The sequence below is a fragment of the Acipenser ruthenus genome, chromosome 37 (assembly GCF_902713425.1).
Source record: "Acipenser ruthenus chromosome 37, fAciRut3.2 maternal haplotype, whole genome shotgun sequence".
NCBI classification, from domain to species: Eukaryota; Metazoa; Chordata; class Actinopteri; order Acipenseriformes; family Acipenseridae; genus Acipenser; species Acipenser ruthenus.
In genome coordinates, this window is record NC_081225.1 from 2,640,634 (window position 1) to 2,711,970 (window position 71,337).

The following is a 71,337-nucleotide window of genomic DNA, read 5'->3' on the forward strand; positions in this document are numbered from 1 at the left end:
AAGTAATGACTAAAGCTAAGGTTTACCATTTTAGAAAAGCAAACTATGAAGGTATGAAACAGAGACTAATAGAAGTAGTTTGGAGTAAAATAGAGAAAACATCCACAGAAAAAGGATGGCTGTTATTTAAAAAAAAATATTCTGCGAAAAAAGGGACCAAAAACAAAGTACACAGAAAGAGTACTTGGAACTGCAAAGACAAGTCAAAAAGGAAGCTAGAAAGGCCAAGAAAGTTAGAAATAAACATTGCTAAGGGGGCTAAAACCAATTCCAAAATGTTTTTCCAATATTATAACAGCAAGAAAACATTCAAAGAGGAGGTTAAATGTCTAAGAGACACAAATGGCAAAATCATAGACGAAAGAAAAAAAAAATAGCAAATATATTAAATGATTACTTTTCACAAGTTTTTACAAAGGAGGATACGGACAACATGCCCCACATGTCGACCTGTTCCTATCCAGTTTTAAATAACTTTAGCATAACAGAGGCAGAAGTGTTAAAGGGAGTAGGAGCTCTTAAAATAAACAAATCCCCTGGGCCAGATGAGATCCTCCCAATAGTACTCAAAGAAATGAAAGAAGTTATTTACAAACCGCTAACCAAGGTCATGCAACAGTCTCTTGACACAGGGGTTGTACCGACAGACTGGAAAATTGCAAACGTAATACCGATCCACAAAAAGGGAGACAAAACCGAACCAGGTAACTACAGACCAATAAGTTATATTATATTATATGAAAACTTATGGAAACTATAATAAGATCCAAAATGGAAAATTACCTATATGGTAACAATATCCTGGGAGACAGTCAGCATGGTTGTAGGAAAGGGAGATCGTGTCTAACTAACCTGCTTGATTTTTTTGAGGATGCAACATCGACAATGGATAATTGCAAAGCATATGACATGGTTTATTTAGATTTCCAGAAAGCTTTTGACAAAGTCCCGCATAAAAGATTAATTCTCAAATTGAACGCAGTAGGGATTCAAGGAAATGCATGCACATGGATTAGGGAGTGGTTAACATGTAGAAAACAGAAAGTACTGATTAGAGGAGAAACCTCAAAATGGAGCGAGGTAACCAGTGGTGTACCACAGGGATCAGTTTAGGTCCTCTGCTATTCCTAATCTACATTAATGATTTAGATTCTGGTATAGTAAGCAAACTTGTTAAATTTGCAGACGACACAAAAATAGGAGGAGTGGCAAACACTGTTGCAGCAGCAAAGGTCATTCAAAATGATCTAGACAGCATTCAGAACTAGGCAGACACATGGCAAATTACATTTAATAGAGAAAAGTGCAAGGTACTGCACGCAGGCAATAAAAATGTGCATTATATATATATATATATATATCATATGGGAGATACTGAAATTGAAGAAGGAATCTTTGAAAAAGACCTAGGAGTTTATGTTGACTAAGAAATGTCTTCATCTAGACAATGTGGGGAAGCTATAAAAAAAGGCCAACAAGATGCTTGGATATATTGTGAAAAGTGTTGAATTTAAATCAAGGGAAGTAATGTTAAAACTTTTCAATGCATTAGTAAGACCTCATCTAGAATATTGTGATCAGTTCTGGTCACCTCATTACAAAAAGGATATTGCTGCTCTAGAAAGAGTGCAAAGAAGATCAACCAGAATTATCCCGGGTTTAAAAGGCATGTCGTATGCAGACAGGCTCAAATAACTGAATCTGTTCAATCTTGAACAAAGAAGACTACACAGTGATCTGATTCAAGTATTCATAATTCTAAAAGGTATTGACAATGTCGACCCAGGGGACTTTTTCGACCTGAAAAAATAAACAAGGACCAGGGGTCACAAATGGAGATTAGATAAAGGGGCATTCAGAACAGAAAATAGGAGGCACTTTTTTACACAGAGAATTGTGAGGGTCTGGAACCAACTCCCAAGTAATGTTGTTGAAGCTGACTACTGACTGCTACTAACAACCAAACGAGCAAGATGGGCTGAATGGGGCCTCCTCTCGTTTGTAAACTTTCTTATGTTCTTATGTGCTTAATAGTTTTGATGAATCATTTTGAACAGAATAAGTTTCTGTCTTGAGCAAGGAGTTGAAAATGTGATATTGTTTTCAGATGCTCTCCCAATCACCTTCAGTCAGATTCTCATTTATATCTTGACCAAAGTTTTATTTTACATTAGTATTCTAATACTCTGAGCATGGCATTCATCTCCTTAATAAAAAGAAAACGACCCACTAGAACCGGGCTTCCCAAACTGTGGTCAGGAGCAATCACATTCGATGTGTTTTTTTCTATTAATAGTGAAAAGCAGCGCCGGCGGCAGCTGTAACTAGAAAATTAAAGTGTAGCAAGGCTGTATTGGCTGACTGTCAATCAAAGCAGAAATTCACAAATCAGAGTAAACAGATTGCCTTCCTGTAGGCGGGATGTAGAGCCAGAGCTCTGAGAATAGGGACGTGTTAAGGTCATGTGATCGCTCTGCTGGCAGATGTAAAAAGTGTGTTCAGTATTAATGAAATTACAATATGTCGAATCCGCTACCAAAGAATACGTTTTGCAAAGTATAAAGAACAAAAAAGGCAGCTGCAGGAGTTTGAATGCATTTGTACCGCGGGCTCAGATTTGAGGTGCTGGAATGTCTTTTTTTTAATTCTGTAGAAACGTTCATTTAAAAATTCAATTGATGCCGTTTTTTGTGACTAATTATATTAACTGTTAACATTTACAATATTGAGTATTCTGATGTATGTTTCAATATTAAGTAAATCAAGTTATTAATCAAACTGATACATCTTCTTACATACCGGTAATTGATTTATTAAAATGTTTTGGATATAACTGAATGTGATTTTGCAAGCTGAATTTGGTTGTACAGAGTATTGGCGAAAAAGGTAGCTCCTGCAAGGCTCTGGTTTCCTTCTGTATTGTGCGAATTCTGTTTTTTGTGCGTTACAGTTCAGCGTGAGAGGTAACGGCTGGACGTTTTATTTACACAGTGTTCAGAAATTAGGATTTAAGAGTTATGTTTTTGTGCAGTTTGTACTGGTTTTACTCAAAAGTGATTCCTGTTCAGGTAGTTAAGAATGGGATTAATAAGAGACATGCACTTACCAAGTACCAAGAAAAATAACTGCATTTCTAAAATGTTCAATTGTACAAAGTTACCTAATTTAAAGGTCTGATAAAAACGCCTGTTTAGTTTTTTGCAGTTTATTTTATTTTTCTAAAATTAAAGTGTTTCAATTTTTTTTTTTTCACTCAGTGCATATTCTATGTGATTTCCATCTTTCACAATATTTATTCAAATGGATAAAGGATAGTTTAGATTGGGTTTATTTATAATGTTACAGGTTTAAACATATACAATGTTTGTTTTTATTTTTAATTTGACATTTTCCCAGGGAGTGCTAATAGCGGGCTGCAGTGTCTAATGCAGCTGAACAGGTGGGCCTCGGGTACGAGAGTTTGAGAACCCCGCCTCTAGAATGTTCCAGCTACAGACCTGTTTCCTTCATCAATACCGGTTGTAAAATCAGAACAGAAATGTTAATGAAAAGACTACAGAATGTCATTACAAAAAGAATCCACCCCAATCACAGAGCTGTGGTGTTTGTTATGTGTACTGGGTGTAGATTGTTGCGGGAGGGCCAGGATAATGGTTACATTCTAATGTACCAGAAATACTTAAGAGATGCAATTCAGGGTAATGCCGTTATCTCGAGTTTTATAAACAAACAAACAAAAACTTTCTTTTTTTATGGTAATGATTTACTCCTGCATTGCATATCAATAAAAAAAAGTAAAAACAAAACCAGTAAAAGCTGGGGCACAGTACTGGTGAAGCCTCCAGTATGTCACTGGAGAGATGCCAGTATGAGGCGTCACATGACCAAATGAGCAGGATTAACAAGGCTCAGCGCAATCTGGATTCAATTGTTCTAATCTGAAACCTCCACATTGCTTTATTACCTGGTCTATCTATCTATCTATCTATCTATCTATCTATCTATCTATCTATCTATCTATCTATCTATCTATCTATCTATCTAACAGTTTGTCATTCTGTTGATCCACATCATTTGTCTCTCAATCAATCTGCCTGGCTGTCAGTCCATACCTTGCTGTCTGGCTATGAACCCATCTATCTTTTTGCAAGCCTGACTGTATATCTATCCGTGTGTCTTTCTGTGAGCCTACATCTACATCCTCTTTCTATATAAACTATGAGATAACTCGGAAACCAAAGCAAAAGACTCGCCTCCCATGTGTGTTTTTGTAAACAGAGAGCTCAGATGTCCTCACAGGGTTATAGTATTGTGATACAATGGTATTAACACATTTAAAACAACTATATATTGCTGTTTGCCTGCTCGTTCCGTTGAGGTTTACCGGCACGAAATAAGCACAGCTCAACAGTTCAGCAACATGTAGAGAAACACGCAAGCGCTCTGTTTCTCGCTCTCTCTGATCCTCTTTCCATTGGCTGGTGGGCAGGGTCACATGACACGGTGACATCATGGCAATCACGTAGGCGACTCGTAATAGGCAGGCATGTTGTGGAAAATCTACAATATTTCCTGCCGCTTTGTGTGAATGTCAATGTGTGTGTGTCTGTGTGTCAGTCTGTGTGTGTGTGTGTGTGTCTGTGTGTCAGTCTGTGTGTGCGTGTATTCTAATTAGCTCTCTTTTTGCTCTGAGTAATAGATTGGGTACGTTACACTTAACTCACATATTTAAAAACACAAAATTCTGCCATAATAACCTTTATTATGACGATCATGTTGAAGCTGACACCCTGGGATCCTTGATGAGATTCTGGGATCAATAAGCTACTAACAACCAAACGAGCAAGATGGGCTGAATGGCCTCCTCTCGTTTGTAAACTTTCTTATGTTCTTATGTTCTTATATAATCAATAACATTATGTTCTTATGTTATTATATAATCAATAACATCTGCGGATTATAAAACAATGTCTATACATATTTACAAAAATATAACGAAACAAGATACAGCTGTACCGTGTAAAAGACACAGACAAACAAAAAAACAAAAATACTTAACAATAGAACAAAAACCACTGTATCGATAATCTATCAATCAATCAATACTTTACTTGTATAACGCCTTTCCATACAGAAAGTATATCAAAGCGCTGAACAGGAGGACACAACAGGAGAAAATCTAGAAATTACAGAAAAACTGAGTTAGGAATTCATTTTAAAAAAGAATAAAAAGTCATTAATTGATGTGGCGCTTGTGATATCAGGTAGCAGTGTTCCACAATCCGGAGCGTACAGAAACAGCGCTGAGTCTCTCTCGTTATGATTTGAACACCGCTTGTTTGCCCGCGCACGACCTCTACTGGCGGCCAGTAGTACAGCGCCGCCTGAGATCCGACGCTCGTTGAAGGTAAAGTGGTTCATATTTGTTCCTATATTTCATAAATATCTTCAGACAAAGAGAAGGAGAGGTGATAACTTTTATTGGACTGACTAAAACATTGTTAAATCACACGCTTTTTCAAGACCTCAGAGGTCTCTTCCACGGGTGAAAGTAGAAAAGAGAGATTGATGTTTACATTCAAAGGTGGTGGCATCAGAACTTTAACAAGAACAACACATTTTGAATCACTACAATTCGAATACTTTTAAATACGCCTTTTCTTTAATTTATCTCTGTTTAAACTAATAAGGTTTAAGGTTGACAAATACCTGGCCGAATTTTTTTTTTTCTTTTTTTAAATATAAGAGCTAAGTCTAACGTAAACGAAAGATGAAAGTGTGTTTCTGCTGAAGTCAGGCTGTGTTGGAACAGCTGTGTGTGTGTGTGTGTGTGTGTGTGTCTGTGTCTCTCTCTCTCTGTGTGTGTGTGTGTGTGTGTGTGTGTGTGTGTGTGTGTATATATATATATATATATATATATATATATATAATAGATGGGCTTCAGTGAGTTAGAGGAAAATAATTCCATCTCGGGTTTCTGTGACGTCTTAAATTACGAGGCGGAATTGTTTTCCTGTGACTCATTGAAGAAGCCCATCTATTATTTTTTACAATCCACGGATACCCTTGTGATGCTGATATTGAAGAAGACGAGGTTCAGCACTACAGTTTTTTTTAAATGTCGTTTTTCAGAGCTGTACAGACGTTCTGTGTCGTTATCCGTTAGAGCTTCATCTTTATTTGGATGATTGCCTTTACCTTGTTTTAATTTCCTGTTCCTCTCCAGTTTCTGAGATACGAATGTACCAGCTTTACATCGTTTTTTTTTAAACGTATTCTCATTTTGTTGCTCATTAATGAACATTTCTGTACTGTGGGTGTTGTCGAGTGATTGAAAACGAGACATTTTGTGTTTGAATTAACAATGATTGTCTCGAGGAATCGAATGGGTCAAAGTTCAACTATATATGAGTCTAAAGGAATTGTCACTTTACGAAGTCACGACTCCACTACTGTGGTATTATGCCTTTTTTTGAATGGTTTGAATGGCTGAGGGTGCAAATATAACCTTCATATATATATATATATATATATATATATATATATATATATATATATATATATATATAAGAAAAAAGAGAAAAGGATATTTCAGGTACTTAAAAAGGTAGAATAATTGATGCTACCTTTTTAAGTACCTGAAATATGCTTTTTTTCCTTTTTTCTTATTGATCATTTTGGTACACAGCAGTTTTCCTTTTTCTCAAACTATATATATATAAATATAAATCGGTAAATATGCAAATGTCAGCATTACAAGAGACAATCAAATCGCGTGATTACATTCACAGCGTTTTAAAATTCATAATATCAGTGTAATTGATATTTCCCTATAAAACCCTATTCTTAATTCTGCGATTTCTTATCAGAAACAGGCAACTACTGACGACAGTACTATCCTGTAATCCCTATTGTGACGACAGTACTATCCTGTAATCCCTATTGTGACGACAGTACTATCCTGTAATCCCTATTGTGACGACAGTACTATCCTGTAATCCCTATTGTGACGACACTACTATCCTGTAATCCCTATTGTGACGACAGATTGCGTTGACACTTCTGATTACAGGCGCGATCTGACGTAAATGGAATGGAATTGAAAAAAAAAAACTTAAAAAATTAACTGACAATTTCAAAGTGATTTGAAAGTTCAAGTAGACCGTTTTCAAATTGAAAGCTTATTTGTTAAAAAAAATAACTATTTATACCTTGCTGAACACAAGCAGAGAAAAATCTCTGAAATTCTGTCCAATACTTCCTCCAATCTGAAAAACCCCATGCCGGCAAACAAAAGAATGTAGAGAGAAAGAAAACAACTCTAACGACGCAGTCTCTGCTGCAGCGCCACCCAGAGGCCATTCACACGAAACACAGCATAACTGCATTTTTAACAACTCAGAAGTCAGCGTGAAATGTAATGAATCTGATGTTAGCGAAAAGAAAAAACAAGATACTAACCGACAACGTCTAATTCTTCTTCTTCTTCTTTTTATTTTTTTATTTTCTTTGTAAATAAAAGATTTGTTTTATTTGATCTGTTTGTGTTTTTTTTTTATTTTTGTGCTGGTATTATACAAAATAAAATACAAGCTACTGTCCAGACATAATCAGATAGTGAAAAGAGATATGATGTCACGGAACTCCTTGGTGGCTTTTGGCTATCTGATGATGTAAGTAGCTTCTACTTTATTCTCTATATAATAGATAGAAGATATATTTGCATCCTGAGCCATTCGAAAAAAGGCATAATACCACAGTAGTGACAAAAAGTGATAATTCCTCTAGAGGAAAATATACTTGAACTTTGACCTATTCGACTCCTCCAGACTATCACTTTTTATTATTAGTTTATTTAGCAGACGCCTTTATCCAAGGCGACTTACAGAGACTAGGGTGTGTGAACTATGCACCAGCTGCAGTCACTTACAACTACGTCTCACCTGAAAGCCGGAGCACAAGGAGGTTAAGTGACTTGCTCAGGGTCACACAATGAGTCAGTGGTTGAGGTGGGATTTGAACCGGGAACCTCCTTGTTACCAGCCCTTTTCTTTAACCACTGGACCACACAGCCTCCAATTCAATTCAAACACAAAAATGTCTCGTTTTCAATCACTTGACAACATCCACAGTACAGACGTTCAATAATGATCAACAAAATGAGAATACGTTTAAAAAAAGATGTAAAGCTGGTACATTTGTATCTCAGAAACTGGAGAGGAACGGGAAATTAAAACAAGGTAAAGGCAATCATCCAAATAAAGCTGAAGCACTAACGGATAACGACACAGAACGTCTGTACAGCACTGAAACACTACGTTTAAAAAAACCCAACTATACTGCTGAACCTCGTCTTCTTTAATATCAGCATCACAAGGGTATCCGTGATTATAAAAAATAACAGACGGGCCTCTTCAGTGAGTCACAGGAAAACAATTCCATCTCGGGTTTCTGTGACAGTTTATAAACTCCACCTTCGCTCTCGTAGTTTATGACGTCACAGAAACCGTAGATGGAATTATTTTCCTGTAACTCACTGAAGCCCATCTATTATTATATGCATGTCACACATGTCCAGTGCTTATACAGTGGGGTGTGTGCAGTGTACGGTTATTGTATTCAATATTTAAATGCACGGAGTCTCCTTCACATTAATGTCGGCCTGTGATAAGTAACAGCAGTCTACGGAAGGCTTCTCATGACGACTGCTTTGGTTGCTTACAAACATTCCCAATGTGTTAAAGTAGAAATATTTAAACGTCAAGGCGATTAAACAGAATCTAACACCACTGAAGAGAGGGAGAGGGAGAGAGAGAGAGAGAGGCAGGGCCCCAGCACTTTAAACCCCAGAGCTGGGTAGTTAAAGACGTGCATCTGACAGAGAGGTTTAGTGAGCTGACTATCATTCAGCGCCTTAAGAACATAAGAACATAAGAACATAATAAAGTTTACAAACGAGAGGAGGCCATTCAGCCCATCTTGCTCGTTTGGTTGTAAGTAGCTCATTGATCCCAGAATCTCATCAAGCAGCTTCTTGAATGATCCCAGGGTGTCAGCTTCAACAACATTACTGGGGAGTTGGTTCCAGACCCTCACAATTCTCTGTGTAAAAAAGTGCCTCCTATTTTCTGTTCTGAATGCCCCTTATCTAATCTCCATTTGTGCCCCCTGGTCCTTGTTTCTTTTTTCAGGTCAAAGAAGTCCCCTGGGTCGACATTGTCAATACCTTTTAGGATTTTGAATGCTTGAATGAGATCGCCGCGTAGTCTTCTTTGTTCAAGACTGAATAGATTCAATTCTTTTAGCCTGTCTGCATACAACATGCCTTTTAAACCCGGGATAATTCTGGTTGCTTCTTTGCACTCTTTCTAGAGCAGCAATATCCTTTTTGTAACGAGGTGACCAGAACTGAACACAATATTCTAGGTGAGGTCTTACTAATGCATTGTAAAGTTTTAACATTACTTCCCTTGATTTAAATTCAACACTTCTCACAATATATCCGAGCATCTTGTTGGCTTTTTTTTATAGCTTCCACACATTGTCTAGATGAAGACATTTCTGAGTCAACATAAACTCCTAGGTCTTTTTCATAGTTCCCTTCTTCAATTTCACTATCTCCCATATGATATTTATAATGCACATTTTTAATTCCTGCATGCAATACAAAGTCGGCCTTGAAAGTCGTCAGCTGCGTCCTGCCGTTTCACCTTTAACTGTTCTTGCACCTCCTGCCAATAGCACCTTTAACTGAGCTGCAGTTCTCATTAAATCCAGTAGATGGCACTCACAGCCTGTATTGTCAAACTAGGGGGTGTTTTAATGAAGACGCAAGGGAGTTACAGGGTGCGTTAAGTAACTGAGCGGCTCAGAGCGAGAATTTTTTCCGGTCAGATCACCGATGAAATCCGCTCTGCAGCTCTGAGCTCCTCAGAGGGAGCGGAAGTGAGCTGCCGTTAAGTGAGCTCTTTCACTGAGCTGCTCTGAGCGGCTCACTTAAACGCGGCCAGTGTCATTATATCCCCCTATAATCAGACTGCTGCAGCCACTGTAGTAAAAGCAAGGCGTGGTAAAGCACAGACGAGCATGAGAAATCACTGTGCAGATATGCTTTGCCTTGAATAGCAATATCACCAAATAATAAACATCTTATAAAGAGTTATAAACTAACTGTATCATACAGAAAAAAGGGACGCTGCCGAGGCACAAACACAGCAGAGTCGTGTTACGATAGCTGCTTAGGCTAACCTTTCTGAAGGGTCGAGAAATAAGGAAGGATACGTGATACATCTGTCCCGTTTACTGAAGGTAGCCTTACGGTATATAATAAAAATAAAATAAACAAATACATGCGTAGCTACACAAATAAATGAATACATTTTAACCAGATACTGTTTGCTTCTCGATTAACAACCGTACTGTAGATCAAAGCTAGTTAGCATGTGCTTGTAAATCCACGTTGTATTTCAAAGTGTCCGGTCATGTGTTTTGACAGGCAATATTTTTTTAATTAAGTTACCTTAATTATATATCTGATTTTCTGCTGCATTTTTGCACATTTTTCATATTGTATTTGGTCAGATTTTTTTGTGGGTTGTAGTAGTATATAGAGGGAGTCTGAGAGAAAAAATGACACCAAAGTTTGGTGCTTCTTTCATTTGTTTGGTGCGCAAGGTAATCAAGCATGCAATCTTCAGGTGTGAAAAAGTTATTGCCCACCCCCAGTTAACTCAACCCAATTAAAGGGATAATTAGGGTCAGCTGTTTGAGTACTTTGGTTAACAACCAGGCCTGATTTGGGCCAGCCCTGCCCAAAATAAATTTGGCCCTTACCATCAGAGTGAAGTTGTCAGCACACAGGTTCTAGAGGCACATCATGCCATGAACAAAATAAATTCCTGAAGACCTCCAGAAAAAAGTTGTTGATGCCTATCAGTCTGGAAAGGGTTACAAAGCCATTTCTAAGGCTCTGGGGCTCCACCGAACCACAGTCAGAGCCATATTGTCCAAATGGAGAAAGTTTGGGACAGTAGTGAATCTTCCCAGGAGTGGCCGTCCTGCCAAAATCTCTCCAAGAGCAAGGCGTAAAATCATCCAGGAAGTCACAAAGAACCCTAGAACAACATCCAGGGATCTGCAGGCCTCTCTCGCCTCGGCCTCAGTGTTCATGACTCCACCATCAGAAAGACACTGGGCAAAAATGGGATTCATGGCAGAGTAGCAAGGTGGAAACCATTGCTCACTAAGAAGAACATGAATGCTCGTCTCATGTTTGCCAAAAAGCACCTGGATGAACCTCAAGAGTTCTGGAACAATGTTCTATGGACAGATGAGTCAAAAGTAGAACTTTTTGGCCGACATGGGCCCCGTTATGTCTGGCGAAAACAAAACACTGCATTCCACAGTAAGAACCTCATACCAACGGTCAAGCATGGCGGTGGTAGTGTCATGGTTTGGGGATGCTTTGCTGGACCTGGACGCCTTGCTGTCATTGAAGGAACCATGAATTCTGCTCTGTATCATTGAATTCTACAGGAGAATGTCAGGCCATCCGTCCGTGAGCTGAAGCTGAAGCGCAGCTGGGTCATGCAGCAAGACAATGATCCGAAACACACAAGCAAGTCTACATCAGAATGGTTGAAGAACAAGAAATTTAAAGTTTTGGAATGGCCTAGTCAAAGTCCAGACCTAAACCCCATTGAGATGTTGTGGCAGGACCTGAAACGAGCAGTTCATGCTCGAAAACCCACAAATGTCACCTGAGTTGAAGCAGTTCTGCATGGAGGAGTGGGCCAAAATTCCTCAGCGGCGCTGTGAGAGACTAATCAATAACTACAGGAAGCTTTTGGTTGCAGTTATTGCTGCTAAAGGTGGCGTAACCAGTTATTGAGTCTAAGGGGGTGATTACTTTTTCACACGGGGGCATTGGGTGTTGCATAACTTTCTTTAATAAATAAATGAAATATGTATCAAATGTTTGTGTTATTTGTTCACTCAGGGTCCCTTTTATCTAATATCAGGTTTTGGTTGAAGATCTGATAACATTCAGTGTCAAAAATATGCAAAAATGCAGAAAATCAGACAGGGGGCAAATACTTTTTCACAGCACTGTATATATATATTCTGTATGTATTCTTTGTCTCATTTTACTCAAAATAAATGAAGAATTACCATTACAAGCTAGGGATTTTCTTTTTCAAATCTAAGACAGGATAAGTGCCACCTTGCCCTAAATGTCAGGAAAAAAAACGAGTTAGCAGCGTTCTGTAATACACTGTTTCCTATCTTAACTTAAGATAGGAAAATGAGTCAGGAATCCTGTAATCCGAATCCCCCTAAACTGACACTGTGGACGTCCTATCTCTAAGATAAGATAGGACGGGCAGTTAGGATGTTCCTGTAATCTGCCCCCAGGTCTCAATTTCCCCGGCGCTTAAAAGTCAAGTTGCTATTTTCACCCTCCAGGAGACCCCTGACCTTCCCTGCCTAGGGCGGTCCACGATTGGTCGAGAGAGTTTTAAAAGACTACAGCTGGCAGTTCATTGGCCGGATTCCCAGACGGCTCTAACATTGCCGGTATATAAGGGAAGGCAGGGCTGTCTGTGAGCTCACTGGCAGCTCAGGAGACACAAGGGCAGTAGAGGGTTGCAGGCATTGTGGGGAGATTGATGCAGACTTCCTTTCCATTACAGCAAGTAAATCAAAGGAGATAAGAAGTTTAATTAAAACCAGGCTTCCTTGCTTGTCAGATAAAACAGTAGTACTGCAACCTCGCATCCTTCCGGAAACTTCTGAAGCTTGAACGCCAAGACAGCCATGGCAGCCGCCCACCGTCTAGTGATCGTGCGTCACGGGGAGAGCAGCTGGAACCAGGAGAATCGCTTCTGCGGCTGGTTCGACGCGGACCTCAGCGAGAAGGGCACGGAGGAAGCCAAGCGCGGCGCCAAGGCCTTGAAGGACGCAGGCTACCAGTTCGACGTGTGTTACACCTCCGTCCTGAAGAGGGCGATACGCACGCTCTGGGCCATCCTGGAGGGCACCGACCAGATGTGGCTGCCGGTGATCCGCACCTGGAGGCTGAACGAGCGCCACTACGGGGGTCTGACTGGCCTCAACAAGGCTGAGACTGCGGCCAAGCATGGGGAGGAGCAGGTCAAGATCTGGAGGCGCTCCTTCGACATCCCACCACCCCCCATGGACAAGGAGCACCCCTATTACCAGAACATCAGCATGGTGAGTGAGCAGGAGGGTATGAGGAAGGAAGAGGGGAGAGAAGGGGCAAGGGGGAGGTGAGTGTGTGGGTGGGGGAGCTAAGACTGAGGGTGCTCTGGGAAGGGGCCGAGGCGGGGAGAGTGTGTGGGTGGGGAAGCTAAGACTGAGGGTGGTATGGGAAGGGGCCGAGGGGGGGAGAGTGTGTGGGTGGGGGAGCTAAGACTGAGGGTGGTACAATGTTGATACAATGCCAGTGCGAGGGTGTGTGTCTGTGAGGGTTTTATTTACAAGCCATTTCTGCAGAGTGTGCTGAACGCTGCTGGTTCTCTTTGAGGATGGAAACATTCGAGGTGATACAGCAGGATTTCAGGGGAAGCGTCGCATTGGCTGTGATGCACCCTGCAGGGACTGTGACTCCTCATCACGCTACAGCCCACCCTGCTGGCCAGGTGCCTGGTAAGCTCAGGCAGGCACCTGAAGGGGCTGGACCTTCTCCTCCAGAGACGGGTAGCTAGCTGACATCTGCTCTCAAGTCCCTGGGTGTAAAGAGCTATGTGGGGAATTGCTTCTGTGAGGGAACATAATGAGACACTCCAAACTGGGGAGAAAATCAGGGGTACAACAATTGGGTGCTTCAAATTTGAGAATCGATTCCTTGAACGGGTAGCTTGAATCTCAGTAGATTGCAGATGAACGAGGTACGTGTGTGTGTGATTGGATGTAATGTTTGTCCTCCCCCCAGGAGAGGCGCTATGCAGGGCTCAAGCCAGGTGAGCTGCCCACCTGTGAAAGCCTGAAGGACACGATCGCTCGGGCGCTACCCTTCTGGAATGAGGAAATCGCCCCGCAGATCAAAGCGGGCAAGAGAGTGCTCATCGCTGCCCATGGCAACAGCCTGCGAGGCATCGTCAAGCACCTGGAGGGTAGGTAACCATGGCAACGTCACCAAGCAACATGGACATAGATTGAAACAGTGGGCCTTAATTCACATCGCTACAACCCCACTTATAATACTATATACTGTCCAAAAACCTGATCGTTTCCAATAGTATACTGCAGCGCATGCTGTACTATAAATCATGAAGCCACTCTCCAGCACATTTCACAACAGTCCTGTGCATCTTTTTTATGCTGTGTACGGTCATGGAGAAAGAGTTAATGATGACTTTCTTTTTAAGTTTCCCCATATCCAGTTAGTATGCACAGTAGACCCTGTCTCGTATGGTATAGGGGTGCTTTTCATTTTATTATTATTATTATTATTATTATTATTTATTTATTTATTTATTTATTTATTTAGCAGTCGCCTTTATCCAAGGCAACTTACAGAGACTAGGGTGTGTGAACTATGCATCAGCTGCAGAGTCACTTACAACTACGTCTCACCCGAAAGACGGAGCACAAGGAGGTTAAGTGACTTGCTCAGGGTCACACAATGAGTCAGTGGCTGAGGTGGGATTTGAACCGGGGAACTCCTGGTTACAAGCCCTTTTCTTTAACCACTTGCCCATCCAAAGTGCTCACGATAAATCACTCCTGTACCATTTGAGACATGGTCAGCTGTACAGATGAACCTGTCGTGTATTATACTGTACAGTAGTGCTAGTTACAGTACGGAGTGGTTTGTTCTTTACAGCCCCTCACATTCCCAGCTGACGGCTGGCTCTATAAATACCCAGCTCTTCAATAAAGAGCACAGCGGAGATTGGGTTGCGGCTGCGACCTTCACTGAAAGGTCAGTGCATTCTGAGAGTGAGGGTGCAAAGCTGCAGAGTCTGTGCAGGCACAGGGAGGAAGGGACCAGATTTACAAAGAACTCCTAGCAGCAGCCTGGGACAAACACTTCAATTCCAAAGAGAAGGAAAGATTGATCTGTTTTTTTATCAGCAACTTCAAAACAAGCAAGCAGAATTCAAAGGTATAAGAGAGGAATCAGCTCTGCCTGTCTAGACAATCTAAAAGATCGTGAATCCAAGTGAAGTAAACACACTTCTCCAGTTGCGCTTTCTTCAGTGATCTTGAAACGTCTCAAATGTTTTCTTGACCTTTGTCACCGTATCTGTTTGATCGTTCAGATTAGCTCTGACTTGAAATGTTGTTATGTTGCAAGGTGGCTTCATAGCGGACCTTTCTTTTCTCATATTCATTTCCTCTGCTTTTCATCAAGCTTGTTTTTTTACCTTTGCTGTGATTTACAAATCAAGTGGCTAGTATTTCAGCACCCCTTGTCCCATGACCTGTGAGACCCAGTGCAGTGATGCAGTGCTGCAGTGCAGTGCTCCAGTGCAGTGCTGCAATGCTCTTGTTGCTGGTGAGTGCTGGGGTGGACCCTCTTGTGTTATTCTAATGCTCTGCCCTGTTTGTGACTCTGTCTCCCCCTCTCTCACAGGCATGTCTGACGCTGCGATCATGGAGCTCAACCTGCCCACTGGCATCCCCATCGTGTATGAGCTGGACGCAAACCTGAAGCCCATCAAACCCATGCAGTTCCTGGGAGACGAGGAGACAGTGCGCAAGGCAATGGAGGCTGTGGCAGCACAGGGCAAGGTCAAGAAGTAGAATGGAGGCTCAAACACAACACACACCAACCTACACAGAAACACACAGGCACACACAATCAGACAGGCATACCATACAAACACAACACACACACCAACCTACACAGAAACACACAGGCACACACAATCAGACAGGCATACCATACAAACACAACACACACACCAACCTACACAGAAACACACAGGCACACACAATCAGACAGGCATACCATACAAACACAACACACACACCAACCTACACAGAAACACACAGGCACACACAATCAGACAGGCATACCATACAAACACAACACACACACCAACCTACACAGAAACACACAGGCACACACAATCAGACAGGCATACCATACAAACACAACACACACACCAACCTACACAGAAACACACAGGCACACACAATCAGACAGGCATACCATACAAACACAACACACACACCAACCTACACAGAAACACACAGGCACACACAATCAGACAGGCATACCATACAAACACAACACACACACCAACCTACACAGAAACACACAGGCACACACAATCAGACAGGCATACTATACAAACACAACACACACACCAACCTACACAGAAACACACAGGCACACACAATCAGACAGGCATACCATACAAGCAGGCACACAGACACAAACGCAGACACACACAATGTGACAAACATATACAAACAGACACACTGACATATACACACAGGGACACAGACACACTATACAGATCCTTTATAACACCTCCTTTTTAAGATAGTTTGACCATTTGCCTGCAGGTTCATCTGGACAGTTTGGGACAGCTCTGTTTTTTGGTTCTTAAATCACAATGCAGTCTGTTAGTTGTGGTGGTCATGCATCTCTAAAGAAAAAAGAGAGACAGTTAAAATGCACCTGAATACATCAGAATACCTGAACTGCCACAAACTGTCCCTGGAGTCATACTGTCACCCAAACTGTGATGCAATATAAAGAGGCTGAACCCGCCACAAACTGTCCCAGTGAATCTGGAGTCATACTGTCACCCAAACTGTGATGAATTATAAAGAGGCTGAACCCGCCACAAACTGTCCCAGTGAATCTGGAGTCATACTGTCACCCAAACTGTGATGAATTATAAAGAGGCTGAACCCGCCTCTGCTGCTTGTCTTTCTAATGTGAGGTCAGCTAGGGGTGGATAAAGCTGTTTGGATTTACTTCACTTTCTGTACCTGATTCTTCCCAATGTCCACGACAATGAAATAAAGGTTCATTTGACAAAGCGGTCGTCTTTTCTCTTTCTTAAAGATATTCAGTGACGTGGTGGGCGGGCTGGTTCACTAGCCTGCCATGCATTTCAGGGGTTTCAGTCTGAATGTGGCTGCTAAAGTCACCAGTGAAACGAATTGGGTCTATTTTTGTAATGGTTGACACTAATGGGCCAAGTGTGTCGCCTGCTGGCTGAATCGTTTATTGCAGTCACCTTAACAAATTGAATACAGTAAAGCAGAGAACTCAGTACTGTACTGGGGATCTGAGAGCCAGCTAATTCAGTACAGTCTAGTGTAGAGAACTCAGTGCTGTACTGGAGATCTGAGAGCCAGCTAATTCAATACAGTCTAGTGTAGAGAACTCAGTGCTGTACTGGGGATCTGAGAGCCAGCTAATTCAAAACAGTCTAGTATAGAGAACTCAGTGCTGTACTGGGGATCTGAGAGCCAGCTAATTCAATACAGTCTAGTGTAGAGAACTCAGTGCTGTACTGGGGATCTGAGAGCCAGCTAATTCAAAACAGTCTAGTATAGAGAACTCAGTGCTGTACTGGGGATCTGAGAGCCAGCTAATTCAATACAGTCTAGTGTAGAGAACTCAGTGCTGTACTGGGGATCTGAGAGCCAGCTAATTCAAAACAGTCTAGTATAGAGAACTCAGTGCTGTACTGGGGATCTGAGAGCCAGCTAATTCAAAACAGTCTAGTATAGAGAACTCAGTGCTGTACTGGGGATCTGAGAGCCAGCTAATTCAATACAGTCTAGTATAGAGAACTCAGTGCTGTACTGGGGATCTGAGAGCCAGCTAATTCAAAACAGTCTAGTATAGAGAACTCAGTGCTGTACTGGGGATCTGAGAGCAGCTAATTCAATACAGTCTAGCAAGGGCGTAGGTTTGGTTTGAACATTGGTGGGGACACAATTTTTTAGGGGGGTGGAGTCGCGGTCGCTAGGGGGGTTCAGGGGCGTGACCCCCCGGGAAGACATTTTTTAGAAGACAGCAGTTAAATGGTCACTTCTGGTGGCTTAAAATGAATGAATCGAGGACAATCTGATTGACATGAAGTTGGCTGGTATACACTTAAAACACTATGATAAAGTGTCCCTCCTGGAAGCTGGTTTGACATCCCTGCTATAGAATTACTAATAACCTGAATTATAACCTATCCCAGCCTTACTGTAAGCTACCATTACCCCTGCCACTACAAGCATGAGCACATGCACGCTCACGTGCTCTGCCTGCCTCTCCTGTGTCTGTGCTGCTGCTCGTACCTGGGTGCATTGCTTCATTCACCTGATAAAATAATAAATTGATGCATGCCATATAGAGAGAAAATATATGGCTATGCTAACTTTATTTGCTCAGTATTACTGTACAGCATTAGCCTACTATCATATCACAATGTGCCTCAAACAATAATATATCTCAAAACTGAGTCTAACACTTTCACTTTTATTATCACTAAGCCATTACAGACCTCACCTGCGACCCTGTTGCTCCACCTGCCTCTGTACTGCTTTTACCAGGTTGCACTGCTTCACTCGCCTGATAAAATGATAAATTGATGCATGCTGTTTAGAGAGAAAGTATGACTCTGCTAACTTCATTAGTAAATTATTTTTACATTTGCTATGAGAATAAGTATCAATTGTGTTTATTACTTTATTAACATCTTCCTACTTACATTTTGACTTTTTGTAAAAAAAAAAACTTCCTTATGTCCATCTTTATTTTTTTGGCTGCCATTATGCTTTAGTCACCTAAAGCCAAATTGAAGTGATTCGCTAACGTTAGTTGGTTGACGATATCAAAACATGCTCACGCACACTCACACTCACACTCACACTCTCTCTCTCTCTCTCTCTCTCTCACACACACACACACACACACACACACATAATGATTAGCTGTGAAACAAGCTAGCTAGCCACCAAGGACGTGGGGTTAGCAGCTAGCAATGGGTCGCTAACGTAATAAACCTACTTACCTACCCATTAGGTAGGTAGGTAGGTTTATTCTCTCAAACTATGTTGCTGACGAGCTGACAATACCTTCAGCCCCGGCACCTGGCTTTCATTCAGTCAGTGGCTCACACTCATATCAGCCTGACCGGCAAGCGGCAGCTTCAGATGAGCGTCTTTCCAGAGTCCAGACTAAGCCAGCGGGTCTCAACCTTTTTTACTCACGCCCCACTGAAATTTATTTTTATATCTCCTCCCCCCGGTTAATTTGACTTTTTAATATATATTTTTTTATGACTACCTATATAATATAGAGCGTTTATTTAGCCGCCTGGATAGTCACACTGTCCATTCAATCAAATATATGTTCGTGTTCGCTTTTTACACACACGATACAAAAATATCAAGCAAGGAGTAAGTTAGTTACAAAGGGAGGAAGGAGGAGGATTGAAATAATGTGACAACGCATTAACCAACAAACACAAACTAAATATAGAATTTAACTGAGTACATTTGTTCTTATTTTTTAAAATAAATGTGAAAAATGTGGCACAATATACACCGTTTAAGATTGACTAGAATGTTCCTTATTTTAAACCCAGAGAATCACCTTTAACTCCCGAGTCCTTGTTCACTTTCGCGCCTCAATAAAAACAGAACACTCTGCTTGGTCCCTGACGTCAGCCGCGCACTGAGTCCGTGTTACAGTGATGCATTATGGAATTTGTAGTTTTCTTGTCTGCTGATTACACCCCAAAACCCCACCAAACACCTACAAATCCCAGGTTGAGAACATAGTGCCTAAGCCAATCAAATTAGCGGGGTTTTTTTTGTTTGTTTTTTGGAGGAGGGAGGAGCAACGAGGGGATCTTGAGAGAGTTAACCCTTTGTGGAGCGGATAAAATAACATGACAAAAGACGTTTCAGATTTATCAAAATTATTGGTAGGGACAATTCAACGGTCCCTTGACATTGGTAGGGACATGTCCCTACCGTCCCTAGCTAAATCTACGCCGGTGCAGTCTAGTGTAGAGAACTCAGTGCTGTACTGGAGATCTGAGAGCCAGCTAATTCAATACAGTCTAGTGTAGAGAACTCAGTGCTGTACTGGGGATCTGAGAGCCAGTTAATTCAATACAGTCTAGTGCAGAGAACTCAGTGCTGTACTGGAGATCTGAGAGCCAGCTAATTCAATACAGTCTAGTATAGAGAACTCAGTGCTGTGGATCTGAGAGCCAGCTAATTCAATACAGTCTAGTATAGAGAAAGTGCTGTACTGGGAATCTGAGAGCAGCTAATTCAATACAGTCTAGTATAGAGAACTCAGTGCTGTACTGGAGACCTGAGAGCCAGCTAATTCAATACAGTCTAGTATAGAGAACTCAGTGCTGTACTGGAGACCTGAGAGCCAGCTAATTCAAAACAGTCTAGTATAGAGAACTCAGTGCTGTACTGGAGATCTGAGAGCAGCTAATTCAATACAGTCTAGTTTAGAGAACTCAGTGCTGTACTGGGGATCTGAGAGCAGCTAATTCAATACAGTCTAGTATAGAGAACTCAGTGCTGTACTGGAGATCTGAGAGTCAGCTAATTCAATACAGTCTAGTATAGATAACTCAGTGCTGTACTGGGGATCTGAGAGCCAGCTAATTCAATACAGTCTAGTATAGAGAACTCAGTGCTGTACTGGGGATCTGAGAGCCAGCTAATTCAATACAGTCTAGTATAGAGAACTCAGTGCTGCACTGGGGATCTGAGAGCCAGCTAATTCAATACAGTCTAGTTTAGAGAACTCAGTGCTGTACTGGAGACCTGAGAGCCAGCTAATTCAATACAGTCTAGTATAGAGAACTCAGTGCTGTACTGGGGATCTGAGAGCAAGCTAATTCAATACAGTCTAGTTTAGAGAACTCAGTGCTGTACTGGAGACCTGAGAGCCAGCTAATTCAATACAGTCTAGTATAGAGAACTCAGTGCTGTACTGGGGATCTGAGAGCAAGCTAATTCAATACAGTCTAGTATAGAGAACTCAGTGCTGTACTGGGGATCTGAGAGTCAGCTAATTCAATACAGTCTAGTATAGAGAACTCAGTGCTGTACTGGGGATCTGAGAGCCAGCTAATTCAATACAGTCTAGTATAGAGAACTCAGTGCTGTACTGGGGATCTGAGAGCCAGCTAATTCAATACAGTCTAGTATAGAGAACTCAGTGCTGTACTGGAGATCTGAGAGCCAGCTAATTCAATACAGTCTAGTGTAGAGAACTCAGTGCTGCACTGGAGATCTGAGAGCCAGCTAATTCAATACAGTCTAGTATAGATAACTCAGTGCTGTACTGGGGATCTGAGAGCAGCTAATTCAATACAGTCTAGTATAGAGAGCTCAGTGCTGTACTGGGGATCTGAGAGCCAGCTAATTCAATACAGTCTAGTATAGAGAGCTCAGTGCTGTACTGGGGATCTGAGAGCAGCTAATTCAATACAGTCTAGTATAGAGAACTCAGTGATGCACTGGGGATCTGAGAGCCAGCTAATTCAATACAGTCTAGTATAGAGAACTCAGTGCTGTACTGGAGATCTGAGAGCCAGCTAATTCAATACAGTCTAGTATAGATAACTCAGTGCTGTACTGGGGATCTGAGAGCAGCTAATTCAATACAGTCTAGTATAGAGAACTCAGTGCTGTACTGGGGATCTGAGAGCCAGCTAATTCAATACAGTCTAGTATAGAGAACTCAGTGCTGTACTGGGGATCTGAGAGCCAGCTAATTCAATACAGTCTAGTATAGAGAACTCAGTGCTGTACTGGGGATCTGAGAGCCAGCTAATTCAATACAGTCTAGTATAGAGAACTCAGTGCTGTACTGGGGATCTGAGAGCCAGCTAATTCAATACAGTCTAGTATAGAGAACTCAATGCTGTACTGGGGATCTGAGAGCCAGCTAATTCAATACAGTCTAGTTACAGAACGGGTACTGACTTACAAGACAATGTTGGAATCGTTTTAGAATGAGCTGGGAATTATGCATTTCGTGCATAAAACAGTATAGTACTGAATTGAGACGTGTCTGAGTAAAACTGTCGACAAAATAAAAACACAACCACGAGAGCAGGTTATATATATATATATATATATATATTAAAAATAACCGGGAAGTCGCGTTTCTCTAGTTGTCTGATTGGTCGGTTTTGATTGCTGTTATTATTGTCCTACTGATTGGCAGAGTGAAAACGTGCATCTTTCTATTATTTTATTCATCCTCCTATTGGTCAAGAGGAACAATAACAATCCTGTCACTTTATGATTGGCTGAGTGACGCACAATTTTAAAACATTTGTATCTGATAGGTTACGGGCTCTGGTAAATCTGCTTATGATTGGTGCATAGTTCGTTGGTCTGTCGTTCCTGAAGATTTCGAGCCGTGTGATTGGCTGCGAGTCAGGTGACGAACAACAAAAACTTGTCGAACAGCGAGCAAGGAAGAGGCGAGCGAGCAAAGAAACGAATGAAGTAAAATAAAAATTAAAATTAAAATTAAAATAAAGGAACCGTGTCAAATTAAAAGTAATATGAAGAAACGGATACCTTCAGGCGACCATGTTATTCTCAGGGATTTAAACGCAAGACTGTTGAAGGTATTCAGATAGATAAAAACGGTCATTTTACTTGGGAACTGGGCTATTAAGTTTTGACTTAGTTAAGGAAAATTAATAAACTACAAAATACGAAAGGTAAGGGAAGAAGAAACTGTTACACTATCAACTTAATTCTGTGGCAGTTATTAATGTATCTCTGTAGTTTGTGCTGTACGTGAGTACACAGTGTACCCGGGTACCGGAGCTAATGCTGTTGTATGTCATGCGAATGCGTGTGTTTATACAGTATTAAAAAACAGCGCAAAAATAATATTAAACACTGTCATAAACAATGACCACGTGTAGTTATTTTCACGAAGTCTAACATTGCTTAAATAATGTGTCAGTACTTATGTGTTTTTGTTTATGGACATCTCAATAAATTTGGTGGTTAAAAAATAATTTCAACAAATATTGAAATGTACAAAACCATCCAATATAATCAAACCTTCGTGTGGACTCTGTAAGTTGCGGGGCGGGAGTTATTTAGTCTCCATCACTGAAAAGCAGAGCGCTCCACTTGCTGTTTTCTTATAGTAATTGTCCCTTGACACGGTATCTGTTTACCACTCCCCACGCAGAGCAGTTTGAGACATCTCGGAGTGCTGTATTAGTTGTGTACAGCACGTATATCGGTTGCAATGTGTGTAATTTTAATAAGGACTCTCCCTGCATTACGGTTTGAGACTATTGAGCTAAACAGCATGGTTTATTATATTAGTTGTTTTACAGCCAGTACATTAGATGAAAGGTGTGTGTTAGCATTGGTTGCAATGTGTGTAATTCTCTCAAGTGGGTGGAGTGGCTTGAAGTTCCAGTCTGAACAGTGCTGAAGCTAACTGACCCCCCCCCCCCCCCCCCCTCCCCCCCTCCCCCCCTCCCCCCTCCCCCCCTGTGTTCATGTCTCCCTCCCTGGCAGGTATAGGGGGATGGGGTCCCTAGGCAGCAGGCTGGTTGGCGTGGGGGGGGCAGGCAGCCCCCAGCAGTCGAGGCGCGGGTGCGAGTGCAGGAAGAGGAAGCGCAGCTCGGGGTGTCAGTGTGACAGCGAGAGCGAGGAGGACGGGGACAGCCTGCTCAACACCCCGCGCAGGTCTGCAGCGCTACCCCATAGACACACACACAGAAAGATACCCACTAGTGCTGATAATTGAGATAGTATAACAAAAATTGGTGTACAAGTGTATGTGTTTGAATCTGGGAAATACAAATATAATTTTACTATTGTAATTATTACTGTTTTACTGTGTGTGTGCGCATATATATAATGTGTTTTTTTGATGTACACAAAAGGTTTAAATGATTAATTTATTTCAGGATGTCTCAGATAAATAGCCCTTCAGCTGTATAAGAAGTGTGTGTATATATATATATATATATATATATATATATATATATATATATATATATATATGTGTGTATATATATATATATATATATATATATATATATGTATGTATGTATGTATGTATGTGTGTATATATATATATATATATATATATATATATATATATATATATATATATTATACATGTCATTATTGTACAGCATGAAACGCGCCGACAGATGTAGACACACCAACAGAAATGTTAGGCCTATGTTGAGAGTTTTGTCCACAGCAGCTTTTCAAAGCAGGCGTGCTTATTGTAATGTACCGTTCTCTGTATTGAAACGCTGCGGCTTCCCTCTGCTCCTGCAGGAAGAAGTTGAAAAGCACTTCATGGTACATTTACCAGACGCTGTTTCTGAACGGAGAGAACAGCGATATCCAGATCTGTGCGCTGGGGCAAGAGTGGAACCTGCACAAAGTCTACCTGTGCCAGGTGAGTACTGCCTGTATCCATCTGAGCCAGGTGAGGACAGTCACTGGAGCCAGCTTTCACCTCTCCAACCTGATCCACCTGAGACCAGGGCAGGCACTGCAGCCAGCTTTCACCTCTCCAACCTGATCCACCTGAGACCAGGCACAGCAGCCAGCTTTCACCTCTACAACCTGATCCACCTGAGACCAGGGCAGGCACTGCAGCCAGCTTTCACCTCTCCAACCTGATCCACCTGAGACCAGGCACAGCAGCCAGCTTTCACCTCTACAACCTGATCCACCCGAGACCAGGGCAGTCACTGCAGCCAGCTTTCACCTCTCCAACCTGATCATCCTGAGACCAGGGCAGTCACTGCAGCCAGCTTCCACCTCTCCAACCTGATCCACCTGAGACCAGAGCAGGCACTGCAGCCAGCTTTCACCTCTCCAACCTGATCCACCTGAGACCAGGCACAGCAGCCAGCTTTCACCTCTCCAACCTGATCCACCTGAGACCAGGCACAGCAGCCAGCTTTCACCTCTCCAACCTGATCCACCTGAGACCAGGCACAGCAGCCAGCTTTCACCTCTCCAACCTGATCCACCTGAGACCAGGGCAGGCACTGCAGCCAGCTTTCACCTCTCCAACCTGATCCACCTGAGACCAGGCACAGCAGCCAGCTTTCACCTCTCCAACCTGATCCACCTGAGACCAGGCACAGCAGACAGCTTTCACCTCTCCAACCTGATCCACCTGAGACCAGGGCAGGCACTGCAGCCAGCTTTCACCTCTACAACCTGATCCACCTGAGACCAGGGCAGGCACTGCAGCCAGCTTCCACCTCTCCAACCTGATCCACCTGAGACCAGGCACTGCAGCCAGCTTTCACCTCTCCAACCTGATCCACCTGAGACCAGGGCAGGCACTGCAGCCAGCTTTCACCTCTCCAACCTGATCCACCTGAGACCAGGCACAGCAGCCAGCTTTCACCTCTCCAACCTGATCAACCTGAGACCAGGGCAGTCACTGCAGCCAGCTTTCACCTCTCCAACCTGATCCACCTGAGACCAGGGCAGTCACTGCAGCCAGCTTTCACCTCTCCAACCTGATCCACCTGAGACCAGGGCAGTCACTGCAGCCAGCTTTCACCTCTCCAACCTGATCCACCTGAGACCAGGGCAGTCACTGCAGCCAGCTTTCACCTCTCCAACCTGATCCACCTGAGACCAGGGCAGTCACAGCAGCCAGCTTTCACCTCTCCAACCTGATCCACCTGAGACCAGGGCAGTCACTGCAGCCAGCTTTCACCTCTCCAGCCTGTTTTTTGTGTGTGTGTGTGAAGCTTGTTAAAGCCCAGCCTGTTGCATATTTAGGATTGCGTAATTGGAATTGTTTTACTTGTTTTTATATCTCAAGGGTTCTATCCTGGCTAAATAAATACAATAGAAATCTGAAGCTTTTTTAGCAGTAATGATGGAAAGTGTCCTGTAGGTGGTGCTGTTTTCAGAGACTAACCTCTAGAAGCAGGTTTTCACTGTCAAGGGATAAGGGGAGTCCTGGGAAAAAAATGATAACCCACAATTTCAGATACACCTAATTTTGCTTACACTCCTCTTCATTCACTATGTGTATAATTGTGCCATGTTAAGTTGCCTCTCTATGTATCTATTTTATAATGCATATACGTGTTTTTTTTAAGTTTTGCCAGGGCAACTTCTCGAACTCCACAGAGTTCACACAAACTGTTTTAACATTTCAAAAAAAGTAAATAAAAAAAAAACCATGAGCAGGGATATTAAATCAAAAGCTATTTCCTTCAAGAACAAAAATTGTGGCAGAAAAACAAAAAATCAAGGAAAGCTTTTGTAAGAAACAGAATTGTGGGTTATCAGTTTATTTCTGTACAGGTTTAAACTGAAAATAAGTGTTTTAAATGTTTAACTGAAAAAGTAGCAAAGGTGCAAGTGGTGTTTATTTGACCCCCTCTCTCCCACTCTCCCCTCAGTCAGGGTATTTCTCCAGCATGTTCAGTGGTTCCTGGAAGGAGTCCAGTATGAACGTTATTGAGCTGGAGATACCGGACCAGAACATCGACACCGAGGGTGAGTCTCTCACTCTGACTCACTCTGTCTCTCTGACCTCACTCTGTCTCTCACTCGGTCTCTCACTCTCACTCCGACTCACTCTCTCTGACTCTCTGTCTCACTCTCTCTGTCTCACTCTCACTCTGTCTCTCACTCTGACTGACTGACTGTCTCTCTCTCTCTGACTCTGTCACTCTCACTCTCTCTCTGACTCTGTCTCTCTCTCTCTGACTCTGTCTCTCATTCTGACTCTGACTCTCACTCTGTCTGTCTGTCTCTCTCTCTGACTCTCACTCTCACTCTGTCTCTCACACTCTATCTCTCACTCAAACACAGAGCTTGCTTAGTGAATCTGATCCATCGCAGGGATGTGAATAAGATTACTATCGCTTAGCAGTTTTACCCATTACAGGTTTTAATTAGGGCTCGATTCAAATTTTTGATTGGTTAATCTATGGGCATTAGATTGATTAATTCATCCACATTTTTAATAAAGGTAATGATCTTATAGCGGCTGTCCTGCATAGCAGTACTTCAATTCAGTCTGTATAACAGCATTATTATTAGTAGTAGTAGTAGTAGTAGTAGTAAATGTAACACATTTTCACAGAACAACCTTTCATTTGGGCCACTGTCAGTCACATACCTGAAAACACAAGACAACTGAGCTGAGTTCATCATACAGCTATGCACCTGGCTACATTTTTTAATTAGTAAAAAGTAATTTGAAATATTACTTCGACAGTCTCAATAATGCTCTATAATAAGCTACATCGTGCAAAAATTCAGCTATTGTTACACAACTTAGGGCCTAGCATATTTATGTCCCACCTCTGCTCACTCATGATTGGACAACTGCAAAACCAGGGCAGATCATTGACTCTCCCATTGGTTAAACTTACTAGACTGCCAGCTGAGGCAGAGAATACTTTCAACTGTATGTCCCGCCTCTTCTCACTTACGATTGCACTGCCGCAGAGAAAATGCAGATCTTCTATTGGATTGGATAAATTGTAAAAAAAATAATCTGTAATCAACTCTTTAATTGATTAATCGGTCCGATTAATCTGTTACTCGGAGCAGCCCTAGTTTTAATACAAGCTTGATTAGCCACAGTGTATTGGCAACAAGCTCAGGTGTGTACGAATAAATTTGTAGTAAAACCAGGAATGGAGCAAACTGCTATGCAATGGGAGTCGTATTTCCATCCCTGGACTGAATGTTTCATAGCAATAGAAAACTAGAACGTGTACGTGTTGGGAAGCAGACTGACTGACTCTTTCTTCGCAGTGGGAGTCTTATTTCTATCGCTGCGTCGTTCTGTTTTGTTTCCTGATTGTGCTGTTTATTCCTGTCCCAGCTCTGCAGGTGGCGTTTGGGTCTCTGTACCGGGACGATGTTCTGATCAAGCCCAGTCGAGTGGTCACGATCCTGGCCGCCGCCTGCATGCTTCAGCTGGTCAGTGTTGGGCAACTCCCTTTTTATTCTATTTTTTTTTGTACCTGTTAAAATAGTGCTGAATCAATACTGCTGAATTTGTAAATACTAGGGTCCCCGAGTGGCTAATCCAGTTAAAGCGCTGCCACTGAGTCACACAGCTTGCACGGCGCCAGTTCGCATCCAGGCTGTGCAAAGAGGCTGAACTTTGGGGACCCCGAGGGAGGCATCACATTGGCTCTGACCCTCCCGAGGTGGGGGATCGCGCAACAGCGAACCGTAATGGCCAGACAGTGAGCACATTCAGAGTGGATAAAAAGCAGGGCTGGTCTCTGTTCTTTGGGATCGGTAGCCCGCCCTCCTCTGCTCTGGATTGCTCGGTGCGTTAGGCTTGTGAGATTGGAGGATGCTCGCATGCCCTCGGAACGCCTGTTGCTGTGTGGGGACTCGCTGCGGTGAGGAGAAAAAACATAACTGGACATTCAAAAGTAGGTGGGGGTATATATAAAAATAATTGGTAACTCCAGTTAAAAAAATAATAATAATAATAATAATTCTGAATACTAAAAAACTTAAGCCAGACTTTCCACTCCTGGTCTTTGTTCCAACCCTGTTCTAAATGGTTTAATTAAACCTGCATCCAGACCCTGAAGAGGTTCCTTATCTAATTCTACCTGTTAAACCTGCAGTGGAATGGCCCTCCAGGACCGGGATTGTCCCCCCCTGATGAAAGCAGTGCTCACTCTTGATAAGGTTATAAGGCAGTATGGTCATGGGGCCCATTCATCCTATAAGTAGGAACACTAACAGCACAGTCTTGTAACTATAGCTCCTGACTAGCATAATAAAGGTTGAGCACCAGCAATTCAATGAGGCTTTTTCAATGTTTTCAATGTTGAATATTTATTTTATTTTATTTTTTTTACTGGAAATCCCATGAAACCAAAAATATATTGTGATCTGGTAACACTGATATATGTCAGTGTTACCAGATCCTCAGCTTTGTGTTACAAGGAATCAGATAGCAGCAAATACCCATGTACAAGCCCATGTGCTTGTATGAGCGATTCTATGTGATAATCGTACAATCTGAGTAGATAAAGACATAGCAGGCAAATGTTTCGACAGTATATCAGGGATGGAAATAAGACTCCTATTGTATCGCAGTTTCACCCATTCCAGGTTTTACTACCAGCTTGATTAGCCACAGTGTGTAGATAACAAGCTCAGGGGTGTGTGTGTATTAATGTTTATTTCTTAGCAGACACCCTTATCCAGGGTGACTTACAAGATATCACATTATTTTACATACAATTACCAATTTATACAGTTGGGTTTTTGCTGGAGCAATCTAGGTAAAGTACCTTGCTCAAGGGTACAGCAGCAGTGTCCCCCACCTGGGATTGAACCCACGACCCTCCAATCAAGAGTCCAGAGCCCTAACCACTACTCCACACTGCTGCCCCTAGAAGTATTATTAAGCTCCTAGTAAAACCAGGAATGGATCACATGCTGTGCAAGTCTTATTTCCATCCTTGTATGTACATGTCCATGACTTGAGTAATGATGAAGCCCTGTGTCCCTGTCTGTCTGCAGGACGGTTTGATCCAGCAGTGTGGAGAGACCATGAAGGAGACTATCAATGTGAAGACGGTCTGTGGCTATTACACCTCCGCGGGGACCTACGGACTGGACTCTGTGAAGAAAAAGTCAGTCTGCTTCCCAACACGTACACGGTCCAGTTTTCTATTGCTGTGAAACATTCAGTCCAGGGATGGAAATAAGACTCCCATTGCATAGCAGTTTGATCCATTCCTGGTTTTACTAGGAGTTTAGTGAGACACACCTGAGCTTGTTACCTAAAAACTGGCCAAGCAAGCTCATATTAAAACCTGGAATGGGTGAAATTGCCATGCAGTAGGAGTCTTAACATCTCTGCAGTCATTAAAAAAAAAAAAAAGTCGATGAAAATCTTGAGATACCAGCCACTAAATTCCTTCAGTGGGCATCAGTTTGCTTTTTGAAGGCGCGAGTATTTGTGTGTGTTTGAAAAGAGCCATGTTATCAAAGCTTTTTTTTGCTTCAGTGATTGTTTTGTAAAATGAACAGCTGTTCTCCTCCTTAAAATAAATTAGATGACATAAATCAAAATTAAAGACTGGAGGAAACTTAACCATAGATTGAGACACTTTCTGTCCAATTGAACTTGTTTTTTGTTTGATAGAGTCTGTCCTGTAATATTGAGATAGATAGATAGATAGATAGGTGAACTGATAGATAGATAGATAACTGAAGTAAATAAAATATTTTCTGCAGGTAGTTGCTTGTATGTTACAGGTGTCTGGAGTGGCTTCTCAATAACCTGATGACTCACCAGAGCGTGGATCTAATGAAAGAGCTCAGGTAATTAAAACCGCAGCCACTCTTACCTCTGATAAAACAACCAATGAGAACGAACACACTCAGTGCACAGCCACGGGGCCACGCCCCCCTTTATAACACAACCAATGAGAACGAACACACTCAGTGCACAGCCCCGGGACCACCCCCCCCCTTATAACACAACCATTGAGAACGAACACACTCAGTGCACAGCCCCGGGACCACGCCCCCCCTTATAACACAACCAATGAGAACGAACACACTCGGTGCACAGCCCCGGGACCACACACCCCCTTATAACACAACCAATGAGAACGAACACGCCCCCCCTTATAACACAACCAATGAGAACAAACACACTCTGTGCAGAGCCCCGGGACCACACACCCCTTTATAACACAACCAATGAGAACGAACACACCCCCGGGACCACACGCCCCCTTATAACACAACCAATGAGAACGAACACACTCGGTGCACAGCCCCGGGACCACACACCCCCTTATAACACAACCAATGAGAACGAACACACCCTCGGGATCACACACCCCCTTATAACACAACCAATGAGAACGAACACACCCCCGGGGCCACACACCCCTTTATAACACAACCAATGAGAACGAACACACTCGGTGCACAGCCCCGGGACCACACACCCCCTTATAACACAACCAATGAGAACGAACACACCCCCGGTCCACACACCCCCTTATAACACAACCAATGAGAACGAACACACCCCCGGTCCACACGCCCCCTTATAACACAACCAATGAGAACGAACACACCCCTGGGGCCACACACCCCCTTATAACACAACCAATGAGAACGAACACACCCTCGGGACCACACCACCCCCTTATAACACAACCAATGAGAACGAACACACTCAGTGCACAGCCCCGGGACCACGCCCCCCCTTATAACACAACCAATGAGAACAAACACACTCTGTGCAGAGCCCCGGGACCACACACCCCTTTATAACATAACCAATGAGAACGAACACACCCCCGGGACCACACGCCCCCTTATAACACAACCAATGAGAACGAACACACTCGGTGCACAGCCCCGGGACCACACACCCCCTTATAACACAACCAATGAGAACGAACACACCCCCGGTCCACACACCCCCTTATAACACAACCAATGAGAACGAACACACCCCCGGTCCACACACCCCCTTATAACACAACCAATGAGAACGAACACACCCCCGGTCCACACACCCCCTTATAACACAACCAATGAGAACGAACACACTCGGTGCACAGCCCCGGGACCACACGCCCCCTTATAACACAACCAATGAGAACGAACACCATGCTGACTGGGTAACTTTAACTGTGTGACTAGATGTTGTTGATCTAAAAGTTATCGTATCTGAATGTTGTCTTTTAATAGTAAAAAAAAAAAAAAAAAATAGAAATATAATAAACAATAGCTAGCTACCTTATCTTCCCTGCGGTGCAAAGCCAGCAGCCAGATTACAAATGCCTGTAGATCTGAGTTGTTGTAATGTTATTGAACACGCTGCTGTCCAGCCCCTGTGTTTGACTCCTGCTGTCTCTTCTGGCCCCAGTGCAGGGCTGATGGAGCAGCTGATCGGCTCTCCAGACCTGTTTGTGATGCAGGTTGAGATGGACGTCTACACTGCGCTCAAAAAGGTAATGACTGACTGACTTTACACACCTGTTTAAAGGTGTGCCGACCAGGGCTTTAACACACTCAGTCCTCAATTACTTTTGTGGAGCTGAAGAATGCAAAGTTAAGTTCTATAATTAAAAAACTCCTTTGGGTATACATGAGAACAGGACAAACAAATCTTTTCCACATGTATTTTGGTAAATGGGACTTCAAAGGACTTCTAGACCCCACATGTTGAAAAATAACTTGTGAGATTACAGTGGAGGAGTCTTTGGCATCAAATGTCAAAACATGTTTGTAGTCACTCAGGAAAGGTGAGTCATGGAATATCATTTCATCAGTACATCAGATATTGCAAACAGTTTTTATGCATTCCAGAGAATTTCTTGGGGCAGCTGGCTCTTTTGAGCAAAAAGATCTCTCTTTCCACCTGGACGATACCTGTGCAATTTAAAAATGCTCGGCTTGGAGCTTGTTGGTGTGGTGGCAGCGTGGCACCCGTGTCAGTGTGTGTCTCTCTCTTGTTTCAGTGGATGTTCCTGCAGCTTGTGCCCTCCTGGAGTGGTCCCCAGAAGCAGCTCCTGGCTGATGCAGATGGCTGGATCGCCAAGAAAAGGAAAGGTTAGTCAGGCCACCCTCTGCCCGTCTGCCAGAGAACTGTGTGTGAATGCGTGCGTGCGTGTGTGCGTGCGTGCGTACGTGCGTGTGTCTGCGTGGGTGGGTGTGTGCGTGCATGAGTCTGCTTGTCTCAGGTTTAACCCTCTTTTACAGGGGATGTGGTAGAATTTACGAAACCGTTTAAGTGTTATTTTTGTATTTTTTTTTTTTTGTAGATGGGTATTTTTTCTGTAAAGAGCAGGTGCATTAGTCGTAGGCTGCATTATACTGTTCTCTCACTGGTTACACATGACCATCATCAACAGTAAAACTGGTACATTTCCAGCTTGGGTGGAGAAAGACAAACTATTGTGTGACTAATGAGTGAAAAGCTTTGAACATCTTGCCCAGAGAATGTTTTTCACAGAATGTAAGCGAGTCTGTCTCTCCTCCTCCCTCTGTCCCCCTCTCTCAGTTGTGGGTGTGGGTAGCGTGTGTATCGGTGTGAATTTGCTTGTTGTTAACCCTTCCCCTGCTGTTTCAGAGCTGGCCTCGGGAGATGCGTTCCTGGAGTCGGAGCAGGGAGCTGTCTTCGCCCCCGTGTTCAGACACGTCCGGCTGCAGTACGTCATCAACGACCTGGCCTCCGCCAAGATAGTGGAGCGAGACGCCATCCTTCACACCGGTCAGCTCCCAGCCTGTTTTACATGCAATCTCTTTTACACTTTAACACAGAGAAGGGGCACAATGGTTCTCGGTGGGTAAGCCCAGAGTTGCTTTGGCATTTACTCACAAATTGATTATTTTTGTAGTTGCCTTTAAAGTACCATTGTGTGTCAGGGGTGAAAATAAGACTCCTATTGCACAGCAGTGTCACCCATTCCAGGTTTTACTACAAGCTTGATTAGCCCAATGTACAGGTAACAAGCTCGGGTGATTCCACCGTGTAACAAATTTTTTTTTTTTTTTTTTGGTTCCTGGGTAGTAAGTGTTATTTCCTAATTGCTTATGCCTCAAAAGTATAGAAAATGGCTATTATTCCCCACAAACTTTGCTTTTGTGACCAGGACAGTGATATTTTGAAATTTACCTATTTCCAATGAGAAAACGGGCGAATTTGTGTCTTTTCGTTCACATAAAGTCAGAAAAAAACAACATATGAATCCAAATTAACATGTATTTATACTAAAGTAATACAAAAATGACTACAAAAGATTTAGAAGTGAGTAGTTTTTCGAGATTTACGATTATACTGTAAATCACTTTCACGAATCAGCCCCCAAATGTAGTATCCCATCATGTTCTTGTTATACTGTCCTTCATTGACAGCTCATCCAGGAGCCTCAAAGCCGTGCTGCTCCATAATGGTAACAAGTACCTGTCTCTTCCCCTGGCTCACTCGGTGCACCTCAAAGACGATTACAACAGCATCAAGACCTTGCTGGACGCCTTGAAGTATGATGAGTACGGCTGGGACCCCCGGAAGGTGCTGATGCCACCACTGCACATCAAATTGGGCCTTATGAAACAATTTGTCAAAGCTCTAGGTAAGGTCAAAGCCGGTGTCTTCGTCGGACCACAGATAAAGAAGATCCTGGAGTGCAATGAATTCCCCAAGAAGCTCACTAGTAAGGAGAGAGCGGCTTGGAACAGCTTTGTCGCAGTGGTTCGGGGCTTCCTGGGCAATCACAAGGCCGAAAACTGTGTGGAGCTGGTTGAGACTCTGGTGAAGAACTACGGCACAATGGGCTGTAGGATGTCCCTCAAAGTCCATATCCTTGATGCTCATCTTGATAAATTCAAGGAGAGCATGGGAGCGTACTCGGAGGAGCAAGGCGAGCGCTTCCACCAGGATATAGTGGACTTTGAACACCGCTACCAAGGACAGTATAACGAGAACATGATGGGAGACTACATTTGGGTGCTGATTCGTGAAAGTGATTTACAGTATAATCGTAAATCTCGAAAAACTACTCACTTCTAAATCTTTTGTAGTCATTTTTGTATTACTTTAGTATAAATACATGTTAATTTGGATTCATATGTTGTTTTTTTCTGACTTTATGTGAACGAAAAGACACAAATTCGCCCGTTTTCTCATTGGAAATAGGTAAATTTCAAAATATCACTGTCCTGGTCACAAAAGCAAAGTTTGTGGGGAATAATAGCCATTTTCTATACTTTTGAGGCATAAGCAATTAGGAAATAACACTTACTACCCAGGAACAAAAATTGTGCTACGTAGTGTTCTTTTTAAACTCATAGTAAAACCAGAAATGGATCAAACTGCTATACAGTGATACGTATTTCCATCCATGTGCTGTGTAGCAGAGCATGTACTTCTGTTTAATGTATATGTTGTACACACTGCCGTTGCTGAGCAGAGGTCTGAGTTCAAAGCTTGGTGAAGCTGGTACTGTGACATCACACTCCTGGAAGCTGGCCATTGAAATTAGAAAGATAAATCTGCTTTGGGACACCCACACGCTTCTTATAAATCTGTGTATTTGTGTATGTGAAATTCTTCAGACCTTTGTGGTATGGGTTTAATCAGTGTTGTTTTCATGGAATATCATTTCTCTTCACGTGAGGGCTTTCTTTCTTTGTGGACTGCACGTTACTGTTTGTTATCTGGTTTGTTTTCTCAGACTGGTTGTCAGCGGTCTACAAGCAGCAGTGGTTTGCCATGCTGAGGACAGAGCATGACAATGACCTTGGGTGAGTTACTGAGGCTGAGTGGGTCCAGCCTTGAACCTCATCAGGGCACAGCTGAGGTGCCTGTCAAAGAAATCACAGAGATACAGATTCGTCAGCATACCAGGTCACATTATCCTTTGTCCGAAATGTTCAAGCTAATTATTTAATTATATATATATATATATATATATATATATATATATATATATATATATATATATATATATATTTTTTAGTGACCTGTTTTGTTTTTCATTATTGGTAGGTCTGCTTTTATTTTGTGTGTTTGGAACCGTGGCTGGGTTATGTGTGGATGTATGGATGTTGCTGGGTTATGTATGGATGTATGGATGTTGCTGGGTTATGTGTGGATGTATGGATGTTGCTGGGTTATGTGTGGATGTGTGGATGTTGCTGGGTTATGTGTGGATGTGTGGATGTTGCTGGGTTATGTGTGGATGTATGGATGTTGCTGGGTTATGTGTGGATGTGTGGATGTTGCTGGGTTATGTGTGGATGTGTGGATGTTGCTGGGTTATGTGTGGATGTGTGGATGTTGCTGGGTTATGTGTGGATGTATGGATGTTGCTGGGTTATGTGTGGATGTATGGATGTTGCTGGGTTATGTGTGGATGTGTGGATGTTGCTGGGTTATGTGTGGATGTGTGGATGTTGCTGGGTTATGTGTGGATGTGTGGATGTTGCTGGGTTATGTGTGGATGTGTGGATGTTGCTGGGTTATGTATGGATGTTGCTGGGTTATGTGTGGATGTGTGGATGTTGCTGATGTACTTTGTTTGTTTGTTTGCTCTCCTGCAGCCCTCAGGAAGCCAACAAGGAGGAGTTTGAGGTGAGCAGTATGCGCTGCGGCAGGAAGCTGGCCAAGGACGGAGACGTGAGTACACAGCTTTGTATGTTTGTTTTCCTGAGAAGACCGCATTGAAACGCAAGTGCACTGGACATGCGTGGGGTAGATTCTCAAAGCCCTTTGCTCAAATCATCAGAAGCATGATTTCCTTCAAAAAAAGAAAACATGCCCCCCAGGATGTGACCAAACCTCAAGACATGTAATTTAGGGACTTGGAGTAAGGAGCTTTAAGTCCTTAGTTTTATTAATTTAACTTCAACTTTTTTTCTTTCAGAGTAAAACTTGTAGTTACAAAAAATAGGAATCTTGCCCAGTGTGTGTCTTTTTAGTTTTTCAATCCCTGTGCAGAGATTTCTGCTTCCTCCGCTTTCTGACGGCTTGTCTCTACATTTTGTCTGATTTCTCTGTATTCTGCACAGTGGAGAATTATTCAGTCTCTCTCTCCCTCTCTCTGTATCAACTTTGCGCTGCAGTACTGCTGGAGATGGACAGGGTTTAACTTTGGGTTCGATCTGCTGGTCACCTACACCAACCGCTTCATTGTCTTCAAGAGGAACACTCTGAGCCAGCCGTGCGGGGGGTCTGTGAGCCTGCAGCCTCGCAGGAACATTGCCTACAGGTGAGACTGGACGGGGAACGGCAGGTAAACTAGTGTACAGATGAGGCAAGACAGGTAACAGTGAGTAAACTGGGCTAGAAGTGAGATGGGACAGGTAACGGCAGGTAAACTAGCTTACAGGTGAGACGGGACAGGTAACGGCAGGTAAACTAGCTTACAGGTGAGACGGGACAGGGAACGGCAGGTAAACTAGTGTACAGATGAGGCAAGACAGGTAACAGTGAGTAAACTGGGCTAGAAGTGAGATGAGACAGGGAACGGCAGGTAAACTAGCCTACAGGTGAGACGGGACAGGGAACGGCAGGTAAACTAGTGTACAGGTGAGACTGGACAGGTAAAAGCAATTTTATTTTTTAAAATGGAAATGTTTTTTGATTGATTTATATATATGTTTAAATATTTATGTGTATATGTATATATTAGTATTAGTGCTCGGACAAATGTCCGAATATTTCACTGGTGGCCAAAGTTCCTCACCCTATGAGCCGCTTACCAAAATTTCCATATGGTCGAGAGACACGTACTGTAAAAATCTCTTTAGCAGCAAAATACACAAGAACAAGGGATAGAACATTGCAGAGCCTACCCAGTTTGTGTAATTTGTATTGTACTGTAGATCTACAGTGTGTTAAACTTTAAATGTAACAAACTGGAGCTTTTCCATTATATCTGTTTATACTGTATGAATTACACACTCTAAAGAAAATATTCAGTTATTATGAAGCAAAATATAATAAAGGATCTGATTTCACAAAAACATTATTTCTGACAAGCTCTTCCCTTGAAGATCTGAGTGCTGTGTGTTACATACGGTTGAGAGCTTTGTGGATGACAAATGCACTGTCCTTATTTTGAAAGGGATTGCCACACAAAACCTACATGAGTCGGTAAAGCAGCTTCTTTACTGAAGGCCGAAAGCAGCACCTGCCTTTAGCCTGATCCAGGAGGACATTCAGATGAAAATGTGTTGCGATTTGTTTCATAATGACGTTTGAGGTTCCTCGCCTTGTACGGGCTACAGTGTGTAAGCGATTTGTTGCAGATGAGACGCGAGTTTACCACGGTTTTCAGTAAAAGCAAACTCTTTCTCCCAGTCTGGTTTAAACCCTCATACTTTCATTACTCCTGGATGGTTTGCTCAGTGCCATCCTCTCCACGAAACGAACAAGCACTTCATTCAAAATTGTGAAATTTACTTTCAACTGCACACCCGGCTTTCACTCGGTGATTGAAATACGCATGCGCCAGCGAGCGGTGTCAAAGGTCAAGAAGTGATGAAATATCCTTGCAGTGTGGAGTAGTGGTTAGGGGCTCTGGACTCTTGACCGGAGGGTCGTAGGTTCAATCCTAGATGGGGGACACTGCTGCTGTACCCTTGAGCAAGGTACTTTACCTAGATTGCTCCAGTAAAAACCCAACTGTATAAATGTGTAATTGTATGTAAAAGTAATGTGATAACTTGTAACAATTGTAAGTCGCCATCGATAAGGGCGTCTGCTAAGAAATAAATAATAATAATAATAATAATAATAATAATAATAATAATAACATGCAGGTGCAAAGAAACGAGAGAGAGAACGGGAGGGAAGACCTAATAATTAACATACAAATAATAAACTTGTTTATTTTTACTTTTTCTCTTCGTTTCTGTTTATTATTCTTTCTTCAGTTCATTGGAGCCACAAAGTGTGCGTCACCCAGCATTTCACTTGAAGTGCCCTCATGAGCCGTGGTTTATTCGGATATAAAAATCCGCTGTTCGTATTGGCTACAAATGACAACAATACCTTGCACTTATTTACAGCCTCACCAGAAGTTGTGTGGCAGTTTTAAAAAATGGCAAATGAAAATGAGCTCTGTGTGATGTGAGATTAATAAATTAAAAAAAATAAAACACACACAACATCAACACAGCCGCTCGTGCCTCTATATAAAAGTTTTAGACAGCAAAAAGTAAACAAACCAGATTCTGCGCACACGCATAGTGATCTCTATAATAAGCCATCTAGGTCAAAAAAGCATTGTGCTGCTTTAGAGCAAGTCAGAATCTGTCATGAGACAGAAAAAAGGCAAGCATGTCATTCTGAAATGCCTCACTTAAACAGTGCCCAACTTCCTGAAAATGTTGTGTAGTGATTTTTATGAAGAGTGTATTATATATTTTTTTTACAACGCCATTTCCATGTTTGTTTTATTTGAAGTGTTTAAAGTTAAATTTCAGTTTTTGATTGCTTGTTCAGCTAAAAAAACACAAGTAAACCTCATGTTATTACTTTATGAAAGCGTGTCGATGGCCGCTGTTTACTGTGAAGAAACGGCAATGGCGAATGAATGAATGAATGAATGAATTAATAAAATGCATTGTCAGCTTTATGTACTATTTATTTCGGGAATAAACAAAACAACATTGAACTTGAACTGCTATTTGGCATCCTTTGTTTTGTAGTTAATTCACTGGGGTAAAGTAAGACCTACACAACTTATTCTTTACTCCTGGGATATTTCTTTTTACTTTAAGGTGTTGAATATTGTAAGGGCTTGCTATAAAATAAAGGCACACACACAGGGCCACCTAAGACCCTAGCATACAGGCGAGACAGGAGAGGTACACCTTGCATACAGGTGAACCACAGCAATTGTACTTAACACAAGTTAACAAGAATAAATAAACTGCATGTTTAAAAAAAAAAAATAATAATAATAATTATGTATAATACTACCAAATGCAGTACGAACACAGTGTGTTGCTAGGCTGTAAGAGACTGCTACATATTCAGAAGCAAGTTGCATGAAGTGTTCAATCTGAGTGCAGTATCTGTGATAGTGTATCTCACCCCTGTCTCTCCTCCTCCTCCACCAGGCTGCGTCTCGCCTCCTTCGATGGCAGCGGGAAGGTTATCTGCAGCCGCTCCACTGGCTATCAGGTGCTGGCTCTGGAGAAAGACCAGGTAAGAGAACGATCCCAGTATACACACCCATCTGAGAACACTGAGGAGGGACTGGGAGGGAAGGCAGCAGTGTGGCTGTAGTGGTTAGAGATGAGGGGTTGAGGTGTGGAAGCAGTCTGGCTGTAGTGGTTAGAGATGAGGGGTTGAGGTGTGGAAGCAGTCTGGCTGTAGTGGTTAGAGATGAGGGTTGGGAGGTGGAAGCAGTCTGGCTGTAGTGGTTAGAGATGATGAGGGGTTGGGAGGTGGAAGCAGTCTGGCTGTAGTGGTTAGAGATGATGAGGGGTTGAGAGGTGGAAGCAGTCTGGCTGTAGTGGTTAGAGCTGAGGGGTTGGGAGGTGGAAGCAGTCTGGCTGTAGTGGTTAGAGATGATGAGGGGTTGGGAGGTGGAAGCAGTCTGGCTGTAGTGGTTAGAGATGATGAGGGGTTGGGAGGTGGAAGCAGTCTGGCTGTAGTGGTTAGAGCTGAGGGGTTGGGAGGTGGAAGCAGTCTGGCTGTAGTGGTTAGAGATGATGAGGGGTTGGGAGGTGGAAGCAGTCTGGCTGTAGTGGTTAGAGATGATGAGGGGTTGGGAGGTGGAAGCAGTCTGGCTGTAGTGGTTAGAGATGATGAGGGGTTGGGAGGTGGAAGCAGTCTGGCTGTAGTGGTTAGAGCTGAGGGGTTGGGAGGTGGAAGCAGTCTGGCTGTAGTGGTTAGAGATGATGAGGGGTTGGGAGGTGGAAGCAGTCTGGCTGTAGTGGTTAGAGATGAGGTTTTGAGAGGTGGAAGCAGTCTGGCTGTAGTGGTTAGAGATGAGGGGTTGGGAGGTGGAAGCAGTCTGGCTGTAGTTGTTAGAGATGATGAGGGGTTGGGGGATGGAAGCAGTGTGGCTCTCTTGGTTAGAGCTGATGAGGGGTTGGGAGGTGAAGCAGCGTGGCTGGATCATGTTTGATGTTGCACTCTCTGTTTTGCAGGAGTATGTTGTGATGAATCTGGACAGTCGGCTTCTTGCATTCCCACTCTACATCGGCTGCAACTTCCTGTACATCTCCCCGGCCAGCAGGAGGCAGGAGAGCGCAGAGCCGGAGAGCAGCAGCAGCACCGCGTCCTGACACTGCCCTCCTGCTGTTCGTCTGTCTTGTCAGACCACAGAGCCCAGCAGCAGCAGCACTGACTGACTGACAAAACATCAGGGATACGCAGAGCAGCTCCTGTTTGTCTACATGCTTCCTACCTGGAGAAACGGATTTCTGTTCATTTGCCAACCCAGACAAACCACAATTTAATTAATAATGTAAATATGTTAATTTGTGTTTTGTTTATATATATATATATATATATATATATATATATATATATATATATATATATATATATAAAAAATGATATGATTTACACCTAGCGGTAGGGGTTGTATTGCTCATTCTTGCTGTTTATATGATGACTTCTTAAAGTTAAATATCAACTAACCCAGTACGAAGCACTCGGAGCAGCAATCTCTGAGACCTAAGACCAAAATGCTGAGGTCCTTCTCTTGTGAGTTGGGGAGGGGGCGTTGAATTGCTGCAACCAAGCATTTTCCATCTCAAGACCCGGTATTTCAATTCCAGGCTGGTCAACGCAAGTTAACAAAGAAATTAATAAATAAATCAGACATGGAGGAGAGTGGGCATTGAATTGAGCCACCAGGACTTGAGACTTGAATCCGCTCCGGTTCTGCATGCTCTCTGTGAGACTGGCGATGGCTCTCCGGTTCTGAAGCGGCTCTGTGATGCCTGTACCAGGCTCTCCTCCCCTCGGCTCAACACCTCTTCCTTGCGCTGCTGTTTTTACAATCTGGGAACAAACTCAGCTCGGACCAAAGCAGGAGGTGTTGGGATCCTGCCTTCTGTTTACTAAAGAATGTAGTAATAAATTAGGGCAACAGTCTTGATGAAGAATTTAGCATTGTCTGTATCAGCAGGTTCTATAAATCCACAGTAACATTGGCGTAACTCGGGGTTTGTGAAACCTGCTGTAAACAAGACTTCTCAAAACTTTGAATGTAGTACTGCATTTCGATTCAGTGCTAGTGTAGATCTCATATGAGCACATTTGAATGTAGTACTGCATTTCGATTCAGTGCTAGTGTAGATCTCATATGAGCACATTTGAATGTAGTACTGCATTTCGATTTAGTGCTAGTGTAGATCTCATATGAGCACATTTGAATGTAGTACTGCATTTCGATTCAGTGCTAGTGTAGATCTCATATGAGCGCATTTGAATGTAGTACTGCATTTCGATTCAGTGCTAGTGTAGATCTCATATGAGCACATTTGAATGTAGTACTGCATTTCGATTCAGTGCTAGTGTAGATCTCATATGAGCACATTTGAATGTAGTACTGCATTTCGATTTAGTGCTGGTGTAGATCTCATATGAGCACATTTGAATGTAGTACTGCATTTCGATTCAGTGCTAGTGTAGATCTCATATGAGCACATTTGAATGTAGTACTGCATTTCGATTTAGTGCTAGTGTAGATCTCATATGAGCACATTTGAATGTAGTACTGCATTTCGATTCAGTGCTAGTGTAGATCTCATATGAGCACATTTGAATGTAGTACTGCATTTCGATTCAGTGCTAGTGTAGATCTCATATGAGCACATTTGAATGTAGTACTGCATTTCGATTTAGTGCTAGTGTAGATCTCATATGAGCACATTTGAATGTAGTACTGCATTTCGATTTAGTGCTAGTGTAGATCTCATATGAGCACATTTTGTTTTTACTTGAATGATTTTCATTTGAACTCGGAGGTCTGCTATTCCTTTAGTCTTCTCTGATGCGTTCCTTTGTAGTGTTATGGTCAGGATTAGAAACACCAACAGTCTTTGGTTTCACTCATTCAGTTATGTGCTGGTCATTTCAATAACAGACTTCATGGAGGGCTGTTCTGAAACCCAGGACTAGGGAGTTTCTAATTGTTTTTGTTTGTTGGAGCAATTTGTTCTTCCCCCCTCATAGTTTACACCTGTACCTCGACCCACTTCAACACAGGGTTTGATTTGGACGTCTGCACTGTAAAATTATAGATTTTCTTTCTTTCTTTTTTATTTTTTCATCTCCTGTCCGTCAACGTTTTTAGTTTGGAAGGTGCAGGTGCTCAATGTGTTGTTATTAATATAAACTATTTTTTCACATTTATATAAATTACTTCCAGACAAGCGGAGATGGTGTGTGTTGTTTTTAATTTCTATGAGAAGGGACACGGTCAAACCTCACCTATTGTGAGCCAGCTGGAATCTGAGTTCTGTGCATATCTTGGTTCAAAGTTACATGTAACAATATACTTTGTTTCTACTGAAAGGCTGGTTATACATATTAGCTGTACAGAATAACAGTGAGACTGCATGCAAACATTCGAACAAAAAATACTTTTGTTTCCAGCACATTCTTACATGTTTAACAGAATAATAATACATCACACCTTTGATCACATCAAGGAAAGAAAGGGTCTGTTGATACAAGGTTGGAGAATCTATATCCCTCTACTTCACATATTTCAATAGGACCCTAGCATTTTTTTTTTTTCACACAGATGTGCACTTGTATAATGTTGGTTCAGAAATGGTGTTATTGAGATCTGCTGCTGCTTAAATAGATTGATTCGACCACCAGCGGCCCCTGGGAGTGAAGCTTAAGGGGTCTGGACATCACAACGCAAAGAAAAATAAAAAAAATTCAATCTTGTTATTTTAATAGAAAAAAAAAACATTTTTAAACTTGATTATTTTTCTAGTTCAACAGTAAGAAGTCATACGTCACATCAAACCAATAGCCATTAATTCCCAATGTGGCTCCTGTCCCTTGATCTTTTAACCCTTTCAGTCGTGGAGGTCCTGCCTTAGCGCTGTATGTTAACAACGTTTCTGTATTGTAGTGATAAAAGGCAAGTATGAAAAATATTATATCAGATGTATTGTATACAAGTGAGTGCAAACATGTTTCATCATTTTGAGGCCAAAGATTCCTCCAATGTTATCACACACGTTATTATTCAATGTGTGGGGTTTAGAATTCTTAAAATGCTGACGGGACTTTGAAGTCCCATGTACCAAAATAAATGTAAAAAAAAATGCATTTGTCCTGTTCTTATGTACACTTAATAAATGAGTTACTTTTTTAATTATAGAACTTAATTTCACATTCTTCAGCACAATCCAGGGCGATTTACAATTTTTACAAGATATCACATTATTTTTACATACAATTACCCATTTATACTGTTGGGTTTTTACTGGAGCAATCTAGGTAAAGTACCTTGCTCAAGGGTACAGCAGTAGTGTCCCCCACCTGGGATTGAACCCACGACCCTCCAGTCAAGAGTCCAGAGCCCTAACCACTACTCCACACTGCTGCCCTTAATAAATGTCTCCTGCTCCTTCTGCGGCTCTGCAGCCCTCTGGTATTTATTCACACCCTGGGCAGGGTCTGTACACTCCTGTGAGCTACATGGAAGAAGCAGAGCGCTTCACGCTCGGGGAAGCCTGCTCTGCAGGAGAGCAGAGACACAAACCAGTCGATAAAGGCTTGCTTGTTTTTATATGTGCATCCACTGGGGAGACTGCCTCTGGCTCTTCCAGTGTAGGGGGAAGGGGTGCTGAAGTTCATGACGAGATTGCAGTGAGGACAGAAAGTTCAGTTTTAGAGTTTACACTTCTGAATGTCTGTGTTTTGCGCTTTTGTTGTTTTCAGTTTTGCAGGGTTGTTTTTGATTCACGGTGAGATGCAGTAGGGGACAGAATTACGCGCTGGAATGCCTTGTTCGTGAAAGTCTATTCAGCACTAGGAGGTGCTAGTTTAATTTCCCTAAGCGTTTAAACTTTAACATATTAAACACATTTTAAATCCTCTCTTCCCTCACTCTGGGGGATGACAGCTTGATTCAATTTGGGGGTGCCTCTGCTCTCTGTGTTGGGGTGCCTCTGTGATCACTCAGTGTTGGGGGTGCCCCCGTGCTCTCTCTGTGTTGGGGGTGCCTCTGTGCTCTCTCTGTGCTGCGGGTGCCTCTGTGCTCTCTCTGTGTTGGGGGTGCCCCCTTGCTCTCTCAGTGTTGGGGGTGCCTCTGTGCTCTCTCTGTGTTGGGGGTGCCCCCTTGCTCTCTCAGTGTTGGGGGTGCCTCTGTGCTCTCTCTGTGTTGGGGGTGCCCCCTTGCTCTCTCAGTGTTGGGAGTGCCCCTGTGCTCTCTCTGTGTTGGGAGTGCCTCTGTGCTCTCTCAGTGTTGGGTGTGCCTCTGTGCTCTCTCTGTGTTGGGAGTGCCTCTGTGCTCTCTCTGTGTTGGGAGTGCCCCTGTGCTCTCTCAGTGTTGGGAGTGCCCCTGTGCTCTCTCTGTGTTGGGGGTGCCTCTGTGCTCTCTCTGTGTTGGGAGTGCCCCTGTGCTCTCTCAGTGTTGGGAGTGCCCCTGTGCTCTCTCAGTGTTGGGAGTGCCCCTGTGCTCTCTCAGTGTTGGGGGTGCCTCTGTGCTCTCTCTGTGTTGGGGGTGCCTCTGTGCTCTCTCTGTGTTGGGAGTGCCTCTGTGTTCTCTCTGTGTTGGGGGTGCCCCCTTGCTCTCTCTGTGTTGGGGGTGCCTCTGTGCTCTCTCTGTGTTGGGAGTGCCTCTGTGCTCTCTCTGTGTTGGGAGTGCCTCTGTGCTCTCTCTGTGTTGGGGGTGCCCCTGTGCTCTCTCTGTGTTGGGGTGCCCCCGTGCTCTCTCTGTGTTGGGGGTGCCTCTGTGCTCTCTCTGTGTTGGGAGTGCCCCTGTGCTCTCTCTGTGTTGGGGTGCCCCCGTGCTCTCTCTGTGTTGGGGGTGCCTCTGTGCTCTCTCTGTGTTGGGAGTGCCTCTGTGCTCTCTCTGTGTTGGGAGTGCCCCTGGGCTCTCTGTGTTGGGAGTGCCCCTGTGCTCTCTCAGTGTTGGGAGTGCCTCTGTGCTCTCTCTGTGTTGGGAGTGCCTCTGTGCTCTCTCTGTGTTGGGGGTGCCTCTGTGCTCTCTCTGTGTTGGGGTGCCCCCGTGCTCTCTCTGTGTTGGGGGTGCCTCTGTGCTCTCTCTGTGTTGGGAGTGCCCCTGTGCTCTCTCTGTGTTGGGGTGCCCCTGTGCTCTCTCTGTGTTGGGGGTGCCCCCGTGCTCTCTCTGTGTTGGGGGTGCCCCCTTGCTCTCTCTGTGTTGGGGTGCCCCCGTGCTCTCTCTGTGTTGGGGGTGCCCCCGTGCTCTCTCAGTGTTGGGGGTGCCTCTGTGCTCTCTCTGTGTTGGGAGTGCCCCTGTGCTCTCTCAGTGTTGGGAGTGCCTCTGTGCTCTCTCAGTGTTGGGAGTGCCTCTGTGCTCTCTCTGTGTTGGGGGTGCCTCTGTGCTCTCTGTGTGTTGGGGGTGCCCCCGTGCTCTCTCTGTGTTGGGGGTGCCTCTGTGCTCTCTCTGTGTTGGGGGTGCCTCTGTGCTCTCTCAGTGTTGGGGGTGCCTCTGTGCTCTCTCTGTGTTGGGAGTGCCTCTGTGCTCTCTCAGTGTTGGGAGTGCCTCTGTGCTCTCTCTGTGTTGGGGGTGCCTCTGTGCTCTCTCAGTGTTGGGAGTGCCTCTGTGCTCTCTCTGTGTTGGGAGTGCCCCTGTGCTCTCTCAGTGTTGGGAGTGCCTCTGTGCTCTCTCAGTGTTGGGAGTGCCTCTGTGCTCTCTCTGTGTTGGGGGTGCCTCTGTGCTCTCTGTGTGTTGGGGGTGCCCCCGTGCTCTCTCTGTGTTGGGGGTGCCTCTGTGCTCTCTCTGTGTTGGGGGTGCCTCTGTGCTCTCTCAGTGTTGGGGGTGCCTCTGTGCTCTCTCTGTGTTGGGAGTGCCTCTGTGCTCTCTCAGTGTTGGGAGTGCCTCTGTGCTCTCTCTGTGTTGGGGGTGCCTCTGTGCTCTCTCAGTGTTGGGAGTGCCTCTGTGCTCTCTCTGTGTTGGGGGTGCCTCTGTGCTCTCTCAGTGTTGGGAGTGCCCCTGTGCTCTCTGTGTTGGGAGTGCCTCTGTGCTCTCTCTGTGTTGGGGGTGCCCCCTTGCTCTCTCTGTGTTGGGAGTGCCTCTGTGCTCTCTCTGTGTTGGGAGTGCCCCTGTGCTCTCTCTGTGTTGGGAGTGCACCCTGTGCTCTCTCTGTGTTGGGAGTGCCCCTGTGCTCTCTCTGTGTTGGGGGTGCCTCTGTGCTCTCTCAGTGTTGGGGGTGCCCCTGTGCTCTCTCTGTGATGGGGGTGCCTCTGTGCTCTCTCAGTGTTGGGGGTGCCCCTGTGCTCTCTCTGTGTTGGGAGTGCCTCTGTGCTCTCTCTGTGTTGGGGGTGCCTCTGTGCTCTCTGTGTGTTGGGGGTGCCCCTGTGCTCTCTCTGTGTTGGGGGTGCCTCTGTGCTCTCTCTGTGTTGGGGGTGCCCCTGTGCTCTCTCTGTGTTGGGGGTGCCCCCTTGCTCTCTCTGTGTTGAGGGTGCCTCTGTGCTCTCTCTGTGTTGGGAGTGCCTCTGTGCTCTCTCAGTGTTGGGGGTGCCCCTGTGCTCTCTCTGTGTTGGGAGTGCCTCTGTGCTCTCTCTGTGTTGGGGGTGCCTCTGTGCTCTCTGTGTGTTGGGGGTGCCCCTGTGCTCTCTCTGTGTTGGGGGTGCCTCTGTGCTCTCTCTGTGTTGGGGGTGCCCCTGTGCTCTCTCTGTGTTGGGGGTGCCCCCTTGCTCTCTCTGTGTTGAGGGTGCCTCTGTGCTCTCTCTGTGTTGGGAGTGCCTCTGTGCTCTCTCAGTGTTGGGGGTGCCTCTGTGCTCTCTCAGTGTTGGGAGTGCCTCTGTGCTCTCTCAGTGTTGGGAGTGCCTCTGTGCTCTCTCTGTGTTGGGAGTGCCCCTGTGCTCTCTCTGTGTTGGGGGTGCCCCCTTGCTCTCTCTGTGTTGGGAGTGCCTCTGTGCTCTCTCTGTGTTGGGGGTGCCTCTGTGCTCTCTCTGTGTTGGGAGTGCCTCTGTGCTCTCTCTGTGTTGGGAGTGCCTCTGTGCTCTCTCAGTGTTGGGGGTGCCTCTGTGCTCTCTCTGTGTTGGGGGTGCCCCTGTGCTCTCTCTGTGTTGGGGGTGCCCCTGTGCTCTCTCTGTGTTGAGGGTGCCTCTGTGCTCTCTCTGTGTTGGGAGTGCCTCTGTGCTCTCTCTGTGTTGGGAGTGCCTCTGTGCTCTCTCAGTGTTGGGGGTGCCTCTGTGCTCTCTCTGTGTTGGGGGTGCCTCTGTGCTCTCTGTGTGTTGGGGGTGCCCCTGTGCTCTCTCTGTGTTGGGGGTGCCTCTGTGCTCTCTCTGTGTTGGGGGTGCCTCTGTGCTCTCTCAGTGTTGGGGGTGCCTCTGTGCTCTCTCTGTGTTGGGAGTGCCTCTGTGCTCTCTCAGTGTTGGGAGTGCCTCTGTGCTCTCTCTGTGTTGGGGGTGCCTCTGTGCTCTCTCAGTGTTGGGAGTGCCTCTGTGCTCTCTCTGTGTTGGGGGTGCCTCTGTGCTCTCTCAGTGTTGGGAGTGCCTCTGTGCTCTCTCAGTGTTGGGAGTGCCCCTGTGCTCTCTCAGTGTTGGGGGTGCCCCTGTGCTCTCTGTGTTGGGAGTGCCTCTGTGCTCTCTCTGTGTTGGGGGTGCCCCCTTGCTCTCTCTGTGTTGGGAGTGCCTCTGTGCTCTCTCTGTGTTGGGAGTGCCCCTGTGTTCTCTCTGTGTTGGGAGTGCACCCTGTGCTCTCTCTGTGTTGGGAGTGCCCCTGTGCTCTCTCTGTGTTGGGGGTGCCTCTGTGCTCTCTCAGTGTTGGGGGTGCCCCTGTGCTCTCTCTGTGTTGGGGGTGCCTCTGTGCTCTCTCTGTGTTGGGAGTGCCTCTGTGCTCTCTCTGTGTTGGGAGTGCCCCTGTGCTCTCTCTGTGTTGGGGGTGCCCCCTTGCTCTCTCTGTGTTGGGGGTGCCTCTGTGCTCTCTCTGTGTTGGGGGTGCCCCCTTGCTCTCTCTGTGTTGGGGGTGCCTCTGTGCTCTCTCAGTGTTGGGGGTGCCCCTGTGCTCTCTCTGTGTTGGGGGTGCCTCTGTGCTCTCTCTGTGTTGGGGGTGCCCCTTTGCTCTCTCTGTGTTGGGGGTGCCTCTGTGCTCTCTCTGTGTTGGGGGTGCCTCTGTGCTCTCTCTGTGTTGGGGGTGCCCCCTTGCTCTCTCTGTGTTGGGGGTGCCCCCTTGCTCTCTCTGTGTTGGGGTGCCCCCTTGCTCTCTCTGTGTTGGGGTGCCCCCTTGCTGTCTCTGTGTTGGGGGTGCCCCCTTGCTCTCTCTGTGTTGGGGTGCCCCCTTGCTCTCTCTGTGTTGGGGGTGCCCCCTTGCTCTCTCTGTGTTGGGAGTGCCTCTGTGCTCTCTCTGTGTTGGGAGTGCCTCTGTGCTCTCTCAGTGTTGGGGGTGCCTCTGTGCTCTCTCTGTGTTGGGAGTGCCTCTGTGCTCTCTCAGTGTTGGGAGTGCCCCCGTGCTCTCTGTGTTGGGGGTGCCTCTGTGCTCTCTCAGTGTTGGGGGTGCCCCTGTGCTCTCTCTGTGTTGGGGGTGCCTCTGTGCTCTCTCTGTGTTGGGGGTGCCTCTGTGCTCTCTCAGTGTTGGGGGTGCCTCTGTGCTCTCTCTGTGTTGGGAGTGCCTCTGTGCTCTCTCAGTGTTGGGAGTGCCCCTGTGCTCTCTGTGTTGGGGGTGCCTCTGTGCTCTCTCAGTGTTGGGGGTGCCCCTGTGCTCTCTCTGTGTTGGGGGTGCCTCTGTGCTCTCTCTGTGTTGGGGGTGCCTCTGTGCTCTCTCTGTGTTGGGGGTGCCTCTGTGCTCTCTCTGTGTTGGGAGTGCCTCTGTGCTCTCTCAGTGTTGGGTGTGCCTCTGTGCTCTCTCTGTGTTGGGAGTGCCTCTGTGCTCTCTCTGTGTTGGGAGTGCCCCTGTGCTCTCTCAGTGTTGGGAGTGCCCCTGTGCTCTCTCTGTGTTGGGGGTGCCTCTGTGCTCTCTCTGTGTTGGGAGTGCCCCTGTGCTCTCTCAGTGTTGGGAGTGCCCCTGTGCTCTCAGTGTTGGGAGTGCCCCTGTGCTCTCTCAGTGTTGGGAGTGCCCCTGTGCTCTCTCAGTGTTGGGAGTGCCCCTGTGCTCTCAGTGTTGGGAGTGCCCCTGTGCTCTCTCAGTGTTGGGAGTGCCCCTGTGCTTGCTCACAACACACTCCGTCATCGGATCACAAGAACAAATAGTAACAATAAAAATAAAGCTCCTCTTGTATTATTACATTTTAATTACTGAATCTGTACAGAGGGAAGTAATGTTAAAACTTTACAATGCATTAGTAAGACCTCATCTAGAATATTGCGTTCAGTTCTGATTACCTCATTCAAAAGATATTGCCGCTCTAGAAAGAGTGCAAAGAAGAGCGACCAGAATTATCCCGGGTTTAAAAGGCATGTCATATGCAGACAGGCTAAAAGAATTGAATCTATTCAATTTTGAACAAAGAAGACTACACGGTGATCTGATTCAACCATTCAGAATTCTAAAAGGTATTGACAATGTCGACCCAGGGGACTTTTATTCGACCTGAAACAAGAAACAAGGAAACAAGAAGCTGCTTGATGAGATTCTGGGATCAATAAGCTACTAACAACCAAACGAGCAAGATGGTCCGAATGGCCTCCTCTCGTTTGTAACCATTTAGAAATACTAAAATACTTATTAAATTAAAACTTCTTGACCAGAAGTATTTTTCAATGTCTTCACTGATGCACAAAAGAAACACAACACTCAGGCCTATTGAATCACATATTTTAAACTTAGGTATCAAACAAAATCATAGGAAATGTGAACCAAAAAGTTGCCTTCAAAATCTTGTGTTGTTTTTTGCCTCATGAAAGTTGCAGGGAGCTTCTGCAGTTAAGCTAGCGTTCTGGCTTCGTCCGCTGTGCCGTGTCTTTAAACAGGAGGCGGGGAGACAGGCTGACCAATAAAAGTTACCAACTGGCCTCTCCTGCGAGGTGAGAACTGTGCAGCCCCTCTGCTGTGTTGCCGATTGGTCGGTTGTGTAAACCCGAACCACTTACCCAACAGCCTGTGCGTGCGGGTGCTGGTGTAGTGCCTCTTGCTCCGCAGCGGGGGCACAATGCTCTGGTACCGCTCCGCAGTGATGCAGCTCAGAGTGAGCGTGCTGGCAACCACCGCTGTCACCCGCAAACAGGGCACAGCATTGCAGGCCAGCTGACCTGGGAGAAGAGAGAGAGAGGAAGATGGGTTTGATTAAATATTGCATACAGGATGCATTCAGAGGAGGGGGGTAATGAAATATTGCATTGGGAGGAGATGGGGGGGTGGGGGGGGGAGAAATAAACATGACATACAGGACACAGCCTAGCTGACCTGGAGAGAGAGGGAGGGGAAATAAACATTACATACAGGACACAGCCTAGCTGACCCGGAGAGAGAGAGGGAGGGGAAATAAACATTACATACAGGACACAGCCTAGCTGACCCGGAGAGAGAGAGGGAGGGGAAATAAACATTACATACAGGACACAGCCTATCTGACCTGGAGAGAGAGGGAGGAGAAATAAACATTACATACAGGACACAGCCTAGCTGACCTGGAGAGAGAGAGGGAGGGGAAATAAACATTACATACAGGACACAGCCTAGCTGACCTGGAGAGAGAGGGAGGAGAAAGGGGTTTAAATAAATCATTGCATTATATTGCTGCCCTGGAAATATGCAATGGCAAATAGTGTGTGAGACTGCACTGACAGGGGAGGACTAAATTAATCTCTGCAATATGCTCCCTAATGAAGCACCAACTATCACTTGCAAATTAAACAAGCCCTGAGGTCTTATTAATTTATATATATATATATATATATATATATATATATATATATATATATATAAAGTTTGAGAAAAAAAAAACTTGTGTATCAAAATGATCAATAAGAAAAAAGAAAAAAAAAAGTTATTTCAGGTACTTAAAAAGGTAGAATAATTGATTACAAATCAATCATCAGGACGTTTTGGACTACAAGTCCTTCATCGGCTGAATACAAAAAAACAGTGCTTTAAGAAGTTGATAAAAAAACAAACAAGTAGTCTTTTAAACAAAATTCCAGAATGTTGATGATGATGATGATGATGATGATGATGATGATGATGACCTCAGAATAGAATGTTCATTCCAAATGGCTCCAAAGTGCCTAGTTTGAAAATAAGTTCACATTCCTTTTGTTTCCTGACAGCATCAGTTCCATAGCATTGAACCATCCCACAAACTGTGATGTATTCTGTAGTGTCCTCCACTGTTTTGTGCACCTCCTTGCAAAAATAAGAAAGTTCTCATCAGTGTATTTGTGCCCACGTGTCCCTTGCTTCTTCAAGGGTTAAACAACCTCAGCCTTCAGCATGTTCATAGGGATGATGGATATTAGAAGAGGATGTCGCTCAAGGATAGCGCCTTCTCACAAAGTTAGCATTTCATCGTATAGGCACACTCCACTTCTCATAAACCCGCTTGTGCTTACCTCGGCTCCACACCGCACTCCCCTCCCATCCACTCCGAGGAGAAGATCTGCAGCAGGGTGACGGGCAAGCAGAGGAACGTCACCAGAACGTCACTAAACGCAGGGAACCGAGGGAAATACTGGTCGCCGTCCTCCTCGCCCTCTTACCGACCACGACAAAGTCATAGACCGCGAAGTAAGGACAGCGCGACAGGGGTGGAAGTAAGTATCCGGTCAGAGTCTAGCTGGTAGAGGTGCTGGACCGTTTGCTTCTTACTGGGGAAACAAAAATTAGTTTGCTTTTCTGGACAGCCTTCAACAAGAAAGTTGTCATGGAAACCCACGCCTTCAAAAGCACACAGAATATCTGCTGATAATCTGGAAGACGAGACTCCCTTTTCAAAGCGCGTAGAAACAAGCAATCAGCAGCGACAGACAGACGGAGCATTTCGCTTATTTGTTTTTAAGTCAATAACTGTCTCTGTTGAACTGAATACTGTTTTGTTTTTAGCCGTATTTTTATTTTCATCGGCAGACAGGCTCTGGATGCAAGTACAGTGCTGACATGTCCTTTCCTAAAATTATATTAAGCGAGGTTTCGGGTAAATATAGAAAGAAAAAAGGCAGTGTATATTTTAGCACTAGTACAACAAGACCATGTACGGAATTAAAATGAATGGACTATAGAATAGACTTTTTTTGTAACAATTGAATTGGTTTAAGCAAACAAGATTATCCATAATGTTCACAGAAAATAAATATAAAAAGAGAATTTCGACAAAAGCTGCCGGGAAGCACTGTCGCTGCTGAGTGGTTGTTTCTACGCCCTTTGAAAAGGGAGTCTCGTCTTCCAGATTATCAGTATATATTCTGTGTGCTTTTGAAGGCGTGGGTTTCCATGTCAACTTTCTTGTTGAAGGCTGTCAACAGAGGAGGAGCGGGTGCACCTTGGGACCCGGTTCGATCCCTGCATTTGGCGCTCGTCCGTTTCGGCGGTATTATATTATATTATATTATTATTATTGTTATTGTAATAGACCTCGTTGATCGCTCCATTAGAACTGTGAATAGACACAGCTGTTTAATTAGTGCAATGCATTCTGTCGGCAGGTGCCGGCGATTGCAATTTGACTGCCCAGACTTTAACACGACGTGCCTGGACCGGGGATAGACTGCGCTGAGTGAGTACCGGGATGCTGTTAGTCTGTAAGGGGACTGTTCTTTTAGTGCTATACTATTGTATTGCGTTTTCTACCTTGTAATCTGGGTGTTTTATCGGTATTAACCACATTTGAACTCTAAATTGATACACTGTGTTTAAATCGCGTGTGGCTCTGTAAGGGACAGACACGCTCACTCTAACCTTTGGTGGGGGGTTATTTTTGTGTGTTTGAGTTTATTAGTAAGTATTTAGTAGTTATTTAATTGGACTACTTGTGGTTCAATGAGCCCTTTTGTTGTGGGTTGTGTATTATTTATGATGGCTTATGATTGTATTGAGGTTTAAGTTCACTAATGATTTGTTTATTGATTCATTCTTACCCTGCACAGGTCTGTAGTGGGTGTGTCTGCCCCTTCTCTTACCCATTGCACAGTAAATTATTAACTTCACTTAATTAGTCTACTCTATTGGTATGGTTCTAGGATCGCTAATTGTCCTGCTTTAATTAATTGTGCATTAATGAACAGTTTGCCCTGAGTTGCTGTACATGGTGTCTTTGTGACGTAATTTCACACGCTCTCCTCCTTTATACTAAAAATATATCAAGAACTACCGGACCCCCGGTTAAACAAAGGGGGTGGCAGCGGCGCGCTATCGTAGAATTAATCCATGCCGTGACGGTTCATTATATTATTATGATTCATTTTGATAATGCCGAACGAGCACAGTGTTTAAATCCCTGTATCTGCGCAAACAATTGTGTGAACCGCCGTGTTCTGCAAGTATAAATAGAAATAAATACATGAGTTCATAGCAAATACTCCACACAACCTGATCCTCCTTGCATGGGCGCTTTACAGTAGCGCTACGTTATAGTCAGTATATCCTTTCTTCCTCTTTAGAGATTCACAGTCTGCACTTGTTCCACGCCGATCCCCGTTCTCTTCTCCAGACAGCACCGCGCTGTCCACTCCATTAGGTGCCGAATTTGCTATAGTGTGGTGGTGCTGTTGCGAGTTCTCTTCACGCGCTGTTTTATAAGCAAGGCTTATTCTGTGCAACATGACGCGCTGCTTTCAGGCTCCACCTGCACCGGAGATGCTGCTGTCCAGGGCAGATGTTCGCGCCTTGAGTGCATTTCCCTCTATATGGTACTCTGTTAATCTTGGAGTGGCAGAAAGACAATGTGTGTTCTCTTTTTCTGTTAAGGTAAGAGTAGGTCATGGTGCCATTTCTCTCGTGGAATACAAATACAGATGGTCCCTGTGCTCCACTGGTGTGACGTACTGCAGTGAGCGAGCTAAAGTAACGGTGATGCATCACACTCCCAGCAGTTACACCTGCTTCATTTTTCATTGGAATCACAAATGACATTTATTTTCACATTACAGGTCTCTTAAACTGTGACTTATGACCTAAAAGAGGGGAAAGTGAGAAATCCTGACCTGGCTCTGTCATGCAGAGACTGACCGTGAGACAGACTGCAAGTCCTGACCTGGCTCTCTCATGCAGAGGCTGACAGTGAGACAGACTGCAAGTCCTGACCTGGCTCTCATGCAGAGACTGACATTGAGACAGACTGCAAGTCCTGACCTGGCTCTGTCATGCAGAGGCTGACAGTGAGACAGACTGCAAGTCCTGACCTGGCTCTCATGCAGAGGCTGACAGTGAGACAGACTGCAAGTCCTGACCTGGCTCTCATGCAGAGGCTGACAGTGAGACAGACTGCAAGTCCTGACCTGGCTCTCATGCAGAGGCTGACAGTGAGACAGACTGCAAGTCCTGACCTGGCTCTGTCATGCAGAGGCTGACATTGAGACAGACTGCAAGTCCTGACCTGGCTCTGTCATGCAGAGGCTGACATTGAGACAGACTGCAAGTCCTGACCTGGCTCTCATGCAGAGGCTGACAGTGAGACAGACTGCAAGTCCTGACCTGGCTCTGTCATGCAGAGGCTGACATTGAGACAGACTGCGAGTCCTGACCTGGCTCTCTCATGCAGAGGCTGACAGTGAGACAGACTGCAAGTCCTGACCTGGCTCTGTCATGCAGAGGCTGACAGTGAGACAGACTGCAAGTTCTGACCTGGCTCTCATGCAGAGACTGACATTGAGACAGACTGCAAGTCCTGACCTGGCTCTGTCATGCAGAGGTTGATAGTGAGACAGACTGCAAGTCCTGACCTGGCTCTCATGCAGAGGCTGACAGTGAGACAGACTGCAAGTCCTGACCTGGCTGTCATGCAGAGACTGACCGTGAGACAGACTGCAAGTCCTGACCTGGCTCTCATGCAGAGACTGACCGTGAGACAGACTGCAAGTCCTGACCTGGCTCTCTCATGCAGAGGCTGACAGTGAGACAGACTGCAAGTTCTGACCTGGCTCTCATGCAGAGGCTGACATTGAGACAGACTGCAAGTCCTGACCTGGCTCTGTCATGCAGAGGCTGACAGTGAGACAGACTGCAAGTCCTGACCTGGCTCTCATGCAGAGGCTGACAGTGAGACAGACTGCAAGTCCTGACCTGGCTCTGTCATGCAGAGGCTGACAGTGAGACAGACTGCAAGTCCTGACCTGGCTCTCATGCAGAGGCTGACAGTGAGACAGACTGCAAGTCCTGACCTGGCTCTATCATGCAGAGGCTGACATTGAGACAGACTGCAAGTCCTGACCTGGCTCTCATGCAGAGGCTGACAGTGAGGCAGACTGCAAGTCCTGACCTGGCTCTGTCATGCAGAGGCTGACAGTGAGACAGACTGCGAGTCCTGACCTGGCTCTCATGCAGAGGCTGACAGTGAGACAGACTGCGAGTCCTGACCTGGCTCTGTCATGCAGAGGCTGACAGTGAGACAGACTGCGAATCCTGACCTGGCTCTGTCATGCAGAGGCTGACAGTGAGACAGACTGCGAGTCCTGACCTGGCTCTCATGCAGAGGCTGACAGTGAGACAGACTGCGAGTCCTGACCTGGCTCTGTCATGCAGAGGCTGACAGTGAGACAGACTGCGAATCCTGACCTGGCTCTGTCATGCAGAGGCTGACAGTGAGACAGACTGCGAGTCCTGACCTGGCTCTCATGCAGAGGCTGACAGTGAGACAGACTGCGAGTCCTGACCTGGCTCTGTCATGCAGAGGCTGACAGTGAGACAGACTGCGAGTCCTGACCTGGCTCTGTCATGCAGAGGCTGACAGTGAGACAGACTGCGAGTCCTGACCTGCCTCTCCTCATGCAGAGGCTGACCGTGAGACAGACTGCGAGTCCTGACCTGGCTCTCTTATGCAGAGGCTGACAGTGAGACAGACTGCGAGTCCTGACCTGCCTCTCCTCATGCAGAGGCTGACAGTGAGACAGACTGCGTGATTGTGTTTTGTTTCAGCAGTTTTACATGCATCTCATCCACTCAGCAAAGCTGAAAAATAATAGAACAATTATAGAGAAGATTCATCTCAGATGATATTGCTACAGGTTAATCAAAGTGAGGAAGGGGAAGCGCTCCTCTCATGCACTGTGGGGCAATCGTATTTCAAGAATGCCCTGGGCAGTGCAGTAATCGACCCCTGCTGGAGCAAGTTTCTCTCTCTGTCTCTGTGTAGTGTTTTTTTTTACAATTGGAAAGCTATGACAGAAGAAACGAAGCATATAACTTCAATGTTTTCATCATTTCTGGAGAGAACACATCAATCCTTCGTTGGCTCAATGATGGAGAAACTCTTAGCAATCCAGGTCATGCGCTCGATTCCCGCAGTTAGAGCTGATTAAACACAGTCAGCCAGCGACCCAATCCTTGCAGTGGCAACTGGCTGGTAAGGCATGTGAAAAGGCGAGTGAACAGCTTGGCAAACTTACTGCACCCTGAGGACTTACCGAACATCACACTCCAGGAAGAAATGTTGACCAGCCCTGTGCAGTCGTGAATGCAGAAGGAAGCACCTGTCCACTGAACACCTGCTTTCTCGGCTCTCTATCAAAGCCTGTGTGATGCCATGCCTTTGGGACTGACAGGGATATGCATTTTTTTTCTATATGACATACACTTATCGCTTTGTCATAGTAGTACAACTGTCTGTCTGCATGGCCACTGAAGATCATTCAGCAAGGATGTAGTTAGCACACTGTGGTACTATTCTATGGGTCTCAGTCTGCTTTCTGCAATTTTCGGTCTGTTATTCTGTGTAATTGAGGGTGTCATTGAAAAACCTGCAATTTCAGATTAACCTCAGTTGTCTTAGAAAAAATTCTATCGATTTGTCTTAAAGAAAATTGCAAAAACCATAGGTTTTTTTTCAATCTGTCTCTCTCCTCTCTGCAGTTATTAAAATAGTGAGTTTTCAGTTTAACAATTACTTTTTTTTGCTTGATTATTAATGTATATAGGCAATATGTAAAACAATGTCTCGCCTATATTGATGTGATATACTTTAAATACATCTAATCTAAAGATGATAACTCTGGACCCAGAGCTCCGCTCCGGTTTAACAGGTATAATTAAATTATGAATAGCTTTATTATCTGCCACAAGGGGGCGGTATTAATACAATAAACTGCACGGTCGACCACAGTAACACCACAGGCAGTTTTAAAAAGGCAATTTTGAAATGGAGCCAAAAATGTAGTACAGGTGTTTGTTCCAGCGAGGTCCTTAATTATTCAATCTAGACCATGAAAACCTGGTCAAGTCCTGAAGTACAGAATTATTATTTAAGACTGTATTTTAGCTGATTAGTTTAGTTTATTCACTTTGTGCCCCCAGGCAGGGCCAGCACAGGTACGTCTCAATACTACAGCATCAATACAAAGAGAGGCTGAGGTAAACCATATTCAATAAAATAACAATACAGCAATAAAATAATTCCAAACAATTACTATACATCCAGAAATAACACACACACACAGACAGACACACAGACAGACACACAGACAGACTCACACACACAGTCTCTCTCACACAAACAGACACACACACACACACAGACAGACTCTCACACACAGTCTCTCTCACACAAACAGACACACACACACAGACAGACAGACTCTCACATACATTCACACACATACAGACACTCACACACACAGACAGACACACACACAATCTCTCACAGACTCTCTCTCACACACACACACACATTACTTCTAGAAGTAACAGAACAAAATCTGAAACCATTCCATTTTTTTTATTCTACTTCTGAATTATATATGTTTTATTTTTAACATTTCACTTAAAATAATGTATTATTAATGAAGAAATGAGAAAGTGTTTTTGTGTGGTGCAAAGAGGTCATTAGGTCCTCCCAAGAATTGAAAATAACAAGCAGACACCAGTACACACACAGACACACACAAGTACAGACAATGGCACACAGACAGACTCTCTCTCTCACACACAGACACACACAGACACAGACAGACTCTCTCTCTCACACACAGACACATACAGACACAGACAGACTCTCTCTCTCACACACAGACACATACAGACACAGACAGACTCTCTCTCACACACAGACACAGACCGACTCTCTCTCTCTCTCTCTCTCTCACACACACACACACACACACACACACACACACACTCTCGCACACACACACATAGACAGACTCTCACACACATACACACACACAGAGACAGACTCACACACACACAAGCCTATTGTGGCGTTTCATTCTGATCCCAGTGCGCGATCATATACCTCCCACGGAGGAGAGTCGGAAATCGTTAATAAAGCAAGCTGGAGACGGGAGGCGGTGTAAACCGCGAAAGATACACACCGTGACACAGTCAGGGCCTTTGCCATTTCTGCCTGTCGGGTCACAACCTGCTTAGGTCCTGATGGACACACACACACACACCCACACACCACACGCACACACAGATTCATCAGCGAGAGAGCACAGAAGCCGAGAAGCGACTGAGCCGCACAGGGAATCGACCCACCCCCGAGAACTAGATTTAAACAACCCGGCTCGCCCAAGAGGAACGATAACCAGCGACAATAACATATGAAAAGTCATGCACTGAGGGATCGGCGGAACAGCTACACGAAAATAAGAGCAGGAGGCAACGCAGGTGATTTACCACTATAAAACAAACCAAAGAGACTGGAAACATAACTGAGAAACACTGAAATGTGTGTCTATAGTTTCAATACCATAAGCGGGTATTACAAGGCAATGCATCTGCAGCATCTTTAATGATTCGGATTCGCTGTCGTTTATTTTAGTTTTTGGAGCAGCACCGAACCGCGATTTTGGGAATCTGTTTATCACTTCAGCACCCTCCCTCTGGTCGATCATATCCCAAGAGATACCCCAGCAATAACCGCGAACCGAGCCCCGGTTTCAGAACACAGGCTGTCACATTCCGGGTCCGGATTCCTTTGACATAGCCGCCGAGGGCAAGGGAAGAACCTCTCAAGCCGAAACATGTACTGCCATGCCGGGGGCGCGCTCTTCCTGTTATTCGGTAAGACTTTTACCTTCTCTGCGCAAGCATGGTCAGATCGAGTCCCTCCAGGCTATCCTACATACCCTCTTTGAATAGACAGACAGGTAGATAGATAGATAGATAGATAGATAGATAGATAGATAGATAGATAGATAGATAGATCACGGTCCATTCCCCCTGATTCGGTTCCCATGCTGAATTAGGTTATTCTGCAGTGCCATACGCACATTATAGTTGCGCGTAAATCGGTCATCTGAATCGTTCTATAATGGTTCAGATGGACCGTTTGAGAATTGAAGATTCTGTTCTAATTAGCCAGCTCTAAAGCCAAGCTAACAGAAAGTATGTCGGTATACGTTTTTTTTTTTTTTTTTTTTTAATGACACAATTTGGAAATCATATTGCATGGAAGGGACGGGAACAAGACTACACTGTAAGTCTCATGCAGCGGATTGCAAACGCGTTTTAGTATTTATATTTGTGAGTTTATGAACAATTAAAACAAGCAACAAGATGTGTTAAAAAAAAAAATCTGTTGCACAACACTGTGTTTGTATGCATGTGGTTTTACAGCGTGCGTACTTATGCAGGTACTGTATGCATCTGATTCCGTTTGAAATAGTATTACTGTACCTTTACCTGGAACCGGGGTCATAACATTCTGGAACGATTCGAGCATCCTTCTGTAGAGTTCTAGAACGAGTTACCTGGACTATTCTGGAATGGGTGAGAAGATCTCCATACAGAACGTGGCGGGTTCCTTAATTCCGACACGCGGAGAACCGAACGGCTGTGTTTGTGTCGCGAGTCCTACAGAACACCGTGTATGTGTTTGATCCCAAATGAATTAACATGCTGGTGACATGCAGTCCAATGGTCATTGCTTTGTTTGATAGAATTTTGCATTCTAGTCGTTGCCCGAAGAGAAAAGGCAGCGCGGGTACACTATCCAGCCCCCCCCAGAATAGGATGCAGTGCACGATGCCTCTCCCCGGGACTGCTAATCGACGCGAGTTCAGTTGTGTGTGAGATAAAAATGAAAGTCGTGTCGTGCTTGTGTCCACGCCAGCTACGTTAAGTTTTGTCGTGCTAACGCTTCGTAAATCAATTTGATTAATGATTCAGAAGTTGATTGACCATTCTGGGAGAGAAATAATTACACTTCTAGTAATTAATTATACGAAAAGTCTAGCTGGAACTTTTATTTCCGAGTGTGAAAATGTTTTCAATAAGAGGGATGTATGTTCTAATCCAGGCTATCGTGGTAGCGTGGCCAGGGAAAGTATGGGAAGAGTTCAGAGAATGCCATGCAGATTAAAATGACCAAGTCAAGGACCCAATGTTTAGTACTGCCTGATACATTAAGAATGTCAGCCTCTATTGTGCATTGTTTGACTAAGACCTTTTTGTATCGTTTTTATTACAGCAGGTTTCTTTATAATATCAATTCTTTTTTAGGATATCTTGAAACAAACCTCCCTCTCAGTCACTGCAGTGTAATTTGTCTCAGTGCGCGTCATTTACGGTTTAATTGAAGTGTTATATTACAGCACATGACTGAGTGATACATGCAGAGGATACAATGCTTTCAGTATCTTCAGCTTCTTTGTTTATGGTGAATTGGTTATATCTGATCAGTTATTTTTTAAGACTTATTTTGTATTTAAAAACGTCGTCTACCGATATCTATACATTTTAGAAGTAATTATTCATTGGTACTCAAACTGGGTTCATTTTTGTAACGTTTACACCCGGCTGCGCATATACCTGCACTTTTGTGTTGAGAATGTCACCCCTGATTTTAATAATGTGATAATTACGTGATGCGGTCACAATTGACCCCTGAATACCCAACCCCACGCCGTCAGGTCACTGTAATTTAATAAGGTCGCTTTTAGAAACGTGCCAGCCCCTGTTATAAACGGGTTTTCATTGTTTTTCTATGACGCTTTGATTATATTAAACAGTCGAGCGGTGTATTGTGTACCAGCACCGTTTAACCACTTTTTAAAACGAACCCCGTTTTCATGCAGACTGTCCACTCCTTAGACTCGTAATAATACCCCGTATTATGAATGCAAGGGATTGATGTTACCACGAGTATATATAATCAGGAGGCAGACCACCTTATACCAGGGAGCGAAAATAAACGCGTTTTACTTCAGAATACAGTCGCTCAGAACGGATTGTAATGAGGTCCAAAACTGGTTCTGAAACTATTAAAATAGTGTTCTATATAGAACCATCAGAACCGTATTAGAGGTTCCAAATACGCAGCATCCCGTTACTGAGCCCGCGGTGGTTCTGTTTTGGAGTTATACAGAACCCTGCCTGGTTCGATATGTATACCAATGGTTCTTTCCGGAACACACGAGATGCGCGTTCAGAGGAGCCCTTAACAATACGGTTATCTTTTCTTTAACATGTGTAGACTAGATGATAAAATGATTTAGCATTAGAATCGAGAGAAAGATAAACCCGCTTTTAGGTGCTGCATAGCAGGCAGTTGTAACATATTCGAGGTGGGAGGACGGGTATAAACAGGTCACATTTATAGCACAACCACCGGGCCCTTAAACCAGACCACAGTATGCAGAAAACAATCTTTAGGATTTTCTTTTTTTCTTTAACCCTTTCATCCATGGTGACCTCATATGGGGACAGATAAAAAAAAACTCTCTAGTCTGAGGAGACTGTGTGGTCCAGTGGTTAAAGAAAAGGGCTTGTAACCAGGAGGTCAAATCCCACCTCAGCGACTGACTCATTGTGTGACCCTGAGCAAGTCACTTAACCTCCTTGTGCTCTGTCTTTCGGGTAAGACGTAGTTGTAAGTGACTCTGCAGCTGATGCATAGTTCACACACCCTAGTCTCTGTAAGTCGCCTTGGATAAAGGCGTCTGCTAAATAAACTAATAATAATATATGTGATGCCATTGTTTCCCCATATAAAGCAATTGAGAAATCTGTCTATTATGTGCTCATAACGGTTAGGAAATGGTTTGTTGAACCTCCTTTAAGGTAATCCCAAGGGTTGTCTGTGTGACACATAAACACTTGATCACACTCTTGTGTAATTTTAGCCTGGATTAAGCTATTTGCAGCCTATTCACTCCATCTCCCCTTTCATCTAACAGAGTCAGTCCCTCTGTCTTTCAATCTAAACCCGCAGTGTGCGAACCCTATCACATAACTCCTCGGAGTCTTGTGTGCAGTATACTAATATACTTCCCTTGGTTTAGTCATCAGCAAGAAAGCAAGCCCTGATGGGACACAAGCTTTCTCCCCTTGAACCCCGCTGCAGCGACGCTGACGTGTGTCCAGGCTCGCTGTGCTGTGTCTTCCTGCAGCGCTAGCATGTTCTAGCAATTCCTAATGTGTGATGAGCTCTGGAGTGTGGGAGCTGCGGGTTGGTGTTGTCCCGCTCAGAGCCCTCTGTTTGTTTTGTTTGGTGTGTGTTTTCTGGCACAGAGGGAGCTGATTTCTTTAAGTAACACCTCCTTTCCCTTTCTCTGAACCCCAACACAATATACATGTTCACTCCAGTGTGCGGTACAGTTATATAAACACGTGGAGCTGGATGTCTTTGCACTGTGCAAAGCAAATAGCCTTTTAAATATGTGTTTTAAATAGAGGGCCATGACCCTGATAATAACTGCTTTCTTGCATTGCCCTGTATGTGAAATAGTAGTTCTAACTTTACAAGTGCACACACCTCCATTCATAAGAACACAAAGAGCTCTTTTGTAAGCCAACAGGAATCTGACCGTGCATATTCAAAAGAGCGGAAATGTGTGCTCCTGAATTAACCTGATCTATGCATCTGATTTCAACAGTTTACAACACAGGGAAGATAACCAACCATGTATTATCCTCTCCTGTGAATGTGTAACTGTTAGACAGATCTAATGTATTTGTGATCGCAAAAAGTCCCCATGAGGTGGTAGGAAAGCCTGATCAAACATGCAAACCTACAAAGGCCATGATCCTGCAAACGTAGTGTAGACATCATCCATGGTACCTACTGACTGTATAGACAAACGTGTGTGCGTGTGTGTGTGTGTGTGTGCGTGTGTGTGTCTGTGTGTGTGTGTGTTTCTGTGTGTGTGTGTGTGTGCGTGTGTTTCTGTGTGTGCGTGTGTGTGTGTGCGTGTGTGTGTCTGTGTGTGTGTCTGTGTGTCTGTGTGTGTGTCTCTGTGTGTGCGCGTGTGTGTGTGTGTCTGTGTGTGTGTCTGTGTGTCTGTGTGTGTCTGTGTGTGCGTGTGTGTGTGTGCGCGTGTGTGTCTGTGTGTGTGTGTGTCTGTGTGTGTGCGCGTGTGTGTGTGTGTCTGTGTGTGTGTGTGTGTGTGTGTGTGTGTCTGTGTGTGTGCGCGTGTGTGTCTGTGTGTGTGTGTGTGTGTGTCTGTGTGTGTGTGTGTGTGTCTGTGTGTGTGTGTGTCTGTGTGTGTGTGTCTGTGTGTGTGTCTGTGTGTGTGTCATCTCTCTCAGTGCTCTATCCAAGTCAGCCAGGCTTACTGTCTTGCTCATTGTGCCTGAAACAGGGAGATGCAGCTTTTATATATTACAGCATGCCATTTAGTTTGAAGTTCAATTAAGACCCTTATACAAGTTCACCACAGTAAAAGCATGACAAAGTGTAGTAAAGCATGGTAAAGCACTGTAAAACCCAGAGAGGTATGGCAAAGCATATTAATAAACATGACAAACTGTGCTAAATGCAGGGTAAAACTACAAAAACGCTGTGCAGAAATACTGGGATAAACCTTTATAAGGGAAGCAGACAACAACGCCTAATTATATTTCTTTTTTTCTCCTTTTAAAAAAAAAAATAGCAGTTAATTTAAGACCGGATCATACATTTGTTTCTATACGTTTCATTAGTGCTTCTGTTGGTTTCATTAGTGCGTCTGTTGGTTTCATTAGTGCTTCTGTTGGTTTCATTAGTGCGTCTGTTGGTTTCATTAGTGCTTCTGTTGGTTTCATTAGTACTTCTGTTGGTTTCATTAGTGCTTCTGTTGGTTTCATTAGTGCTTCTGTTGGTTTCATTAGTGCTTCTGTTGGTTTCATTAGTGCTTCTGTTGGTTTCATTAGTGCGTCTGTTGGTTTCATTAGTGCTTCTGTTGGTTTCATTAGTACTTCTGTTGGTTTCATTAGTGCTTCTGTTGGTTTCATTAGTGCTTCTGTTGGTTTCATTAGTGCTTCTGTTGGTTTCATTAGTGCTTCTGTTGGTTTCATTAGTGCGTCTGTTGGTTTCATTAGTGCTTCTGTTGGTTTCATTAGTGCTTCTGTTGGTTTCATTAGTGCTTCTGTTGGTTTCATTAGTGCGTCTGTTGGTTTCATTAGTGCTTCTGTTGGTTTCATTAGTGCTTCTGTTGGTTTCATTAGTGCGTCTGTTGGTTTCATTAGTACTTCTGTTGGTTTCATTAGTGCGTCTGTTGGTTTCATTAGTGCTTCTGTTGGTTTCATTAGTGCTTCTGTTGGTTTCATTAGTGCTTCTGTTGGTTTCATTAGTGCTTCTGTTGGTTTCATTAGTGCTTCTGTTGGTTCTAGGGTTACTCGCATATGAAAGCATGAGAGATCTCAGCGGGATTGCATTGTCTGGAGTTGCATTGAATAGTGTTGTAGTGTCAGTCTTGTGTTCTCAGGCTGGTCTGGCTTGGCTTTTGTGACGTCAGCGCACAGCCCGGTGCACGCCTTGTTTTTATAATACAGGAGCAGCTGTTCAGGATCCCCTGTTCAATCTCTTTGAAGAGCTGGCTCTGACTTCAAAAGCAGGTATCTTTTTAGTGTGTTTTTGTTTTTTTTTAAAAGCCTATTGAAGTAAAACTGCAGCATCACAAAACGAAGTTGTAACTATCAATGGTGCTCCATTTAGAACCACTGGAAGTAACTCAATCAGCTCAATGACAAATGTTTCCACTGGAATGTCTTTCAGATCTTCACCCCTATTACGCTTCTTGATTTTTTTGCAATAATAAACGTTTTTTTGGCTTCTCTTTCACTGTCCTTCCATAGTTCTGTCCTCGCTTGCGTAACAGGCTGTGTTTCAGTCCAGTTTGTTTACCACATCCCTCAAACAGTGTTGTTCACTGAGCACAGATTGTGTGTGTGTTGTTTTTCCTGGTCTAATTAAGTCTCTCAGGTAAGTCCCTACAGTAATCCTGTGAATGCAAACAAGTGCTCCTTTCACAGGGTGAATGGTCAGACTATACTCACGTCTCTCTCCTTCCTCATCCCTCTCCCTACCCTTCCTTCCCCTTTTCAATTACTTTAATATAGTGGAATGAAAACACTTAGACATCATCCATGGTACCTACTGACTGTATAGACAAACGTGTGTGCGTGTGTGTCTCTGTGTGTGTGTGTGTTTCTGTGTGTGTGTGTGTGTGCGTGTGTTTCTGTGTGTGTGTGTGTGTGCGTGTGTTTCTGTGTGTGCGTGTGTGTGTGTGCGTGTGTGTGTCTGTGTGTGTGTGTCTGTGTGTGTGTCTGTGTGTCTGTGTGTGTGTCTCTGTGTGTGCGCGTGTGTGTGTGTGTCTGTGTGTGTGTCTGTGTGTGCGTGTGTGTGTGTGCGCGTGTGTGTCTGTGTGTGTGTGTGTCTGTGTGTGTGCGCGTGTGTGTGTGTGTCTGTGTGTGTGTGTGTGTGTGTGTGTGTCTGTGTGTGTGCGCGTGTGTGTCTGTGTGTGTGTGTGTGTGTGTCTGTGTGTGTGTGTGTGTGTCTGTGTGTGTGTGTGTCTGTGTGTGTGTGTCTGTGTGTGTGTCTGTGTGTGTGTCATCTCTCTCAGTGCTCTATCCAAGTCAGCCAGGCTTACTGTCTTGCTCATTGTGCCTGAAACAGGGAGATGCAGCTTTTATATATTACACCATGCCATTTAGTTTGAAGTTCAATTAAGACCCTTATACAAGTTCACCACAGTAAAAGCATGACAAAGTGTAGTAAAGCATGGTAAAGCACTGTAAAACCCAGAGAGGTATGGCAAAGCATATTAATAAACATGACAAACTGTGCTAAATGCAGGGTAAAACTACAAAAACGCTGTGCAGAAATACTGGGATAAACCTTTATAAGGGAAGCAGACAACAACGCCTAATTATATTTCTTTTTTTCTCCTTTTAAAAAAAAAAATAGCAGTTAATTTAAGACCGGATCATACATTTGTTTCTATACGTTTCATTAGTGCTTCTGTTGGTTTCATTAGTGCGTCTGTTGGTTTCATTAGTGCTTCTGTTGGTTTCATTAGTGCGTCTGTTGGTTTCATTAGTGCTTCTGTTGGTTTCATTAGTACTTCTGTTGGTTTCATTAGTGCTTCTGTTGGTTTCATTAGTGCTTCTGTTGGTTTCATTAGTGCTTCTGTTGGTTTCATTAGTGCTTCTGTTGGTTTCATTAGTGCGTCTGTTGGTTTCATTAGTGCTTCTGTTGGTTTCATTAGTGCTTCTGTTGGTTTCATTAGTGCGTCTGTTGGTTTCATTAGTGCTTCTGTTGGTTTCATTAGTGCGTCTGTTGGTTTCATTAGTGCTTCTGTTGGTTTCATTAGTACTTCTGTTGGTTTCATTAGTGCTTCTGTTGGTTTCATTAGTGCTTCTGTTGGTTTCATTAGTGCTTCTGTTGGTTTCATTAGTGCTTCTGTTGGTTTCATTAGTGCGTCTGTTGGTTTCATTAGTGCTTCTGTTGGTTTCATTAGTACTTCTGTTGGTTTCATTAGTGCTTCTGTTGGTTTCATTAGTGCTTCTGTTGGTTTCATTAGTGCTTCTGTTGGTTTCATTAGTGCTTCTGTTGGTTTCATTAGTGCGTCTGTTGGTTTCATTAGTGCTTCTGTTGGTTTCATTAGTGCTTCTGTTGGTTTCATTAGTGCTTCTGTTGGTTTCATTAGTGCGTCTGTTGGTTTCATTAGTGCTTCTGTTGGTTTCATTAGTGCTTCTGTTGGTTTCATTAGTGCGTCTGTTGGTTTCATTAGTACTTCTGTTGGTTTCATTAGTGCGTCTGTTGGTTTCATTAGTGCTTCTGTTGGTTTCATTAGTGCTTCTGTTGGTTTCATTAGTGCTTCTGTTGGTTTCATTAGTGCTTCTGTTGGTTTCATTAGTGCTTCTGTTGGTTCTAGGGTTACTCGCATATGAAAGCATGAGAGATCTCAGCGGGATTGCATTGTCTGGAGTTGCATTGAATAGTGTTGTAGTGTCAGTCTTGTGTTCTCAGGCTGGTCTGGCTTGGCTTTTGTGACGTCAGCGCACAGCCCGGTGCACGCCTTGTTTTTATAATACAGGAGCAGCTGTTCAGGATCCCCTGTTCAATCTCTTTGAAGAGCTGGCTCTGACTTCAAAAGCAGGTATCTTTTTAGTGCGTTTTTTTTTTTTTTTTTAAAGCCTATTGAAGTAAAACTGCAGCATCACAAAACGAAGTTGTAACTATCAATGGTGCTCCATTTAGAACCACTGGAAGTAACTCAATCAGCTCAATGACAAATGTTTCCACTGGAATGTCTTTCAGATCTTCACCCCTATTACGCTTCTTGATTTTTTTGCAATAATAAACGTTTTTTTGGCTTCTCTTTCACTGTCCTTCCATAGTTCTGTCCTCGCTTGCGTAACAGGCTGTGTTTCAGTCCAGTTTGTTTACCACATCCCTCAAACAGTGTTGTTCACTGAGCACAGATTGTGTGTGTGTTGTTTTTCCTGGTCTAATTAAGTCTCTCAGGTAAGTCCCTACAGTAATCCTGTGAATGCAAACAAGTGCTCCTTTCACAGGGTGAATGGTCAGACTATACTCACGTCTCTCTCCTTCCTCATCCCTCTCCCTACCCTTCCTTCCCCTTTTCAATTACTTTAATATAGTGGAATGAAAACACTTAGACATCATCCATGGTACCTACTGACTGTATAGACAAACGTGTGTGCGTGTGTGTCTCTGTGTGTGTGTGTGTTTCTGTGTGTGTGTGTGTGTGCGTGTGTTTCTGTGTGTGTGTGTGTGTGCGTGTGTTTCTGTGTGTGCGTGTGTGTGTGTGCGTGTGTGTGTCTGTGTGTGTGTGTCTGTGTGTGTGTCTGTGTGTCTGTGTGTGTGTCTCTGTGTGTGCGCGTGTGTGTGTGTGTCTGTGTGTGTGTCTGTGTGTGCGTGTGTGTGTGTGCGCGTGTGTGTCTGTGTGTGTGTGTGTCTGTGTGTGTGCGCGTGTGTGTGTGTGTCTGTGTGTGTGTGTGTGTGTGTGTGTGTCTGTGTGTGTGCGCGTGTGTGTCTGTGTGTGTGTGTGTGTGTGTCTGTGTGTGTGTGTGTGTGTCTGTGTGTGTGTGTGTCTGTGTGTGTGTGTCTGTGTGTGTGTCTGTGTGTGTGTCATCTCTCTCAGTGCTCTATCCAAGTCAGCCAGGCTTACTGTCTTGCTCATTGTGCCTGAAACAGGGAGATGCAGCTTTTATATATTACACCATGCCATTTAGTTTGAAGTTCAATTAAGACCCTTATACAAGTTCACCACAGTAAAAGCATGACAAAGTGTAGTAAAGCATGGTAAAGCACTGTAAAACCCAGAGAGGTATGGCAAAGCATATTAATAAACATGACAAACTGTGCTAAATGCAGGGTAAAACTACAAAAACGCTGTGCAGAAATACTGGGATAAACCTTTATAAGGGAAGCAGACAACAACGCCTAATTATATTTCTTTTTTTCTCCTTTTAAAAAAAAAAATAGCAGTTAATTTAAGACCGGATCATACATTTGTTTCTATACGTTTCATTAGTGCTTCTGTTGGTTTCATTAGTGCGTCTGTTGGTTTCATTAGTGCTTCTGTTGGTTTCATTAGTGCGTCTGTTGGTTTCATTAGTGCTTCTGTTGGTTTCATTAGTACTTCTGTTGGTTTCATTAGTGCTTCTGTTGGTTTCATTAGTGCTTCTGTTGGTTTCATTAGTGCTTCTGTTGGTTTCATTAGTGCTTCTGTTGGTTTCATTAGTGCGTCTGTTGGTTTCATTAGTGCTTCTGTTGGTTTCATTAGTACTTCTGTTGGTTTCATTAGTGCTTCTGTTGGTTTCATTAGTGCTTCTGTTGGTTTCATTAGTGCTTCTGTTGGTTTCATTAGTGCTTCTGTTGGTTTCATTAGTGCGTCTGTTGGTTTCATTAGTGCTTCTGTTGGTTTCATTAGTGCTTCTGTTGGTTTCATTAGTGCTTCTGTTGGTTTCATTAGTGCGTCTGTTGGTTTCATTAGTGCTTCTGTTGGTTTCATTAGTGCTTCTGTTGGTTTCATTAGTGCGTCTGTTGGTTTCATTAGTACTTCTGTTGGTTTCATTAGTGCGTCTGTTGGTTTCATTAGTGCTTCTGTTGGTTTCATTAGTGCTTCTGTTGGTTTCATTAGTGCTTCTGTTGGTTTCATTAGTGCTTCTGTTGGTTTCATTAGTGCTTCTGTTGGTTCTAGGGTTACTCGCATATGAAAGCATGAGAGATCTCAGCGGGATTGCATTGTCTGGAGTTGCATTGAATAGTGTTGTAGTGTCAGTCTTGTGTTCTCAGGCTGGTCTGGCTTGGCTTTTGTGACGTCAGCGCACAGCCCGGTGCACGCCTTGTTTTTATAATACAGGAGCAGCTGTTCAGGATCCCCTGTTCAATCTCTTTGAAGAGCTGGCTCTGACTTCAAAAGCAGGTATCTTTTTAGTGCGTTTTTTTTTTTTTTTTTAAAGCCTATTGAAGTAAAACTGCAGCATCACAAAACGAAGTTGTAACTATCAATGGTGCTCCATTTAGAACCACTGGAAGTAACTCAATCAGCTCAATGACAAATGTTTCCACTGGAATGTCTTTCAGATCTTCACCCCTATTACGCTTCTTGATTTTTTTGCAATAATAAACGTTTTTTTGGCTTCTCTTTCACTGTCCTTCCATAGTTCTGTCCTCGCTTGCGTAACAGGCTGTGTTTCAGTCCAGTTTGTTTACCACATCCCTCAAACAGTGTTGTTCACTGAGCACAGATTGTGTGTGTGTTGTTTTTCCTGGTCTAATTAAGTCTCTCAGGTAAGTCCCTACAGTAATCCTGTGAATGCAAACAAGTGCTCCTTTCACAGGGTGAATGGTCAGACTATACTCACGTCTCTCTCCTTCCTCATCCCTCTCCCTACCCTTCCTTCCCCTTTTCAATTACTTTAATATAGTGGAATGAAAACACTTAGCCACAAGGGGAATTTTTGGTATGCTATCACATTCATAAGCTCTCTCTCTCTCTCTCTCTGACTCCTCCACTCTCTCTCTCTCTCTCTCTCTCTCTCTCTCTCTCTCTCTCTCTCTCTCTCTCTCCGACTCCTCCACTCTCTCTCTCTCTCTCTCTCTCTCCGACTCCTCCACTCTCTCTCTCTCTCTCTGACTTCTCCACTGTCACTCTCACTCACTCTCTCTTGTTCCAGGGTTCCTGCTTGCTGTCATCCACAGTCTGGAGAACACCACAGAGCACACAACAGCACTGAAACGTGAGTCCCCACCCACCACTCCTGCAGTATCAGTCCCAGAGCAGTTTGCTGTCAGCTGTGTAATTGTCAGTACTGCATAAAAGACATGGTGTGCTTATTAGGGATACAGTCCAGCTTTAAACATGTATTTCAAGCAGGGAAAATCATTTTGGAAATGCACTTTCAACTTAAC

The 71,337-nt window shown here is 44.1% G+C and overlaps 3 protein-coding genes across 7 annotated transcripts in view; all 3 read left to right on the forward strand.

The window, feature by feature from the left end:
* The first annotated feature begins 12,601 nt into the window (after positions 1-12,601).
* LOC117966109 (phosphoglycerate mutase 2) lies at positions 12,602-17,024 on the forward strand. Its single transcript, XM_059008638.1, has 3 exons — positions 12,602-13,233; positions 13,955-14,135; positions 15,602-17,024. Exons 1-3 carry the CDS (start codon positions 12,817-12,819, stop codon positions 15,769-15,771), a joined length of 768 nt encoding a protein of 255 aa, XP_058864621.1. The 5' UTR covers positions 12,602-12,816; the 3' UTR covers positions 15,772-17,024.
* Positions 17,025-22,348: 5,324 nt separating this feature from the next.
* LOC131706781 (germ cell-less protein-like 1) lies at positions 22,349-43,847 on the forward strand. Of its 4 annotated transcripts, none has more exons than XM_059008511.1 (15): positions 22,349-22,610; positions 23,530-23,700; positions 24,307-24,430; positions 26,415-26,511; positions 27,854-27,951; positions 29,527-29,639; positions 30,268-30,333; positions 31,904-31,988; positions 32,499-32,589; positions 33,110-33,250; positions 35,214-35,283; positions 36,082-36,157; positions 36,604-36,749; positions 39,610-39,697; positions 40,648-43,847. In XM_059008511.1, exons 2-15 carry the CDS (start codon positions 23,540-23,542, stop codon positions 40,783-40,785), a joined length of 1,494 nt encoding a protein of 497 aa, XP_058864494.1. In that variant the 5' UTR covers positions 22,349-22,610; positions 23,530-23,539; the 3' UTR covers positions 40,786-43,847. The 4 variants fall into 4 exon arrangements, with proteins under 4 accessions (XP_058864494.1, XP_058864492.1, XP_058864493.1 ...); XM_059008509.1 differs by having other exon boundaries at positions 22,349-22,485; XM_059008510.1 differs by having other exon boundaries at positions 22,350-22,706.
* A 15,082-nt stretch (positions 43,848-58,929) lies between these two features.
* LOC117966142 (protransforming growth factor alpha-like) overlaps positions 58,930-71,337 on the forward strand; it is a 21,180-nt gene continuing 8,772 nt past the window's right edge. Inside the window, exons 1-2 of one of the 2 annotated variants that reach the window (XM_059008622.1) lie at positions 58,930-59,753; positions 71,103-71,165. In XM_059008622.1, coding sequence (XP_058864605.1) covers positions 59,714-59,753; positions 71,103-71,165 — 103 coding nt within the window. In that variant the 5' untranslated portion in view covers positions 58,930-59,713. The remainder of the gene's footprint in view (positions 59,754-71,102; positions 71,166-71,337) is intronic. The other variant, XM_034911609.2, reaches the window with a different exon arrangement.

What these genes read in the sequence shown, in the direction of transcription:
- LOC131706781 (XM_059008509.1), top strand. An exon ending in ACAAAGTCTACCTGTGCCAG is followed by an intron (nt 24,431 to 26,414) that starts GTGAGTACTGCC and finishes CTCTCCCCTCAG; the next exon opens with TCAGGGTATTTCTCCAGCAT. An exon ending in CCAGAACATCGACACCGAGG is followed by an intron (nt 26,512 to 27,853) that starts GTGAGTCTCTCA and finishes TTCCTGTCCCAG; the next exon opens with CTCTGCAGGTGGCGTTTGGG.
- LOC117966109 (XM_059008638.1), top strand. Translation starts at nt 12,817, where the DNA reads ATGGCAGCCGCCCACCGTCTAGTGATCGTGCGTCACGGGGAGAGCAGC. An exon ending in ATTACCAGAACATCAGCATG is followed by an intron (nt 13,234 to 13,954) that starts GTGAGTGAGCAG and finishes TCCTCCCCCCAG; the next exon opens with GAGAGGCGCTATGCAGGGCT. An exon ending in CATCGTCAAGCACCTGGAGG is followed by an intron (nt 14,136 to 15,601) that starts GTAGGTAACCAT and finishes CCTCTCTCACAG; the next exon opens with GCATGTCTGACGCTGCGATC.